The sequence below is a fragment of the Meles meles genome, chromosome 2, assembly GCF_922984935.1.
Source record: "Meles meles chromosome 2, mMelMel3.1 paternal haplotype, whole genome shotgun sequence".
NCBI lineage: Eukaryota > Metazoa > Chordata > Mammalia > Carnivora > Mustelidae > Meles > Meles meles.
In genome coordinates, this window is record NC_060067.1 from 49,142,299 (window position 1) to 49,195,139 (window position 52,841).

Consider the following 52,841-nt stretch of genomic DNA (forward strand, 5'->3'; position numbering starts at 1 on the left):
ACCCGAATGTTTATAGCAGCAATGTCTACAATAGCCAAACTATGGAAAGAACCTAGATGTCCATCAACAGATGAATCGATAAAGGAGATGTGGTATATATACACAATGGAATACTATGCAGCCATCAAAAAATGAAATCTTGCCATTTGCGATGACATGGATGAACTAGAGGGTATCATGCTTAGTGAAATAAGTCAATCGGAGAAAGACAACTATCATCTGATCTCCCTGATATGAGGACGTGGAGATGCAACATGGGGGGTTAGGGGGATAGGAGAAGAATAAATGAAACAAGATGGGATTGGGAGGGAGACGAACCATAAGTGACTCTTAATCTCACAAAACAAACTGGGGGTTGCTGGGGGGAGGTGGGGTTGGGAGAGGGGGAGGGGGGTTATGCACATTGGGGAGGGTATGTGCTATGGTGAGTGCTGTGAAGTGTGTAAACCTGGCGATTCACAGACCTGTACCCCTGGGGATAAAAATACATTATATGTTGATTAAAAAAAAAAAAGAATTTCCATGCTCTGTATATCCTCTTCCTAGTGCTTAGGGGGAAAAATGCAAGAACTAGCTTTCGTGAAATAACATTTTGGTAGCTAGGCTGTTTATTTGATCACTGCACCCCTTGGGCTAGCTCTGCCGAAGGATTTCCATGTGTTGTAATGGTATAAGGCTGGATTTTGAAGGGCAAGGCTGCTGTCAACAGATTTATTGTGGGCAGCAGGGCGGGGGGAGTTGTATCATTGGTTGCATCACACTGGTTCATTGATTATTCAGGACCTTAACTCATGTGCCAGGGTGATGGCTGGAGGAGTAAAGATGGGCAGGAAGACTAGTTAGGTGGGGATGGGGGAGGCACAATTCCAGACGTTTCTGAAGGAGAATACAAAGAACTGATTATTGATTAGATTGAGGGAATGAAAGCAAGGGATATCCCAGTCAAGACTGGGATATTTGGATATGCAGACTCAGGGGACAGAGAAATGGTTATTGCTGGTTTAGGGCAGAGGTAATGAAGGAAGTGTGAAGGGGAAGGGAGGGAAAGCAGACCAGAGGAAAGGAGCTGAGCGAAGACTATGTACAGGTGGAGGTATGGTGTGTGAACCTACGATGACCAACAGGAACCTGGAATGGCAGGTTTGAAGGGGAAAAGTCAGGGCCTGAGCGAAGATGTGGGAAACACTGTATATAAGAATGGAAGATAGAACTATGTGGGATGTGACTAATCTAGGCCATGTGAAAGGCTGTTATTTTGAGAGGTCTATTTCCAAGTCCTAAAATGGGTGAAACATACAAAATAAGAAATTGACCGAATTTGCTGGCAAGAGATAAATGTAGAAGATTGGTGTTAGAATCTGTTGTCCTACCATGGTTGCATTTATTAGGTAACAAAAAAAAAATCCCAACCTAAAGTGGCAGAAGTAATAACTGGAATGTACTGGCTCACATAAATTACAAGTCCAAAAATAGGCTGAAGTTCAGGTCAGGCTAGATCCAGCAACCTCAGTCATCAACCCTGACCAAGCTCAGGGTGCACATCATCGTTAAGTCTAGCTCCCCATGTGGTTACTGGAAAGCTACCAACAGCAACTGATCTACATGCACCTGCATTCAGAGAGAGAGCAAACACTTCTTCACCCATCACAAGACTGAAGTCTTGAGTTTTCCTGTAATTAGAACAACCCCTATCATGAACCTACCCGAAATCAGAAGGGTATGGAATTATGCCCAATAAAAAGTCTTCCCCAGGGGCGCCTGGGTGGCTCAGTGGATTAAGCCGCTGCCGTCGGCTCGGGTCATGATCTCGGGGTCCTGAGATCGAGCCCTGCGTCGGGCTCTCTGCTCCGCGGGGAGCCTGCTTCCTCTTCTCTCTCTGCCTGCCTCTCTGCCTACTTGTGATCTCTCTGTCAAATAAATAAAATAGAATCTTAAAAAAAAAAAAAAAGTCCTCCCCAAGAGCTGGAAGGGATGTCAGTCATCTCTCTCTCAAACCCCACAATAGGCACACGATGGAGAGAATGGGAAAGATCCTCCTAACACAACCGATCAACACTGTTCAGTATGACAATCAATCACAACTACCCAAGTTTTAAGTACAAAAGGCATTTGGGAGATTGTCCATCCCAGCAGAGAGTCTAAATCCAGGGTGTTTTGTTTGTCTCTGCGAAAGAAATTCAGAGACCAACTCATGCGATTCCAATCTGAAGAAAGAGGTTCTAATAAGAGCTGCAGACCCAGTATTCATGTCTAGAAATTTATCCTAAGGAAATAAAAGATTTGGTCATAAGTATGTTTAGCATGGGGTTGCTTACAAGAGGGAAAAAATGCAAACAAATGAGATGTCCCAACATCAGATATTGATTTAAAAACTATACCCATACTGAAGAGTATTACTATTGTTGTAAATATATACTGATGTTCAGATGTTTATGATAAAGATTACAAAACAGTATGTACTCTCAATTCCGTTTCTGTGGGGGAAATTTTAGAGTGTCTGTTTATATGGCTATTTATACAAAAATTTACCTTTGAAGAACACATACAGAAGTTCTGACTGTGGTTCTCTCCGGGTGGAAAGATTGGAGAAACTTTTCATTTTCTTGATTTACCTGGCTCAGGCATTAATTGTTAAGCTAACAGGCAAGCCCTTTTTCTCTTTTTGTCCTCATTAGGCATATATAATGTTCAGTCTGATTTTTCTGGTTTCTCCTACTCCTCACCCCTATATTCACAGGTGAAGAAACTGGCCCATCTCCTTGGGCTCCATTTCTCAGAGAACAGCAGCTGTCACGCTTCTCATCTGCAGTGGTACTAAGCAACTAAACAGTGTGAGAATCTTGTGACTGTCCAGCTAATGGGATAAAACTCACCTCTCAGAGCTCTGAGATCTGCTTGCTCACTGTGGGGGCTTTCTTCCCTCAGTCTTGCTGAGTTAACATTTATACTAAATCGCTTGAAATCAAACTGTCGAGATCTTATCAGCACTTGATTGCAATGACCTTCTTGGCTGACCCTTGACTAATGTAACCCTGTCCTAATGTTCCAATTAAAATCACATCAAATAAGTGAAATTGGATTTTCCTCTGCAGTCTGTGCAAGCCTTCTTTACCAAGGCAGCTCTAAGCGTATTAGCTTCTTCCCCATGTAGCCCGGTTAGGGTGCTGAGACCTCATGCAGTATATGACATGGCATTTCCATTCACTCAGTCCTGACTTACGAGCAGCTACCACTTGGTGGGTGAGGAAATGTGTCAGCCTAGCCACCCACTTTCTGGGGTTGGTGGGGGGGTTAGTGAAGTCACATGGGCAGCAGCTGGTTGCCTCAGACATCACTGTGTGTAGGACAGAGCTCTAGGAGCTAAAGAACACACATCACGGTGTCCACAGGCTCCTGCCACCATTGAGCTTCTAATCTATACAGGAGAAATAAGCACCAAAAAAGTCGATCTAATACAGGGCATACATTAGTACCTTAAAAGAAGTAGAAATGAAAAGACACACAAACACATTTTTATTTCACTGGCAGGACATGTAGTGGAGACCCCAACAATGACATTGTGAAGAAGGAAGCATTACACCAGAACCTTCTGTGGGCTGTGATTTTCTTTTAAAAAATCAGTCAAACTTCTCCTAGATGCCTAGTATTTTGTAAATGGCTTTGAAGGGGCCAGACATCAACCTAAGTGTTTTTCTTAAAATAACCTAGGAAGCTGAATTATTCTAAGCTTCAAGGCTGCCAGTCTCGCTCACACAGCACATCCCAACCTTAAATACACATCTAAACCCTGAGTATCGAGATGGTCTTCCTCCTGACTCTAAATAACCCCCAATATTGTTCTCTTTTTCAGTCCTTATAGGAAAGAGAAAAGACCAAGGGGAGCCTGGGTGGCTCAGTGGGTTGGCCATCCGGCTCTTGATCTCAGCTCAGTTCTTGATCTAGGGGTCATGAATTCAAGCCCCACATACTTAACAAAAACAAATGAATAAAAATTAAAAATAAATACAAGAAAAAAACCACGTCCTCTCCATGTCTTAGGCATGCCTACTGTTAAGAACTGAATCTCATCCTCTAAATCCAGATGCTGAAGCCCTAGCCCCCAGCACTTTTATATTTGGAGCTATTTTTGGGCTATATTTGGAGATGGGCCTTTAAAATGGAAATTAAGGTAAAATGAGGCTATGAGAGTGGGCCCTAATCCAACCTGACTAGTATGCTTATAAGCAGAGGGAATTTGGTCACAAAAAGATATCAGAGATACCAGGGAAACATACACACAGAAGAAACACCACAGGAGGAGCGAGAAGGTAGGCTAAGGAGAGAGGCAGAAAATCCAAACTTGCCAACACCTTGATCTTGGACTTCCAGCCTCCGGGACTGTGAGAAAATAAGTTATTGCTATTTCAGCCACCAGTCTCTGGTATTTTGTTATGGCAGCCCTAACAAACTAATGCACCCACCATGTGAAAACACCTACAAATTTCGTGCTTTCATCGAATTTTTATTGAGCACCTACAATGCATGAGAGATATAAGATGGTATAAAATGGGTACTGACATTAAGAAACTAAAATCTTTTGGGGGAAATAGAATCTACAAATCTAATCACACAATAATACATTAAAAGTGCCTCAAATGGGTTGCAGAACACCCAGGCTTCAGAGAGGAGGAAGGTACCGGCTGGTGGTGGGGACCCAGGCAAGACTTCCCAAAGCGAGTGAGACTTGAAATAGTCCAAACAGAAAGAAGAGGATGAGATGAAAACAGTGGGGCATACTGGAGAAATAAATTAGTCTAAATATCAAACTAAATGTAAGAAAAACCTGAAATCTGATCATTCAGGGCCTACATAGTAACTCTGGATTTCCTTAAATTTTGTAATATAAGCAAGAACTACAGTGAAATTTAAGTGTAATAATTTAAGGAAAAAACATCCTTTTAAAAAGCTTAGAAAGCTTAATGTGTCAAATTTAGGGATTTTCCTCTATGGCTGTTTTGAGTAAGTATCTTAATGTTCAGATATGCAGATTCCTAATTAGAACAAATGACCTCATCTTCCATCACACTTTACCTTCCAGAGACATTTTTACATCCTATTAGTTTATTCCCTGAGAAAAGAAAGTCCTTAAAATTAGTATTAATTAAACAAAAAACACAATCACCAAATTTCCTTTTTTTTTTCTTTTTTTTTTAAGATTTATTGGCAGCAGGAGTTGGAGGGGGGTAGGGAAGAAGGAGAGAATCTCAAGTGGACTCCCCGCTAAGTGTGGAGCCCGACACAGGGTTCAATCTCACAACCCTGACATCATGTCCTGAACGAAAATAAGAGTTGTATGCTTAACCAATGGAGCCACCCAGGGGGCCCCCAGAATCACCAAATTTCTTATTTTTAACTTCCTAAGCAGTTAAAGTTTTAAAGTACATAATTTCTGATTGTAAGTAATACCCTATTTCCTCAAATCTAAGGTGTACTTTTTTTTTTAACATTTCAGTATCTCCCAAATAAGATACATCTAAAATTTAATACACACAATTAATGAGCTATGGGGTTTCTCCCCCAGAAAAGCTACAATCACATCAATAGTGCATTTTATAATTGATGGTACCTTAAAACTAAGGAAATGGGGTCATGATAATAACCCATTTATCAGCAGGATCTAGTTCTTCAGGAATCACAGTCCCCTCAGGTATCTTGAATTTCAGGGGAGATTTTGAGACTTTACCATGGTTTGGGGGACACCATGAAGGTCAAGTAAAGTCCAGGCCTATGGATGAATCAGGGGGTGGGGTAACAATCACAATGATTCTGCAAAAGGTTCATTTCTCACCAGGTCACCTCTGAATCCACCCCTCTGATCACCATAGCAACCCACGTGGAAAAGAGGGTGAGGGAAGAGTTTTATGATGCTTGCTAAATCCAGGGGCCTTAGCTTGTCTTTTGAAGTCACTGAATATACACCCCAATCCATGGATCAGGGCCATGCTTATGCTTCCACATCAGGCATCAAACAGTCCTAACTTAAAGACCAGACAGATTTTCCAGGCCAGATGGGGAGCAGCTCTTTTACCTTTACTCAAGGGCTCTAGCTAAGCCCAAGCAAGCATGCCTCCAAACCTGCTCTAAAGCAGCTGTTTGGGAAGAAGGGAACAGTCATTATGCAAATGCAAGCAGTTCAAAAGTATGCAGTCTTAGGAAGATCATGTCAGGTACGTAGCAGAGACACGGGGAGACGGTTTGTTTTCAGAGTTCAAGCCTGGTTCCTTCACCGCTCTGATCCTGCACCACCAGATGATTACCACTAGGGCTCCAGCCATCTGCACTTGGTAACATTTCTCACCAACAGAACTGAGAGCCAGGCACTTGTGCCCCATTTAACGTCATCACGAAAACAAGCCTGTGGTATAACTACTGTTATATAATCAAATAATTATATAATAATAAGAAATGGGCTGCAAGTGAACGACCTGGCCAATGACTTACAGTCAGGAAGCATTCATCAGAATAGGGATGAGAGGTTTTAATCCCCGAACTCTCCTGCCTTCTATTACTTTTACAAAGAAATAACCTTACTGCTTAGGTTAAAAGACACTGAGATGACAGAGCAAGTCATAATTCTAGATGTCTCATTTATCCTACAACATTTAAATGGCTCTATTACATCAAAGGACACTATAAAAAGTACTTGAGAGACAAATATTTAATAATAAAATCATAATTACAATCTTTATATCTTTAGTTTTGTCAAAACTCTTCCCATCATCTTTGCCTAAAAATAATTGTTCATTGTACTTTACTTCGCAAGTGGGGTTTAAGTCATCATACAATGTTTTGGTATTTAACTTAAAAGATTTCTGGGCCTAATTTAACATACCCACGTTCAATGTAAACAAGAGCTCAAGTTTGCACTTTCATTTTTCTTCTGACACTTTCTGCAAAAGAATGCTGCATGCCTGTTTTTTTCAAAAGAGGCCAAAAATCATATGATTCAGAGAGAATTAAAAGAGAGAGAGAGAAAAAAAAAGGCATACAGAGAGATCTAGTCAACCAGCTCGGATGGAACACCTCCTCCAGGTCTCCAGAGGGGCTGCAGAGGGGTCCATAAACCAGCAAATACCACCTGCCCATTATCTGCCTTAGAAAGGTGCATACCTTTGAAAGCGAAAGAATTTAAGTCCAGTGTGGCACTTTCAGAAAATGGCATCAAAGGTTGGACTATAAATCTTTCTTATTCTCAAGTCACTGGACATTTAAGAGCAAAGATATTGATGGGCTCTTTCTCTCCTGCTCTTCTTCCTTGTAACAGATGTATGATTCATGGATTGTCCTTTAGTGGTCCCCATTTTCATCTTATTACTTTTTCTTTGCTTCTGCTTTCTGACAGCTCTGAAAAACAAGGTGCTAAATTATTTTGTAGAATAAGCATAGTGAATTATGTAATTATGTTGGAATTTAATTAACCAGCTGACCAAATAAGAAAATAGAAGGAAACGAATTTACTGTATCATAAGCATAAATCCTCAGGATCCTAACCATAATAACAAGGAGACAGTCAGAGGCCTGACTAAGCAAAACGCTTGAGTAAAGAAATTTCTTTGAAAGATGGTTACTACAGATTTATTTGCGACAAACCCAGCACAGAGTAAAGAGTCAAGGCAGGAAAAGCCCCTGCTGTGCTGAACTGCATGGTAGCCTCTAGCCAGTGTGGCAACCAGGCACCTAGGACATGGTAAGAGTAAGTTAAAAGTGCTCTAAATGTAAAATGCACACGGGATATTGAAGAAAGAATGCAAAATATCTTGTCAATAGTTTTTATGTTGATTGTGTGTTCAAATAACATTTGGGATACATATTATTTAAATTTTAAAAATCATAAAGCCAGTAAGTTAGGAGGGTTTATTTATTTATTTGGGGGGGCTACAGTTTTGGTTTTGGTACATCCGTCCTGCTCAGCTTAGCACTTCAATCTCCAAATCCTTGATGATGTTTTTCAGGAAAAGGACCAACACATCTGCCAGTTAGCAGAGGCAGAGAAATGAAATAGCACAATGGAAAAATGGGCAATGCTTACAGACGTCCATCTTATAAGTCTTACAGCTAATTCTCCTTTCCTCAGTGGGTCTAAAAGTCTTAACAAGTGCCATACAGGATGCCCACACTTTGTGGTCTTTGTCTTCCTGAAACTAGCTTCACACTGAACACCTCACACTCTGAGGACACTAAACCACACCAGAACAAAACAGATCTGTAGTTTCTGGTGCTTTCTGCACTGAGTTACAGACTACCGATAGCTGAGAAAGATTACTGGTCTGTTCATTCACTTTCTCCAAGCTAGCAGAATCACGCCATTCATCATATAGTGAACCGAGGAAAGGCTGGGGCTGCCAGCTCCAGCAAACCTGGGAAATCCCCTCAGGTAACCAGCCATAACAATCATTAGATTCCCTTCTCCTAAACCAGAAGTCCTCGGGAAAAGCTTACTCTTTTTTTTTTTTTTTTAATGATTTTGTTTATTTATTTGACAGAGATCACAAGTAGGCAGAGAGGCAGGCAGAGAGAGGAGGAAGCAGGCTCCCTGCTGAGCAGAGAGCCCGATGTGGGGCTCAATCCCAGGACCCTGGGATCATGACCTGAGCTGAAGGCAGAGGCTTTAACCCACTGAGCCACCCAGGCGCCCCGAAAAGCTTACTCTTGATCTTCCCAGGACCCAAATGTGCAACTCACAAACAGAATATAATCACTCATGGAGCAAACTCTGGCCTCACTTTTGGTTCACACAACATACATATTAAGTGCTGGAAATACAAAAATGAGTGGGTACCATCTTTGACTCTAAGGATCTGGGAGACTGAGACAAGCTAGATGTCACCTTTCATTATCCTTCCCCCAACTCTTTTTTTGGGGAAGAAATTGAGGCTATGAAATCCTCCATTGAGGAAATAGCAGAACCAGCTTGATTCTAGAACCTGTGCTCTTAATTACCTTGTACTATATACTCTGCTATAAATTATTCAGATATATAATGTGCTAAGCATATCGTAATCACTAAACAAATATTAGCTATTATTAGTAGTACCACATGACTATTCTTCAGAATTTTGCTTGACAACTCTCCATTTTTCCATATTTAGATTTTGGATCATAGACTGGGATAACCTATCGGTTCAAAAATAAAACAAATACCACAGCCATCTTTATACTTTTCTGTGTATGATATATAAATCTCTTTTCCCTCCAGCCATTATTTTAAGAAGACTAATGTACTGATAAGTGATGATTTAGCAAATTTAATGAAGTACAGTTTCTTGACGGCATAGTCAGTGACGCTGTGTGTGCCTGTATACAAAATTTACAGACATTTTCTTTGGCTTTTCCACTTATAAGAACTAAACATGAACCAGACCTCACTAGAGGACACAGTAAACAAAAGCAGAAAAAAAAATTCATTTTAATATGAATAAAAAAACTTTCCAGAGATAAAGTCTTTCAATGCAGTATAAATTGAACTGCTTGAGTATAAATCAATTCATTGTTTTGTTTTGCCTTAAAATTGAATTGACCTAGTGTTTGTCCTCTAAATTAAAGATATTTATGTAATGATAAAAACGATTAACCACAAGAGGGAGCCAGCACCATTCCAGTTCAGAAGCAAAGGCAAATTAAACTTAAGAAAAACAAGTTAATATAAGACAGCTATGAGATATCTTTTATGCCATATACGCTAAAAAGATGATTAGAATTATTTTTTACTATTATAAAGGAAAAAAAAACATTTTGCCTTGTCAATTTCATTAGGAAAATTTTTTGAAAGTAATACCTGAAGATAACTGTTCATAGGAGTTTAGGAGTCTTTTCTGAGAGAAAAAAGTAATACTATTTAAGACTTATCAGGTACACCACATCCTAATGGATTTGCTCCTTGAATTAAACTTGATAAAATCTAATACTGAAAGATACCAAATGGTTTCCTTCAATGAAAACAGTACAATACCACCAAGCCAACTAGCCCAGGCTACGGAGGACCAACAAAGAGCCTACAATACATTACCAAAATGCAAATTCAGTTCCCCTGTATCGTAAAATCACAGACTCAAAGTTAAGCATATCACTAACTTGATTTGCAAACAGATTTACCCTGTACACAGTACAACAATCCCAGACCATAACTTATTATGGGGTCTCTATTCTTAAAGGTTTCTAAGAAAAAATCTTTTAGAAGAAAAAATCTTTCAGAAGATTCTTCAATACATTTCTTTTTTTTAAATATTTTATTTATTTATTTGACAGACAGAGATCACAGGTAGGCAGAGAGAGAGAGAGAGAAGGAAGCAGGGTCCCTGCTGAGCAGAGAGCCCGATGCAGAACTCGATCCCAAGACCCTGAGATCATGACCTGAGCCGAAGGCAGAAGCTTAATCCACTGAGCCACCCAGGCGCCGTTCTTCAATACATTTCTTAATTTAGAAACTTCCATTTCTACCCTGGATTACTTAGTAAAAATAACTGTTTAGAGTAAATTTGGTGAAAAGTAAAGGAAAAATAAAACAGTAGGCAGAAATCAAATGGCTGGGCCTTAATGGGAAAAACGAATTGCCACTGACCAAAAAAAATGAACAACTGGAAAAGAATTCTAATACAACCATAAATAGTTACAATAACATCAGATATTTCAAATACGAAGAATTTTTTTTTTAATCACAAGTCATTTCTGATGGCTCAGAAATTTTATGCTGATCCCAATTCTCACATAATGTTAACTTGTCTATCTGGTTTTTGTAACAACAAAACAAGAAGACTCAATAACTATCATCCCTTTTAGTTTTTTTTAAGTGAAATCATTCAACTGCACCCAGCTGAAATAGCAATGGTTTTTAAAAATATGCTGTTGTCATTGGTATAACCTTACTCTGAGTGATAACCAACACCAAATACTGGTGGAAAAAGTGAAAATAAGCATAGGAAAAAAATGGTAAAAATTAAAATTTTACATACTAAAATAGTCAATGTTTTTTTGAAGTCTGATATAATTTAAAGAGATAACTTCATTTTCCGATGTATTCACTGTGGGATTACATACTACATTCCACCTGAAATGCCTTCTCCAGACTCACCTGCTGTCACATGTCTGTATCTGATCTGTCCTGACTTAAATATCATGTCCGTCAAAAAAGGCTGGACTCTCTCCCCACAAATTATAATTTCATATGAACCACAGGAGATAAAAACTTAATCACTTTCTACCTTATACTTTGGTGATTTTCATGTCTTACCTGTAAAATGTTAAGCTCTTTCACTTATCTTTGTGCCCTCCCTTCTCCCATCTATGCAAACAATAAGTAACAGTAAAAACAGGAAATAATTCAGCACTTCTGAATCCTCTATTGCATACTTTTGTGGAGGACTGCTTTACACAAATCACACAGAGAAAATTTTTTTCTAGGCAATAGAAGAATTCAACTTACTTGTTCACTTTCTTAGATGTAGCGATATTAGGACAAGTACTACGTTTGTGGTCTAATTCACCACAAATAAAGCAGCCATCTTTAGGGCCCCCGCAAGAATGATCTGGAAGAGCACAGTGACTACAAATGCTACAGTGGATCCAGGCTATAAAATAAAAATTGAGTTTTAGAAGAAGTTCATTTAATTTTTCATTTGATCAACCTTTATGACGGGGAAGCATGAACAGTGTTTACTTCACATATCGTGACCGATCTGCATAACTGGTTATAATTTGGTTAAAGACGCCAAGGTTAAGAGATCAGAATCCCACATAAAGCAACTAACTTCTTTCTGATACATGGCAGCCAGTGCAGCCCTTTTTTCAATGAGTCATGAGCAGGCCACTGACACAATGGGGGCTGGCTGAGTGACACAAAGCCTTATTAAAATGAGCCAAACCAAATGCCACACTGAAGCAGGTTACAAAGTCATGTCTCCCCAGGAAAGAAGGAGTATATATTTTGGCAACTGCAAAAATTAAAAAGCAAGTAAATCAATGTAGGTCTCTATATTAATTTTTTTCTCTTATAAATACAATTAAATAAAAATCCCATTTAGGTGAAGAAAAACTCTAAAATGTTTTCATAGGATCTCAAACACTAAGTCTAAATACTTACAAGGTTTTACACACTTTTTGCAGAGAAAGCAATGGTTCCATTTCCTGCCATCCTACAAAAATAATTTTTTAAATTATGTTTAATGTATCATTAAAAAATCAAGTTCCACAATTAAAAATTAAAATGTCTTATTAAAATCTGTGTAAATTATTCATTCCTTATTTCTCACTTTCCTGGGCTTCACAATTAAATACTTTGATTTTAATCTATGCATTTCTCCACTCAACTCAAACACCTCCTTGATGGGCCCCAATTTCCTTAACTGGAAAACTAGGGGATTTATCTACATGAACTTGAAAGTCCACTCCAGTTCAAGCAACCCAATCTGCACAAAGAAGGACTCGATGAAAATTTCAAGAGAATTAATGATTCATAACTTTTACATGCCTATGCAGCATAATCCTTAATGAAATTCAAATTTGAGAACTTTAGATCATCTAAAAAGATAGAGATTACAGGGTACTGTTTGGGTAATGTTAAATCTGTGAACTAAAACTACCTAGAAAAGTATGTAAGACACTTACATGTCCAGTTTAATGAGTGTTATGAAGTACACACTGATGAATCCCAACAGGTCAAGAGAATACTGCTGACCCCCTAGACACTCCCCCAGGTACCCTTCCCAATCCAGCATTCCTCTGCCCCACCAAGTAACATGTACTCTGGTTTCTGTGATGGTCACTTCCTTGCCTTTGTTTATTTTTACCACTTATGTGTGTATCTCTAAATAATAAAATGTTGTTTTCCTCATTTTGAGCTTTATGAAAATGACCTGGGCATAATTGTTTTAAAATAAGGGACACAGATATTATCTCTACTGACTGAAAATACATGTAATCAGATGTGCTATCACAGTTAAAAACAACTATAACCAATAACAAAATGATAAAGTTATGCAAAATGTACTTTATGATGGTTATAAAAAATACAGCCTTTCCTTTGGCGAATCATTTGTGCGTATTAGCCAATCTAAACTTCACCTGTTCTTTCTGACTGGATTTAAGGCCACCTAAAGGGCCATCCTACCTCCTTAAGACAATGAGTAGGAGGTATATCCCTGTAGTCCCTCCTGACCTGTAAAAATTGGAGAGTACTTCTCTACTATGGCTTTGTGTGGTAACTGAGTTAATCCATGGACAGCCCTCAGGGAAGTCCTGGTACATGAAAATAGGGATGGTATCTTATGGTTCAGTTCCTTATTTGAAACATCTTAATTTTACCCTCAACAAAGTTCAGCACTCACCTCATGCCTTATTTGAGACACTCCTAATTTTAGTAATCGTACAGTACCTCACATAAAGTGAATTTAGGGGCATCTGGGTGGCTCAGTCAGTTAAGTATCTGCCTTTGGCCCAGGTCATAATCCTGGTGTCCTGGGATTGAACCCTGTGTGGTGGGGTGGGGAGTGTGGGGGGTGGGGAGGGCTGCTTCTCAGTCTACCTCTACCCTCCCATCACCCCCCCTTGTACTCTCTTGCCCCAATACATAAAATCTTAAAAAAAAAAAGTGAACTCAATTAACTGCTAATAACGACGAAGGCACTTATTTTTTTTAAGGCACTTATTTTTTAAAGGCTGTCATACTTTAAAATTAGAAACATTGTATTAAAGTATAATAAATGATATACAATAATAAATAATGCAGTAATACAAATTGTAATGTTATTAAAATAACACTGGGACCCCTAGGTGGCTCAGTTGGTTAAGCGTCTGCCTTCGGCTTGGGTCAGGATCCCCAGGTCCTAGGACTGAGCCCTGCTTCACTTTGAGCTCCCTGCTCAGCAGGGAGTATCCTTCTGCTACTCCCTTTTCCCCTCCCCCCAGCTTGTACTCTCTCTCAAATAAATAAAATCTTTTTTAAAAAAAATAACATTAAGCAAATGTAATGAAATGAGTAAGCTAAAATAAAACAAATATATATGAATAAGAATGCATTCTAGAGAAACTATACCTTGGAGGTGCAAGAATTACAGTGCTCACAGTGTTGATTCTCTAGGGAAACATACCGTTGACACAAAGGGCAAAATCTAAGGAAGAAAGACTTAAATCAGCCGCATATTTTCAAGAAGATTCACAGAGCAGGTAAATGGCATTTTTTACAAAAATTGAGTGTAATCCAAATTCAATTCAAAATTATAGACCAAATTTAAAGGTAGCAGAAGAACTATATGAGTCACTATTAAAAGCATTTTGAGGGGCGCCTGGGTGGCTCAGTGGATTAAGCCGCTGCCTTCGGCTCAGGTCATGATCTCAGGGTCCTGGGATCAAGCCCCACATCGGCTCGCTGCTCAGCGGGGAGCCTGCTTCCTCCTCTCTCTCTGCCTGCCTCTCTGCCTGCTTGTGATCTCTCTCTCTGTCAAAGAAATAAATAAAATCTTAAAAAAAAAAAAAAGGCATTTTGATGTTGGACATATGGAACTTGATTCTCAGTGACTCATGTATTACAAGGCCTCACTAAGATCTTACCTGTACCCTTCCTCGCTAGGAAGGATTATTTTGTTGGGTGGAATATTGGTGAAAATACGCACAGGAGACTGTTTTCGACCTGTCTTCCCATGTTTATAAAGTGCATGATTATCATAATCTACCTAGAAAGTTTAAAAAAATTGAAAAAGAAGATTTACTCAAAGGAATCAACATCTACAAAGATTCTTTAAAGAAATAAAGAACAAGCTGGCACCAAGAAGGAGTTAAACTAAAGTATTTAAGACAAAATTCTTAAAAGCAAAAGTTTACTTCTTAATTGACAGACTCTGAGGGGCCTCGGTGGCGGTGAAATTCCATTATGGAAAAGGTAAACTTTGTTATGATAAATTCATATAGCCTGATCTTAAGAGAACAACTGTAATCTTTTATCCAAAAACAACAGACTTCACAAGAAGGTCTATTAAGGAATTACAAATTCAGCTTTTGGTGCTAAAGAATTCCAACCTTGAAGATGTGTGATGACTTGGCTGGAGCTTTTCATTTTTGTGTGTGAAATCGGCTGCTTGTCAGTTTGCAGGTCACCAAGTCCCAGTACAGCCTTACTTCGACCCCCCACCATTCACCATTTGACCTCTTATGCCCTGGCCAAGCACAGGGCTGGGGACCAGAGAGCAGCTCTGCCACTCACCTGTTGGTGCCCTGAGGCAAATTTACATAATTCTCACCTGGAAAAGGAGGTTACTGAGCCCTGCCTCAGAGATACTGGGAAGGTTACATGAGACAATGTGCATAAAATGCCGAGTTCGGGGCCTGGCATATATATGGTAGAGACAGAAAGATGCAGATGAAGAGAGAGATTCACAACAATGGTTATGACTATTACAAACATTTACCTCTCCTCAAGAACCCTACATCAGCTTTCAGCATTGGCAGAGCATCTGAGGCTGGAGCTAACAGGCTCAATGTTTATTAGCTTCTTGCTCTCATCTCCTTCTCCAGCCTCTCTGCTATCCACACATGTTCTCACTTTGGATTCAAGCCTGCTCAGAATCCACCTAGTCACAAGGTCCATCTTTCTTTAGATCAGTAATTCTCTAAGTGCAGAGTCTGGATCAGCAACATCAGCATCACCCCTGAGATCTTGTTAGAAAAGCACATTCTTACCCCATCAAAGGACCTCCTAAAACAGAAGCTCCTGGGGGTCAGGCCCCACAATATGTATTCTTTTTTTTTTTTTTAAGATTTTATTTATTTATTTGACAGAGAGAGAGATCACAAGTAGGCAGAGAGCGAGGGGGAACCAGGCTCCATGCCGAGCAGAGAGCCCGATGTGGGGCTCCATCCCAAGACCCTGGGATCATGACCTGAGCCAAAGGCAGAGGCTTTAACCCACGGAGCCACCCAGGCACGCCCCCACCCCCAATCTGTATTCTTAACAAGCCCTCCTGGCACACTAAAGTTTGAGCACCATTGTTCTAGATTATCCACAAGAATACTGTGAGATTTTTATGAAGTCGGTAAAGGTAGAGTCCAACTTTCAAATGTTATAATGAACTGTTCAGATTCTAAACAAGAATACACTTAAGAATTGTTCAGAAGAAATGGCTTGCAAGCTAGCTCTATTTAATAAGCAAAGCACAAATATATAAGGACTTACTGACAATGGAAAGAGAGGGCTTTAATGAGAAATTCCTAAGCTCTCCGTACGGCCCTGCCCACAGCTACCACATTAGCAGGTGAGCAAGTTCAGGAAGAGAGATCAACAACCTATAGCAGTTGGGGGGAAAGTGCCATAGGAGACCCAGCTAGACAAGGGACAGTGTGGGGAAACAAAACAAAACAACAAACCCTGGGGGTTCCAGTTAACTGTCAGCACCATGAGTCCATAGTCTGGCTAACTGTGCGAAAGCTGGCGTGGGCTCACATCTGCCCTGTACGGAAGTGCGGCATCATAACAAGCAAAGGACGAGGTTAGATCACGTAAAGCACTGCATTCAGTCACTGCATGTGAAGGGAAATGCTGATAAAACCAGTTCGTTTCTACCAAAAGTAATGGGAACGAAGAGGATTTGTCGTTTAATGTGTTGGGGTGTTTATTCAGAAAAGCGCAAACTAGGAGGATCTGATAGCTATTTTATAACTGAACGGGTGTCAGTGGAATTGAAATGAGACTCAGCCTTTATTGCTTTGGAGAACAGAAGTAGGACCAATGGCTAGAAGTTAATAGGGAGCATATTTTATCTCAATATGAGAAAATTTTCTAACGATTAGAGCTATTAAATAAATTGAGTTGCCTTGTAAGGCTGCAGGACTTTGCTCACTGAAAGCATTCAAGTGAGGCCGGGTGACGGCTTGTCATGAATTTAGTGGAGAGGATTATTACGGTGGGAAGTTAGCCTACGTTACACCCCTAATGGTTCTTTCCAACTTTAAATTTCTATGAATATATGTCACCTATTAGAGGCTAAGATACAAAGCAGATTTTACTTCAAAATCACCTTAAAATATTACCATAAGTAGTTTTTTAAATGATTTCAATTCATAATTTCCCCTAAGCACTCCTCTATGTATTAAATAAATATATGACACTTTACTAAATTCAACAAAGATATTTTGAACATTTGTGAGTGTCCTAAGGAAAAAAAAATTCTTCCCAAGAGAACCTTTCAAAGATCTTCAAATGCTGGAAAGGAGGGCCTTAGAAAGATTTATAGTAAATGGAATATTCCATGCAATACAATACATAGCAGATGGAAAAGGAGGAAAGAAAGAACAATCTCTTTATGGTTACCCAAGGAGTCAGAGAACGTATGTGTCAGGAAGGTGGTTGATTGCTTGATTTTGCATAACCTAATTGAGATTATTATTATTTTTAAATGCGGGTTTGTTGTGCTAATTAACTATAAACATATGGTATGTAAAACGCATGCTGCTAGGGTAAATTAATGTACCTCTAACATACATCCATATTTCATAGCTTCATCCACACAAATAAACGTCCTATGGAAGAGCTGTAAAGCAAACACAATTTTGCAAATTGCGTATCACTAGTGGTAGAGCTGATACACCATTTTCCCATCATTATCTCTGACATTTCACTCACAATGATGATGAGAGGCATTTTCAAATAGAAAATTTCTCCCATGGAACTGATTAATGTGATGAAGTACTGTATAGAAATGAGGGAAAGCACAGAATCTCTGCAATTCTTAACTTTTAATTTTATCTATACGCAAATTTCTTCTGTGACATGAGACTGAAACCAGTTATATGGAAACCAAGACGTTCAAGTCAACAGACATTCATTTTGCACCTACTATGTTCTAGGCATCCAGGAGGGAAACAAAGATGAATGAAATAAGACATAGTACTTGTATTTTCCTAACTTCCTCGGGACTGTGTTCTACTTAATTTCACTCCATCAGAAGATCGCCATCAGTCAACTTCCACCAGAGCAAAAAGGTCTTTTAGTCATATTCCCCATATCCCACTACCTCTTATTTAGGGATGCCTGGGTAGCTCAGTCGTTAAGTGTCTGCCTTCAGCTCATGTCATGATCCCAGGGTCCTGAGACGGAGTCCCGAATCGGGCTCCCTGCTCAGCAGGAAGCCTGCTTCTCCCTTTTCCACTCCCCCTGCTTGTGTTCCCTCTCTCACTGTGTCTCTGTCAAATAAATAAATAAAATCTTTAAAAAATAAATAAAATAATAGCTATCTATATATAGTATATATTTTATTCCCCTTGTCACTCCAAACCCATTAAATGTTTATATTTGTTATACATCAGGTTTTAAGAATTTTAGTTGTCATCTTATAATTTGCAATCACTTGCCAGAAATTCCTGTCAAAATATCTTAACTTCTGAACACGAAACTAACCTTGAAAAACAGTTTTCCACACAGGATGATTTTTTAAGGGATAGCTTTAAAGCAAAACAAAACAAAGTTCTACTTTTAACAATCAGACAAATGTCCTGGATTAAGGAGAAACAAGAGATGGATCGTAGCATGTTCCTGGTGGAAGGGAAGTGAGGTGATCTAGTTCAGATATGGTAAACACAGGACCTGAATGTCACCTCGCCCCAACCGGGCCCCTGCAGCAGACATCACTAATCAATCACACACTACTCCCTGCCACTGAGCCTGGTATTCTCAACAAATTCTCTAGAAAGTCACTACAAATTCATCAGGCTTAGCACTAAAAGTGAAACTTACCTGCCATCTCTTTCCTCATTCAATCATTTTATTTTATAGGTATGGAAACAGAGGCCAGGAAAGATAAACTGACTTTTCCCTCTTCAAATTAAAGAGCCTCTAAAAGGCAGTATACTAGGACTCACACTTCTGACTCTGGGTCAAAATTTCTTTTCATTATTACATCCCTCCTTTCTAATCTGCCCTTAACAAAACTTTTGCTTTTCTAGGTCTTTGGTGACTATTTTCTTTATTAAAGATTTTGTTTATTTGATAGAGAGATAAGAGAGCACAATTGGCAGAATGGCAGGCAGAGGGAGAGGGAGAAGCAGACTCCCCACCGAGCAGGAAGCCTGATGTGGGACTCGATCCCAGGACCCTGGGATCATGACTTGAGCCGAAGGCAGACACTTGACCGACTGAGACACCCGGTGCCCTTTTGGTGACTATTTTATTCTGTATTCATCAAATGCTTTATCACTGAAGAGTCTACATAATTTACATTTTATGAAGATCTGCAGCATTTCTGCCTCCCTCTTACCTGAAAAGTATTTCAAACAAAAGAGATTTAGTGATTTTGGTTTTTTACTGCATTGTGGTTTGCTGGCTTATAATCATCCTGGGCAATGTGAGAAAGAAGTCTAATCAAAGTCTATGGCAGAAGACCTGTGAAGGAGACAAGAGACTTTCAAATTTTTCATTTGAGGAAGGCAGCTAATACACACCAGAAAAGAAATTACTATAAAATAAGGTTAAAATAACAAAAGAAAAGAAAGAAAGCAAAAGTTTCAGAAAAGATAATAACTCCAGAGAAATTTTCAAAAAAGAAAGAAAGAAATTAAGAAAAGAATGAAAGATGGAACATCAAGGTGAGGTATGACAAATAAAAGCTTATAAACACAAAAGGAGATATGGTAAAATCAGTTTCTCCAACTGAGCATGCGATGGGCTGCAGTGTTCTTCTCTTTAGTAGAAATCAGGAAAAACGAAGATTTGTTTTGTTTCACAGACCTTATTCTAGTTTTTCTTTTCAAAGTTTGGCTTTCTCCTTTCTAAAGACTGCTTTTCATTTTGTCGGATACCCAGTCTGAAATGGCCTAGTTAGAGAAACTTTTTTCACCCGTACACTGAATTGTATAATTATTTTTAATAAGCGTGGACCTTGGAACTGTTTCTCAAAACTGAGACTCCAGAATTTCCACAAGTTCCTTTCTAGTAACACAGACTGTTGAAACAAGCCATGGCTGGTTTCTCCACATGAACCTATCTCGTGCACTCTACTCTGGATCTGCCTTCTTTGGCTTCTTTGCCATTTCAAACTCTTGCCTGCAGTGAAAACTCATTTCTAAATGTGCATGGAACAGTTTTCTGAGGGATCTTATGTTTCATATACTGTACAAAAAAAAAAAAAAAAAAATCCCCAAAGAAGAGTTTTACCTGCACCCAGAGACTACCTGATTGTTCGTGACAATGCTGAGAGTAATAATCTTTGGTCTACATTTGCTGTGTGTTCGGGACAAGGCTAAGCTTCTTCATGTATTATCTCAAGTAATTCCTAAAACCTTATGAGACAGATAGATTATTACTCTGCTTATTTAACAAGTCACGTGGAGCTGCAGAGAGTTAGATAAAATGTGTAGGCCTCCACCAGTAAGTGGCAGAACCAGGATTAAAACTCAGTTCCTTCTCAATTCTGGAGTTGACGCTGTTTTTCAAAAATTCAATATGTGTAAGGCACCTACTCTGTGCCACACATTGTATTAGATGTACTAGACGATTATTCACTGTCAAAGGCAGCAGGCGCTCCTGACAACTGAAAATAGTTTATTTAGTTAATGTCTTTAGGATATGCCCGCTATCTCCGTACTGCAAATGTCAATACTAGAAGTACCCCTCAGACAAGAAACAAAACTATGTGCTCCAGAAAAGGAAAGTAAACCAGATTTGGGAAGAATTAGGATGTGGACTTTGCCTAATGCAGAGCTCAAGAAGTCAAGGTTAAAACGGCTTGTGCTATAAACTTTGGAAAGGAACTGTTATATGGTTCAGTAGCCATAAAAATGTCCATTAAATTTGATAACATAATTTTTGGAACACTATTTCAGTTTTGGAAATTTATTTTAAGGAGGTTATGTAAAATATGGAAAAAATTATGTGAATCAGAGATGTTTATGGCAGTGTTATTTATGGTACTATAAAGGTGAGAGCAACCTGTGTGTCTAAAAAAAAAAGCTAACAATTGATAATATAACCTGCTAATGAAATAATTTAAAGTGATTAAAAGCAGGTGCCTGGAAGGCTCAGTTGGTGAAGCAACTGCCTTCAGCTCAGGTCATGATCTTGGGGTCCTGGGATCAAGCCTCCCATTGGGCTCCCTGCTCAGTGGGGAGCCTGCTTCTTCCTCTCCCTCTGCATGCTGCTCCCCGCTGCTTGTGCACGCTGTCAAATGAATAAATAAAATCTTTAAAAGAAAATAAAGTGATTAATAGCATTAAGACTATGGAGCTACATTTTAAAATGTACACTTACATAAGACACAGTGAAGAATGCAGAATTCAGATTCATCTGCTATGATTACAAACCCGTAAAATGTGTCAAATTATGATATTTACTACTTGGGATGGAATCACAGGTAGGGTCTGTCCTCTCATTTTTGGTAACATTGTTTCTTTCAGAATTTCTAAATAATTTTCAAAATGGTAAATGCCTTCAAGATTAGAAAGATGAGACCCAAGTGCTAGCTTGGAACGGGTAGTGAAAACATGTTCATTTTTAGTTCCAGGGCAGAAAAAGCCTTCATCAAGGTAGTCCATTGCTCAAAAAGCTCAAAAAGAAAGATCTCATTACAAAAGAAGCAGTGGCCACCTGGTGACCCCACACGGTGATGGTGACAAGGGGGTTAACTTCAGAACCCAAGGAAATGAATGCAGGAAAGTGGACATTAAAGCAGCAAGAATTGAGGGCAGAGGTGGGAAGGAGGGACAGTCAACTCCACCCTGAAATCAGCACACTCACCCACATACACAGACCTCAGCCTCTCTGATTCTCTGACACCTGCCACCTCAGACACACCTCCCTTCAGAGCTCCTGGCATCCTCTGAGTGGCACAGTAAAGTGTAGTTGACATTCCACTGACCAGAAAAAGCAAATGACTTCTCTACAACCTCTGAAGAGACAAAACTCCTGTTCATAACAATGACTTTGGGGCCAGTGAGGTCAGTTTGTCTAAAACCTGGCTGCACTGCAGGATTACCTTGGAAGTTTGGTAAAATGTGGTTTCTTGGGGCTGTACCCTCTAATTTTGACTTCAATGTGTATTTTGGTATCTAAGAATCTATATTTTTAATATAGATTTCAGTACCCTAAGAATTACATTTAGGAACCTCTGGACTAAGCGATGTATGTTTCAATTTTAGTGTTTAATATGCCTTATGATATTTTCATTTACTAAAATCGATGGATTGTTTCATCAGAATATTTACTTAAGCAGAATGTCCATTCATTAACCATGCCAGAAAACAGAATATTTACTATACCTGGTAATCCAGCATGCAGAAGCTTGGAAAAAACTGACGAATTCGGAATTCAAAAAAATAGGGGAAAATCCAGAATATGGGTAGTTCTTTTTGACTGCTATCTAATGGATCACAAAAAAGGAAAAGAAAATAAGAAACTGATATTGAAAAAAAAATAAGAGCTGTAACTGAAAGACCTCTAATATTGGGAGAAATTACAATTGTTCAATGCACTTAAATCATACCAAAGAAAAGAATGTTTACCAGAGTGCCATTTACAACTTGACCTTTCCCAAAAGTCGATGGAAATATTCTTTTACATCTAAATGCAGGTATAAATGGTATGTAAGAGTAGTCCTTACACACACAATCTCTATATTCTAGGTCAAAGCAAAGATATCACCATTAAAGTGGGGAATGACAAGGAGCCTGACTTGGAAGCCCCAAGTTCATTGTGATATGGTGGCAGGAAGCATTGGGCCAGAAGGCAGAAGGCCTCAGGTCAGCATCCCAGCTCTGCCACAACTCGTTATGTCTGTTTTCAGGGATGAATCAATCTTTCCTGAAGCATGGGAGATTCTTAAAAACAATCAAAATTAACTTCAATGACAGGGGACATAGCCATTATTTACAGAGCACCTCGTACAGGCTGAGCCCAATGCCAGGTACTTTCTATATATTACCTCCTTACAGTAACCCCTGGAGTTAGATATTAATAATCCCATTTCATAGACAGGACAACTGAAGTCATAAGATTTAAGTCATTTTTTCAAGTTCATGCAGCTAATAAGTGGCAGAACTGAAATTCAAGCCCATTGAAATTCAAAGAAGAGGAGCTCTTCGTTGCTTCCTCAATAACACTGACTTACTTTATCCATTCTTATCAATGGACTTAAGAACTAATACTTAACACTATGAGTCATGTTTCAGATTTCTTTTGCATTCTGTCTCCAAAGCACACTATTTATGTAGCATAATTAAAGGAGAAACCTGATCACGAATTCCTGACACTCTTACAGTTTATCAATTTGCAAACTGGAAACTAAAAAATGATCATACCAACTAATTAGACAGTTAATTAAATAAAATATTTTGAAGGCCTAAGGCACTCTAAACTGAATGATAACCCCCAGCCATTAACCCACCTCTATCCATGTGGGTATCTATTTGTCACTAATAACCACTGTATGGTTCGTGCATATCCGATCTTCCTACCCAAATCTTGGCACAGTTTAGAGCTCTGAGCCAGAGGCTGGGCACCCTCTTAGAGCTGTGGGCAGACTTCAGGAAGATGGAATGTAAGATCCATGTGGGCAGGAATACGTATCTGTCTGGTTCAGTCTCTATTTCTAGCACCTAACCAGTACCTGCACACAGGGGCCACTCGGTAAGTATTTATTGAATAAATGACAACAGTTTACTCCTATTCTTCATAAGGTCCCCTTATGTTCACCTACAAGTCATGTTGAGAACACGTGATTAGGGTAATACGAAGTGTATCATGATAATGAAGTCTGCCACATTCTCAAATAAGCCTGTTTAAAAAACACACACACACACACAACTCAAGACATGTATATTTTATCAGAGCTCTGATTCACTGAGCTCTGCTAATATTTGACAGGAAGCAGATACACAGATACATGTTTATTTTGCAGTAAGTAATAAATTACACACCTTGGCTTTGACCTTCTTTCCACATAGCAATTAACTTCTTGAATGTAACAGCCAGAGGTTCAACCAAGCCACCAAAAGGAGGATCTGTCACCATAATGACTCCCTCACCTTTATCTTCCTGTAAAAATGTTCTGCATACTTCAAGGGCAGCCTGGAACAAATAAAAATTCATTCTAAATGAGGACTAGAGGGAGGCACTCCCTCCTATTCAGAGAATGCATTAGGCTCAGTCCCACTGTTTGTCCTGAAACTTCACCCATCCTGCCACCCCAGAGTCCCTCAGTGACATCCAGAAGCCTCTCTCATTCAGCCCCCAGGAGATTTTATCTTTTGGGTTCCTTGATAAGCAGGTTTTTAAAATTGCAAATTCAAGCACCGTCACTATCAGAGGACTACACATTTCAAATGGTTAAATTAAAAAACTAAATTTAGTAACCCAAGAGAGAAAAACTCATTACCCATGAAGACTATCTAAAACGCTAAATTCAATCCCACAAACAGAAGCGGGGACTGAGCTAAACACTGGAGACACAAAGACGAATAAGACCTGTCTGGTTTGTCCACTACGAGTTCAGTTTAATAAGAGCTACGTGTTACCAGTCACCTCACACACGTCGCTGGGCAGCAGGGGTTGGACAGACACATTTGGACACGCACACTAAGTAAATGAATGAAAGTCCACAAACAACAAAGCTTAGCCAAGCCACAAAACCAGGCTATTAACGAAGTGTTTTTAGTCACTGTAAAATTAACATTATGCACTGTCTAGCATATTTATTATTTTCAGCTTCGGGAGAATAGATAATAAGAGATATACCTATAACACTAACCCCAGTCTACTGACTTTGTAGTCATTTTCAAGAACTCACCTATAAAAGCAAATCAACAGTATATAGAATAGCCTAAGACTTTAAAGTTTAATGGCATTTTAAACTTTAATAAACCCATATGTACTTTATAATGAAATATATATTATTTTACTACTAAATCAATTTAGAAGACTCAATTGATGAGAGGAAAAACGACAACATCCTAATCCCCTTTCCCGGGGACAGTCTTTATTAACTTCCCACTGGAAGTCCTGGAGCGAGGGATGGCGTGTCAGGAAGGTTAATCATTTTTCAAGTGCTGCCTGGCACTTCCTTAACCTGCCTACATGAACAAGGACTTAAAGTACAGATGATGTTATTGAAAAACCTTCCAGTTCCTTAGACTTAAAAGTAGGCAAAGAAAATAAACAAGTAAATGAAACCTAAAGTCTTAGCCAAATTAAAAAACCAATAGAGTACATTTGTTTCCAGGTAAGAATCAATGGTATGACATCCTGTCATGACCTGCTGAGGGTCCTAATGTTGGTCACCTGTGGAAACCAGATGCTTGCTTATGCCACCAATGCTGACAGTGTCTTAACTCTGCCTTTCATCTCAATCATCACTAAAAAAGTGCTTGGTACTTTATTATTTTTTTTTAAGATTTATTTACTTACTTGTTTGAGAGAGAGAGAGAGAGCAAGTGTGTGCACATAAGCAGGGGCAGGGGCAGACGGAGAAGAGACAGAGCAGGGAGCTGAGCAGGGAGCCCAAAGCAGGGCTCTATCCCAGGGCCCTGGGATCATGACCTGAGCCAAAGGCAGACACTTAATCTACTGAGCCATCCAGGTGTTCCCAAGGTGCTTGGTACTTTAAGTAACAATCCCCTATACATACTTCAACCTCCTTGCCCATTAAGGTATATGACATTTTCTACTACCTGAAAGACTATATGATTTTCTATGAGAAAATCCTGCACAGGGAACTCCTGCTTATTAATCCCGTGGGCTGTGAAGTACATATGGTCCGTGACAGGGGCTTATATACCCCAAAGCACCCGGCACACCTTCACAGGTGCCTGGCTGATGCTTAAATACTCATCGATTGATTAGTAGATGGTAAGTCTCCACAGAAAACCTTGACTCAGGAAGTAGGCAGAAAAAGGGCCCATCATAAAATCTCCAAGACAATAGTTTTCTGTAGATCAATCTCTACAGTTGCAGTGCTATGTAAAGGCTGCTCCTAAAATACAGAGAAAGGAGAGCCTGGGCTACACAATTGTTTTCTTCTGGGAAAAATAAAGGGGAGCTCAGTCTTGGCAGCTTATTCCAACCATTATTTTAGAAACTTAAAAGGTAATTCCATAAGCTTTCAATAAAAGTTAAAAAGAATTTTCTAGGAGAAGGCTAATTGCATATTACATTTTTAAAAATATTTTCTTTATTTGACAGAGAGAGAGAGAGAGAGAGAGAGAGAGCAAGCACAAGCAGGGGAAATGACAGGCAGGGGAGAAGCAGGGCTTGATCCCAGGACCTGGGATAAGACCTGAGCTGAAGGCAGATGCCCAACCCACTGAGCCACCCAGGTGCCCCTACATGTTGTTCTTAAAATATAAGCAATGGTTAGCCAACTGTTAGGTATTCAAACGTCATTTCACTCTTATCTCACCATTACTATTCAAGATAGAAAGCAAAGTCATGGTATGAAAAACAAGAAGCGCATACACAAACCGGCATCCAGCAGTAATAAACACTCGGATATTTCACCTCCTCTGATGCTGGCCCTGACACACATGCCCCTGACCACACCCTGGAGCCTGAGGCCCCAGAGTTCCAAGAAGCCATACTGAATACAGCAATATTCCACCTGCTCCACAAACTCAACATTTCCAACTTCCACTTCCAACCTTCCCTCCTCTGTTTTGAAGAATGAAATACAAAGCCAGGCCAGACAACCAAGGCATCTGTGACTTCTACCCCAGTACACTTACCACCGAGCCTTCTGGTTTCCATCTGTGAAACGCCCACGAACCCACCTCTCTTTTCCCCACCACCACTGGCCTAGCTGAGAAGTCCATCATCATCTGTTGTCAAGTAAGTCTGCAATTCTTCTCTCTTCTTCGCACTCATCTAATCAGTTCTCAAATCCTAGAGATTATCGACCACATAAGCCCTTTGGGAAACTGAACTATGTCTATTTCTAATTGCTATTTATTTCAATACTTGGTTTTCATGGTGATCACAGCTAAAAAATATACACCCCAATGCTGACTGAATCTCATGGAAGAAGTGCATCATTGGCTAGACTGAATCAGGAGACTCATTTTTTAATCCCAACCAACAATTTAGAATTTGTTTTCATTTCCTAGATATGTAGTTTTTTAAGTTTTGCTTGGTTTTTCTTCTATCATTAATTAACATTTTAAGAAACAATATATATTTATACATGGTTCACAATTTTTGAAAAATTGATTTACATGCATATATGGATATGTGCTTCAGGTAGTCTTGATCATTTCAAACAGTTGTGGCCAACTTCCTGTCAGGTGTGATTACTTGGTTGGGTATAGATTTTATCATGTAATATGACTCAAAAGAGTTCAATCTAGGAGTAAAAGTATCAGCTCTGCTACGCTGCTTATTCACAGTGACATTACTAACATTGTATTATTGAAAGAAGCTACCCCCTGCTACCCACTGAGGGCCTCTACCATTAACACCATCACTATCACCCAGAGCTCACAGATTAGGGGTCACTCTTAAACTTGTCTAATTTTTAAGAATTAGCCTAATAAAACTATGAATCCCCTTACCTGGAACATGAAATTTACCAGGGAGGCAGACATCAAACAACTAACCACAGAGTTATTTAATTACAGTACCATATAGCTACAGAGGACAGCCTGACCTTGTGTGGGGTTAAGGGGAGCCTAGAGAAAGTGACTTGGAACAGAACTTTGAAGGACGAGGTGAAGTTAACAAAAACTAGAAGGCAGAAGGGACAGCATAGGCAAAAGCCTGTGTGGTGGAAAAGGCACTCCCAGATGAGTCATACATCCAGAACACAAATACAAACCCCAGAGCAGGAATAAGAAGAGACTGGAGGGTGGCAGGTGTCAGATCGGGCAAAGCCCTGGAGGCCGTGGTAAGAAAGTGTGTCTATATCCAAAAAGCAATGAAAAGTCACAAAAGAAGAATAGCACAATCACTTCTAGATGCTCGATACACACTCAGTGGATGAAGGAAAAAAAAAGCCAATCAATAAATGGTGCAACAGCCACGATTTGATCTTGAGGGATTCTAAAAAATAAGAAAGGAGGTACTCTGGAACTTGTTCTTACACAATAACAAGGATAACATTGTAATTCTTACCTTTCCATCAAAGAAGTGATGGTTAAACATGTTATAATGGCAAAAGCTATCTTCCATATAAAACTGTGAATACCTGTAAAATAATTTATCACTGTAGTTATTTGCCCAGTTATGGCTATATAGTAAGTAAATACAAACTAAGTTTTAAAACTATAAAATCACATCTTTAATAAAAGCAACTTCATCATTTCTTAGTTTCTTGAAATAAAGAATACTTTCCCAAACTCTGTAACAATGAATGAATATCAAACTTAAATTATGTTCCCAAGTTAATAAGCCAGAGAGAAAACTACAGAAGACTCACATACAAAATTCACATGTTCCTTCAAACTACAGAATTACACAGAAACAATGAGATTACTGATAGACTGTTATACAATTTAAGTTTGAGATGGGCTGGCAATTAAAATACATCTCTCATACTTCATAACTTCAAGAAAAACACTGAATCAACATTTTGGCTCAACAGCTGTTAATTATTTTCTTCTGTGGTTAACAAAAAAAAATATTTAATACAAAGCATTTCTTGTCTGTTGCAGATTAGCTCAATAAAATATGCTTCTCGATATATAAGAAAAATAAGCAAGTGCATTTCATATTTACGGAATTAGTGCCAGGAAAGGAGATATTTATTTACTGATTGAACAATTTTATTCTTCTAAGATACTACTTTAAAATGCAATCAGTAATGAATGAAAGTACCAGCTTTGGGCATTAACATTTTATAAATTTTTGCTAATTTACTAAAAATTCATAGCACATTATGGTTTAAATTTGCATTTACTTGATTTCTTACAACACTGAGTTTTCTTTACACCTCACCTGTATTTGTATTGTCTGTCTCTACATCTTCCCCCTTTTTATATGTATGGGTCTTGTTAGCTCTTGCTGAATTCTGAATTTTTGTATAATATCAGGATAGCATTATGAACCTCCAAAATTTTGCTATAAACAATTCACATATGAACCACACCATCCTTGTACAGAATCCATAACATAGTGAAAAAAATCCAGGGACACATGCTTATTTATACAACTTCTTTAACCAAATCATGAGAGTGACACTTTGCTTCTACTTCTACTCCTCCCTTACTGTCCATAACTGACTTACCACCCATGATGAGCATGTAGTCTAATGGACAGCCCTGCTTTATCCCTTTCATATTACACTATGGTTCAAAGTTATACAGGTTCTGTAGTCAGATAGTCTGGTTTCAAACACTGGGTCTTGGGGGGCCTGGGTGGCTCAGTCAGTTAGGCATTCAGCTTTTGATTTTGGCTCAGGTCATGATCTTGGGGTTGTGGGATTAAGCCCCACACAGGGATCTGCACTCAGCTTGTCCCTCTCCCTCCCCTTCTACTCCTTCCTGTATTCACTCATGCACTCTCTCTCTCTCAAATAAAATCTTAAAACAAAACAAAACAAAACACTAGGTGTCTCACTTATTACCTATGTAACCTTAGTGAGTTAGTTAACCTACCAGAGCCTCAGTTTCTTCATCTACAAAATGGAAAAAAATAATAGTGTCTTACTTCATTGGACTTGGTGAGTATAAATGAGAAAATATATGTAAAGTGTTTAATACAAAGCAGCTACATAGCATATACTGCAATGCTAGGCATCGCTACTTTAATAAGTATCAGCTATAAAGATTTACGTCTTAATGCCCCTCATGTTAGGGAATTACATTTATGTCCAAGCAAAATTTCTCTTCCTATAATATAAACCCATTTCTTCTTGTTCTGTAGAGACAGAAGAACAGCTGTTCATTCTAAGTACAATGTCCCCTAATATCATTTGAGATACTGTCAGCACATTTGCGGATTTCATAAAACATAAATTTGCACTGAAGAAATAAACAAAAGGTTTGGATAACTGATAAAACATTTGAAATAGAATGTAACCTGATGAACATTCCAAAACGCTGGGAAAGTGTCAATTGCCATCAATAAACAAATGTCTTCCTAATTAACTAAATTCCAAATAACTGATAATATAGATATATCAGTTATTTTATATATAAGTATATGTCAATACCAGTACCATTGTGGATCGACTATGATTTGAGGATTTTCTTCTTTCTTGCATTGTTGTTAAGTGTGAACAAAGGAAAACAGAAGTCCTTTTAAAACATATTTCTACCCCCTCTCCATTTTTTTGTATTGCTTCTCAAAGATACAATAGTCTTTTTCTAAAAATTAAAAAAGAAAATTTTATTTACATAAAATTCAGCACAGCACACTTGTCCAAAACATTCTGGGCAGCAGTAGGCAGAGTCAGAGAAAAAAGCCAAGATTTCAGCTCCGAGTTTCCATCAAATACAAACAAGGGAGCATAATTTTTCATACTTTAAATTATGAAAAATCACTGAACATTACCCTCTTAAAATGAAATTGGCCTCGAAGAATTATTCTCTGTATTGAATAAGGCAAACAAAACCAATCAGAAATGCATGCACTTGAAAACTGCAAAAGGACATTCATTTAATTTGGCCATTCATTCTCTTTAAATGAGAGTCAGCTACCAAGTGTGAAACATGCTCTATACACAGGAAATGTAATCAAGAGCTGAATAAAATTAGTCCATGAAATGAACCTAAGAAATCCATTTTTTTGATATAACTTTATTTGGATGATAGTTTGCCAAATAGAGTTTCACATCTTTCATGCTAAAATTGGAGCATATAAAAATCCATCTTAGCAAATGTTAACTTCGTATCTTAGACCCCCTAAAGAGGATATTTATAGCATATGTAACATTGGAGTTGGGGTAGTTCTCTGAAGCCTTGGACAGACCTTTTGGAGGCTGACGACAAACTAAAGTCAAAGCGCCCAAAGTAACCACTCGCTGTCACTCTGTATCACATAGGAATTTGTTCCTGATTTAATTGTGGTCCTCGTGAGAAATCTGAAGCTACTCCACACCCCACAATATTGTCAGTACAGGCAACAGACTGTTCATTCTGGCCACTAACGTGTTTCAATAAAGTGAAATCTCTCTTTCTCTTTTTAATTTACTGGGGGGAGGCACAGGGAGAGGGAGAGAGAATACCAAGCAGGTTCCACACCAGCCCAATGTGTGGTTTAGTCTCATAACCCTGAGATTATGACCTGAGCCAAAACCAAGAGTCAGACACTTAACCCAATGAGCAACCCAGGTGCCCCAACGAGCTCTCTCTTAATACCCAATGTCAACCTTTTACAGAACTGACTCCATATAAAAGAAGCTAAGCTAACTATTACAACACCTTCAGTTTTTGTTTCCAACACATACACAGAAGTTTATAGATACAAAAAGAAAAAAGTATCAGTATATTCAATAAGTTACAAAATAAAATAACTTTATCCACATCTCCCCTACTCTGTCCAGGAAATTTTAATATACAGGCTCAAGAAAGATAAAACTAAAAGACATATAGCTTAAATTAAGAGTTAAGGGGCCATGTAAATCTTTCAAATTAAAAGTAATTCAGCTATGATAGAGAGTTCTGGTGACTGGCTGTAGAACAATGTGAAGATATTCAATTTACTTAACACTACTGGGGTGCCTGAGTGGCTCAGTGGGTTAAAGCCTCTGCCTTCGGCTCAGGTCATGATCTCAGGGTCCTGGGATCAAGCCCCACATCAGGCTCTCTGCTCAGCGGGGAGCCTGCTTTCCCCTCTCTCTGCCTGCCTCTCTGCCTACTTGTGATCTGTCTGTCAAATGAATAAATAAAATCTTTAAAAAAAATTTACTTAACACTACTGGACTGTACACATAAATAACTAACATGGTAAAATTTAACCGATGTGTGTTTTATCACCGTTTTTTAAAAAATAAATCAGGACGCTAGGAATGAATAATACAAAATGAAATTTTTTAAAAAATTTAATTTTTAATAGTCTAGTAACCAGAATATATTTACTTTTCAACTTAACAAAAACAAAGACAAATAACCAATTAAAAACTGGACAGTTGAATAGACGCTGCTCTAAAAAGATAAACAAATGGCCTATAAGCACATGAAATGTTCAGCATCATGAGCCATTAATATAATGCAAAACAAAATCACAATGAGATACCATATTAGAAAGACAGACAACAGGGGCACCTGGGAGTCTCAGCTGGTTTAAACTCATCAAGCTGAGCTTGATTTCAACTCAGGTCATGATCTCAGGGTCCTGAGATCAAGCCCATAGCATGGAGCCTGCTTAAGATTCTTTCTTTCCATCACCCTCTGCCCCTCCCCCTGCCTGCCTGTGTTCATTATCTCTCTCAAGAAAATGAGTAATTAATTAATTTAAAAATACAGACAGACAATAACAAGAGCTGACAAGAATGTGGAGAAATTGGAATCTGCATATATTGCTGGTGGAAATGTAAAATGGTAGTCACCTTAAAAAATAGTTTAGCAGTTCCTCAAGAAGTTAAAAATAGAGCTACCACGTGACCCAGCAATTCCACTCCTAAGATAAATACCTGTTATGGGTTGAACTGTAACTCTTCAACATTAGTCTACTGAACCCCTAATCCCCCGTATCTCAGACTATGATTGTATTTGAAGACCTTTTAAAAAGGTAATTAAAATAAAATGAGATTATTAGGGTTATCTGTGATGCAAGATAACTGGTATCCTTATGAAAGAGGAAATCTAGACCTACAAAAAGAAACTGGGGATGTACACACACAGAGGACAGACCATGTTAGAATACAGTGAGAAGAAGGTCACCTAGGTCACGTGCAACCAAAGGAGAAAAACCTCAGAAGTCACCAAACCTACTGATAGCTTGATCTTGAATTTCAAGCCACCAGAACTGAGACAATAAATTTTTGTTGTTAAAGCCACCCAGCTATGGTTATTTTGTTATGGCAGCCCTAAAAAATTCACACAATACCCAAGAGATAATAAAACCTATATTCACACAAAACTTGCACACAAACGTTCACAGCAGCATTATTCAAAATAGCCAAACATGGAAGTGACACAAACGTCCATAAACTGATGAATGGATAAACACAATTTGGTATATCCTTATAATGGAGTGTTATTCAGCCGTAAGAAGGTATAACTTGATGAACCTTGAAAATACTACATTAAATGAAAGAAGCTAGATACTAAAGGCCACATATTGTATGAATGCATTTTTATGAAATATCCAGAATAAGCAAATCTATAGAGACAGAAAGTAGATTAGTGATGGCCAAGGGCTGGGGGAGGGGGAAAAGAGGAGAGGTCACTCATGGGGACCACGATGGAGACACCATCAAAGATGATGGAAATGTTTGGAATTATGAAGTGGTGATGGCTGCACAACCTTGTGAAGAATACTAAAAACCTCTTTCCTCCATGTGAAACACGTCTCAATTTAAAAGACAAAAATATGCCTGATATTTGGTGGGGGAAAAAAGACTGATTCTTACTTTTTAAAATGTTTATATGCATAAAAAAGGTCTAAAAAGCCAAAATCTATAATGTTTTGGGTGACAGAATTAAAGACCATGTCTCTTTAAAAAGCTATTAAAAAAAAAAAAAAAAGTAAACCGGAGATCCTTGAAATTTGAACAAGTCAAGATGAATCACTGATTTTTTTCTAGTTTGTGTATAAACCAGTCCACCACAACTAGCTTGGAAAAAGCCTGACTTGAATGAAATCAGAAAACAAACTGTATGGTAACTTCAAAGAACTGTATTATTAGAAAAACAACCCTGTACCATTTTCACTGAGGTAAAAGTCCCAGTAGGAAGACTGAAGTAGGAAGGTGGGTGCTGCTGACAACTGATACACATTACGTTAACTAATTCAGTTTTGGACATGTGATGTGTTTGTGTTGTGTCCGTGTATGTGTGTTTCTGTGTGTGTGTATCTCCCCTGCATCTATGGTCAGAGAGGGTTTCCTTTGGTGAACCCACTCAATGCGTTTGGTCAGGGCTGCCAGGGAGTTCTACCTGCGAGGCCACAGAGAAAGTTCTGGAATAGGCATACAGCTCCAGCCAAGCCAGTCCCTTCCTGGAGCTGTGCTGTTGGGGCTCTCAGGAAAGAGAACCGCTGTCTCCTATGACAGTTAAGCTGAAATCTGCTGCCACCAAAATCCCTGGCAGTGAGTGGGAAGTAAATGGTAGCATAAAGCCAATCCCGAGAAAGAACGAGAGGTGGAAAGAGAAAGATGCAGCCCGAACAACACCAGGCAAGGCCCAGGACCTCACCTGCATGGAGGCCTGCTAGATCCTAGGCTCCAGTCATGTGAGTCAATATGTGCTGTCTGACATAAATAGATCTCCAGGCTCCAAGGAAAGGTGCCTGATGAAGGAGGGCCTTATTCCAAATATATGAATAACCTGTAAACCCACTGCTGACTCATGTGAACTTTCGTGGAACAGGCATGGGGGAAGATGGAGAAAGGGAGAGACATTAGGACAAGAGAGAAATGGGCCATATTAAAAAAGCTTCTATACAAATTTAAAAGCAAAGTTATTCCCAGAGGGTATCTTAATTTTTGGAGCCACACTGACTGGGTTTGAATCCTGACTTGGCCACTCATCACTGTGAGGTCAAGTTATTTCACCTCTTCGTACCTTGATTTTTGCAAGAAATCAAGAAAATGAGGAGGATAACAGCACGTACTGTACAGTGGAGACTCTTGTGAGGGCTGACTGAGGGAGCGCAGGGTTTCACCTGGGACAAGCACTCAGTGCGAACACCCAATGCAAACACCAGCTACTGTTTGCACTGTTATCATAAGAACCCCAGAGTTAAACTTCTACCTTTACTACACTGACAATAATTTAACAGTCATTCTTTAGGAAAGAAACGTGGTATTTAAAACAAGAATCTGATACATCTATCCAGTGGAACGTTAATACAGCCTCGAAAGGAGTAAAGTACTGTTCCATTCTATGAGCTGGATGAACACAGCGGCACATGGAAAAGGCCACAAGCACAGGTCACATATGGGGATTGCCATTTACAGGGCACACACAAAACTGACAGACCCACAGGGACAGAAGCCAGATCACTGACCATCACAGCAAGTGGGGAGAGGGTTTCTTTTCGGTGTCATGGAAACGTTCTGGAATTGGGTGGGGGTGATTACTGCAAAATATAATGAACATACCCCAAACCACTGGTACATACACCTTAACTTGGTGGGTTTTCAGTGCACTGTGTCTCAAGTTAAGACTTCAAACAACTGCAGAAAGCAGGAAAAGAACTCCAAGTTTACAGGATCCCAGAGACTGTGGGTGGACACATACGCTTCTAAATTATCACCTAAAGGGCCATGTGTGCTCCTCTTTGTTTGTCCCAACACATCAGATGACATTTAATTCTGACCTTCTCCCACAGACTCCAGCTGTCTGCTAATCTTCTGCTTTAAGACCTGTCTATTTCCTGATTAAATTCAGGCTATATCCAGTGAAAGCCAATACAGACATCATCTGGTAAAATACATTAAAATAAGATTAATAAAATGTATTAAAATAAAATATAGTAAAAGAATTAGAATAAAATGAATTAAAATAAATATACATATGCATTAAATAAATATATTAAAACATCATGATGAAAAAAATCCTGGAAGAAGTTCAGATTTATTTTTAAAAAATAAGTGTATGAGAGGAAATTTCAGTCAGTAAGAATTTATCTCTAAATTACAAGCCCAAGTCAATGAGACATTCACTGAAAAAATTTAGGAAGCACAACCAACAACAACAACAAAAGAAATCCACTGCCTTTCTGTTTGAAATATGGAAGATTACAAGGGGAGTTTATATGACGAAAAAGGTGGCTTCTAACCAATTACTACTTCTGAACAGTAAAGGACTGCAACAGGTAATAAACAACAAATAAGAGAAAAACATTAAACAGAAACAGGAGACAGTGAACAAGAATAAATATCATACTTTATAAACCTACCTAAAATCAATATCCAATAAAAGGCTTTTAATGTTAGACTTCTTTTCACCTGATGCTTTCAATCTGATCAGCTCATGCAACCTAAAACAATTCATGAAAGCAAATTTAATGAGGAATCACAAATGCCACAGATAATGAGCAAATAAACCAAAACAACCCCACCAATGTTCTCCTGGTATTTCTAATATTTCAGTGAAACACTGAAGAGAATTTGGCAGATATAACCAAGGTTTCGGTTTTTCAAACATTTTTTTTTTTTAAAGATTTTTATTTATTTATTTATTTGTCAGAGAGAGCGAGCGAGCGAGTGAGCACAGGCAGACAGAGTGGCAGGCAGAGAGAGAAGCAGGCTCCCTGCTGAGCAAGGAGCCCCATGTGGGACTCGATCCCAGGATGCTGGGATCATGACCCCAGCCGAAGGCAGCGGCTTAACCAACTGAGCCACCCAGGCGTCCCAAGTCTTACTTTTTTTTTTTTTTCCCATTTTATTTATTTTTTTCAGCATAACAGTATTCATTGTTTTTGCACAACACCCAGTGCTCCATGCAAAACGTGCCCTCCCTATTACCCACCACCTGTTCCCCCAACTTCCCACCCCTGACCCTTCAAAACCCTCAGGTTGTTTTTCAAAAAGGTAGAACTTACCTGAAAAAGAGGAGTCTAAAACGATAAGCAATTAAAAAATCAAATCAGAAGGAATCTCCTATCGTATATCAGATATCTACAAAGATTTCTCTGAAATGTAATGTAGATTACGAACGCCTCAAGAGAGGAACTGTGCTTTATACTTCTCTTGCTTATTTGAAACTGCATGCGATTTCCCAGAACATAGTAAATAACTACGTGATCATTTTTTCTTACAGTTTAAAGAGTGGGGATAGTAGAAGTCTTTAAAAAATCATATAGCATACCTCGGTGTTCCAACACACAGGACTCTTGTGAATCCAAGGGTAGAAAGTAGGTCTACCAAGAACTGACAGCTCCGATCAGCAAACAGATACTGGGCATTTGTCTTCTTGTTTTCCAGTGGATAAAGAAGCTGACTGGGCCTTTTCAACTGGGTGATAGAAATATCACCTACCACCCGGTGCTCCTGATGCTTCTCCCAGTCGTCTGGCAACAGCAGCTGCTGACATTCCTTACAAAACTTCCTCTGAGACAAGGGCAACTCAATGAACTTCACGTACCTTCAAGACATAAGTCAACATAAAGTCATAGATTTTAAGTTTGGTGTTTTAAAGACAATTTCTGTTTGCTCTTTTTGGGAGGCACAAAGTACTATTACTTCCTTAAGAGTACTGTGTAAAGAAGCAAAGGTAAGAAAAATCTGTGGAATGTTGGCTGGAATTGATGTCCGGCTGCATACGTACAAAGTAGAAAAGAATCAGCAATTTTATAAGAATTGAGTTGCTCCAATTCAGTCACTGAATGAGGATCAATATCCATTTAAAATGTGAATATAATATATTACTCAAACAACTTAGTAGTAATGGAGACTACCATCACGTTTAAATTTATTGACAAATCCATGTGTTCTAACTCTGAAGTGTTAAATAGTCTGGCTCAGTATGACAGTCATTTTAAAATGAGAAATTAAGATCATTCTTCAATTTTTTATGGCATACTTAGCAAGAAAAATTACCTCCTCGGAGAAAAAATGTTGCTACAAAGTTCCTCTATTCTTAGCAGCACCAAGGAAAGCAGTTCTGAAAAAGCTCATCCCCCCAAAACAATATCCAAAGCCTTTAAAAAAATAAAAAATAAACTAAAAAAATCTGTACTGATATCCCATTTGATCCCTTTCAAGTCATGCCCCTATCTGATTTCAAAGTTACCACTTTGGGTTTTTTCCCCCCCTTTCATTTTATTAGAGATAATTAAAGAGAGAAAATAATCACGGCACATTATTTTAAAACTGCTGATTTTGTACATGCAGTAGCAGCTATGAAATCAGAGTAAGAAAACCAAAGAAAAACAAACACCAGTACCAAGGCCCACAGCGGGTCAGCAATGTCCAAATCTAAGCATGTCGAATACTGCACTAGAGGGTTCTTAGAGTTCGAGAAGAGGCCCACAGTTTCAACTGACTAACCTCTAGAACTGCACTGGAAAAACTGTGAGCTTCACACAGAATCAAAGTGGGCTTTAAAACTTTTTATATCTAAGCACAGTTTCACTTGAAAGCACCCAAGGCAGTGACAAATCGATACTCTGAATGGCTACAGCAAGAAATAAGCTTATCGTGCCAGTAATTTAAATGTTTCTATTTCCATGATAACTGTGCTTCTGACAGCTTTATCTATGGCTGGGAAGAAAAGGGAGAGCGGTATTCGGGGAAACTTTTCTAGTAATTCAAAGTAAGAATGTCAGTAGAGAAAAGGGCCCCTAAGACAGGAAATGCAGTAGAAAGAACCAGTACATTCTCTAGCAACAGAAACACTGAATTTACGACTACTACCTTTCGTTATTAAAGGTAAAGAGTTGGGGTGCCTGGGTGGCTCAGTGGGTTAAAGCCTCTGCCTTTGGCTCAGGTCACGATCCCAGGGATCTGGGATCGAGCCCCGCATCAGGATCTCTGCTCAGTGGGGAGCCTGCTTCCTCCTCTCTCTCTGCCTGCCTCTCTGCCTACTTGTGATCTCTGTCAAATAAATAAATAAAATCTTAAAAAAAATTATTAAAAAAAAATAAAGGTAAAGAGTTGAAGGCTTCCACATCCAGCCATGTAGTCATAGAGACCAGATTTTTTCATCCTGGCCCTCAAAAACTTTTTAAACCGACAAAATATATGAAAGTACTGTTATAACATAATGGACGATAAACAGCCCCAATGGTGAAGAGGAAAAGGGAACACATGAAGGACCGCTACACCTGCCCAGTTTACTGCCTGTGGAGACCTGGCGACATGGCACAGAGAACTGAAACACAGCTCAATGACTTCACGAGGCAGAGTTAAGAAGTGCTGGAGGCGAGGGCGGCTGAAATCCACAAGGCCGAGTACTGGAGAAGATATATGTGGAGTCCACAGGCCAGAAAGCAGGCCACTGAGAAAGAGCTCCACGGTTTGCCGTGATTTCCCTCAAGTCTGTCTCTGAGTACGAAGCAGCACGTGCATGTGAAGAAAGACCCCAGAGCGAGGGAGAGAACCGCTGGAAAGCAGCAGGCGGAACAATCACCGGATACCCAACAGGACACAGAATGGTTCCATCCAACGAGCCCGAATGAAGAAACCTTCTAAGACACAAGCATCAGGTACAGTGCTGAGGAGGGTAACTGCCTCAGAGTGGGGAGCAACTAGCCCTACCCTCCAGGGTGCCCCAGTCTTACCAAAAAGCTTAAAGATGAGCCTTTAAAAGCAAGGAACAACAAACCTTTTCTGTACAGGATCAGGTAATAAATCTCAAGCTTGGCAGGCCATCTGGTTTCTCGGTCACATCCACTCTGTGACTGTAGCACAAAACGAACTACAAACCCAGTGTAACTGAACAGGCCTGACCACAACTGGCCCTCACCCTGCAGTTTCCTGAATCCTGCTCCACAGTATCAAACTACAGCCAAGTAACAACGGCATTCCAGGAACGAAGCTCAAAAATATGGAAAGGAATAAAAACTCCCCAGAAGACAAGAAGGTAAAATGGACACTGCTAGCACTGAATCAAGTATTAGCAGGTATGTAAGAAACAGGAACACACTGGGGTGCCTGGGTGGCTCAGTGGATTAAGCCACTGCCTTCGGCTCAGGTCATGATCTCAGGGTCCTGGGATCAAGCCCCGCATCGGGCTCTCTGCTCTGCAGGGAGCCTGCTTCCTCCTCTCTCTCTGCCTGCCTCTCTGCCTACTTGTGATCTCTCTCTCTGTCAAATAAATAAATAAAAAATCTTAAAAAAAAAAAAAAGAAAGAAAGAAACAGGAACACACGACCCACAGCTAGGGGCACAACACCAACAATCAGTTCAAACTGAGTCCGAAATGACAGAGATGCTATGATCAGTAGACTAGAGACATCAGAGCCATCTACTGTAACCATATTCCGTATGTTCAAGCAGTAGAAAAAAAGCACAAGCCTGTTAAGTAAAAACACAGAAAATATTAAAAGGACCCAAATTGAACTTAAAAGTTTTAGTTGTCTGAACTGAAAAATACCCTGGATGGGATTAATAGCAATTTAGATATTACATTGAAAAGATCAGTGTATATGAAAGCACACAGCCCTAGAAATTATCCAAAATGAAACAACAAGGGACCAAAATACATGAAAATGGACCCCAAGAGGGACAGGCAGAAAAATTTTTGAAAAAATTATGGCTGAAATTTTCCAAAAATTACATCAAAAGATTGAAGAAGCTTAGAGAACCTCAAGCACAAGAAACATGAAGAAAACTACAAGATGCCTCATAATAAAATTGTTCAAAATCAGTGAAAAAGAGAAAATCTTAAAATCAGAAGAAAAAAAGACATGTACAGAGTAACAAAGATTAAGAACAATACCAGATTTCTCACTGGAAACAATGCAAAAAAGAAGACAGTGGGGCAATACCAATTCCACACAAACCCTTTCAATACACTAAAGAGGAAAGTACAGTTCCCAGTTCCTTTCATCAGGCCAGCATGACCCCAATATCAAACCAGAAAAAAAAAAATTGTAAGAAAAACAAAGATGAATAAACCTCATAAACACAAACTCAGAAACCAATAGAGTTTTAGCAAATCAAAACCAAAGTATATAAAGAAGGTAACAGATCATGACCAAGTGTAGGTTAGCCCAGGAATGCCAAGCTGCTTCAATGTTTGCATTCGATCAACATAAGTCACCATATTAACAATCGTTTAAAAAAAAAAAAAGGGGGCGCCTGGGTGGCTCAGTGGATTAAGCCGCTGCCTTCGGCTCAGGTCATGATCTCAGGGTCCTGGGATCGAGCCCCGCATCGGGCTCTCTGCTCTGCAGGGAGACTGCTTCCTCCTCTCTCTCTGCCTGCCTCTCTGCCTACTTGTGATCTCTCTCTCTGTCAAATAAATAAATAAAATCTTTAAAAAAAAAAAAAAATCAGGGACGCCTGGGTGGCTCAGTTGGTTAAGCGGCTGCCTTCAGCTCAGGTCATGATCCCAGCGTCCTGGGATCGAGTCCCACATCGGGCTCTGTGCTCGGCGGGGAGCCTGCCTCTCTCTCTGTCTCTGCTTGCCACTCTGTCTGCCTGTGCTCGCTCTCTCTCACTCTCCCTCTCTCTCTCTGACAAATAAATAAATAAAATCTTAAAAAAAAAAATCATCTCATCAAGTGCAGAAAAAAAGAACTTGACAAAAATCACTCATTCACGAGAAAGATTCTCAGAAAACTAGGAACAGTAGAGAACTTCTACAACCTCATAAAGAGCATCTGAGAAAAACCTATATTTTAACACCATACTGGTAAAAGACTGAACGCATTCCTCCCAAGACTGGGACACAAGCAAAGATGTCTACTTTTACCATTTCTATTCGACACTGACCAGGGATTCCAGCCACTTTGATAAGACAAGAAAAAGAAATAAAAGGCACAGATTGGAAAGGAAACATAAAAATTTTATCCACAGGGGCATCCGGCTGGCTCAGTCGTTAAGTATCCGCCTTCAGCTCAGGTCATGACTCCAAGATCTTGGGATCAAGCCCCACATCAGGCTTCCTGCTCAGTGGGAGGCCTGCTTCTCCCTCTCCCACCCCCACCCCCCCCCCCCCGCTTATGTTTCCTCTCTTCCTGTGTCTCGGTCAAATAAATAAATAAAATCTTAAAAAAAAAATATTTTTTTAAAGATTTATTTATTTGACAGATAGAGATTATAAGTAGGCAGAGAGGCAGGCAGAGAGAGAGAGAGGAGGAAGCAGGCTCCCAGCTAAGCAGAGAGCCCAATGCGGGGCTCGATCCCAGGACCCTGGGATCATGACCGGAGCTGAAGGCAGAGGCTTTAACCCGCTGAGCCACCCAGGCGCCCCTTAAAAAAAAATTTTTATCCACAGACAACATGATCTTATATATAGGAAGTCCTGAAGAAATATTTTTAAGAAGTTGCTACAACTAGAAAGTAAGCTCATCAAGATTACAAATAAAAGATTAATATACAAAATCAACTGTATTGCTTACAGACTGGCTAATTTGCACGTCATCAATCTTAAAATCACACAAAGTGAATAACCAGACATTATCTATGTAATACAAAAGGAAATATACCCCATTACTTACAAAAGAATATTGTCCCCTAAAACTGAAGACGAGTCAGATGATACTGCTACAAGAAATACAGGGATAGAATAAATGTTATACATTACAGCATATAACCAACAAACCCAGAATGTGAGGAATGCTATAGGACAAATTACTCTGTTTCTTCAACAAATGATTAAAGATACCAACTGATTACAATGCATAAACCCTGTATGGATCTGATTTGAAAAACCAATTATAAAATGGCATTTATAGGGTAATCAGAGAAATGTGAATACTAATTGCATGTTATATATTAAGGAATTGTTCATTTTTCAGGTATTTTTAATAGTATTATAATTATGTTTTTTTTAGAACATCTTATTTCTTGAGATACATAGAAACATTTATGGGTAAAATTATACATATCTATACTGGAAGTCAGGGTAGAAGGTACAGGTGAAATAAAATTAGCCACATACTGAATGACTGATAAAGCTGGGTGTGGATGTAGGAGATTCTTTATACTGTTCTCTCTGCTTCTGTGTATGCCTGAAATTTTCCATAATAATTGATTTTTAAAAGTGCTTTAAAGAAAAGGCAAGAATTAAATTCAAAGAAAACAAGCAAAGATGACCCCAGAAAATACTAAGCAAGAAATGGGTTGTATTCAGCCCCAAATCATAGGCAATTTGGTTTTTCATTCTTTGGCAACAGGAATATAATCTGGGAAATTTCTCAGAACTAAAGAACATGAGTTTCCAATTTGAAAGGATTTACTCAATACCCAGCAAAAGAGAATAGAAAAGACTCACATCAAGATAGGTAATCATGAATTGTCAGACCCACAGGAATAGTAAGATTTTTTTTTTTTCCCATTTTAGGAATAGTAAGATTCTTAAAAAAAAAAAAAATGACAAAGGGATCAAACAGATCACAGCTCATTTATGAGATCAGGAATGAACCTTCTGAACTTAAACTTCTCAATAGCTACAATGAATACAAAAGTAAATGGAACCCTGCCTTCCAAATTCTGAGGGAAAAATATTTCCAGCCTAGAATTCCATCCATCTGCATAGGGATCAACCAAGCATCAGCATAGAGAAGTTTTTTCGGAAACAGAGATTTCAAAATTGTTGGGTGGTAAAAATCAGGTTGGCCTCAGACTTCTACAATACCAAATTTAACTCTAGAACAGTGTTCCTCACAGAGCGGCCATGCACTAGTGCTGGCAGTTAGCTGTTACCAGTTCCTGATGAGACAAAGACAGATATTAAGCGTCTATGTTTAGAAATTTTTATACCGATCAGAGCACTTTCATGTGTATTCAAACTAATAAAAAATGTGGGCTTGTAGTTTGTTTGTCTTCTCTTTTCTTTCATTTAATTTCCTAGTAATTTATTTTCATTATATTTACGGAAGTATCTGATCTTAATGGGTAGGGAATAAAAACAAGAACATAATACAAGCAAACAAAAGACTGATTCTTTCACAGAGATCATTTAAGAAGTACTACTGTGGAGGCCTTGAAGCAATCCTGATTTGTTCCAAGGAAAATATGTAATCTGAATAATTTTATAGCTGGATCAGTGCCATTCAAGAAAAAAAGAAGGAAATAAATATTTTGGGACTTAGGAGAACTCAGGTTTATGTAGTCATAGAATCTGGGTCCTTAATGAAAAACCTTCAGGATATCTGGGTGCCAGGTAAAAGGGCCATTCCAGACTGGAGCATTTCTGAAAGCCCTGGGCCAGATTTCTCTAAGAAGATGAAACCAATGGATTATGCTACATCTGAATGCTCTTAAAGGACTCAGACATCTGAGTTTGCAGTTGAAGTAGGGATAGGTACATAAATAAGCAAACGGCAGCTATAATAATAAAAAATCCAAGTCTATTATTAACTCCAAAAAACCCAAAAAGTTGTGTAGGGAAGAATAAAACTTACTTTGATTTACTACACAGTTTAGCTCTGAGCAGCACGTAAGGGTTGTAGTAACGCAAACAATAAAATATGAATCTAACTAAAATTATGATATAACCATATACAAATGGGGTAGGAAAAAGGCATGGATTATGGGGAGGGGGGGAGGAGAGGGCAGGAGAAGAGAGAAAGAAAGATAAACCCTCAGCTTCAACAGAAAATACATAATTCACAGCTTGATAAATCAAGAAGTAGCAATATAAGCATGTTTTGTATTTCACAGACATGAAGGTAAAATTCTAAACTAATTAGCCAGAAGAGCTGACTATAGTTGCTTCTGGCGGACAGGGAAATGCACAGGTGGAGACAGGGGTATTGTTCTCTGTAAAGCCTCTACTTGTTTTTGAACTATTCGATTCCATTGCCACATACAGATTTCATTTTTTTACGGAAATTTAATTCATGAACCATACAATCACCCTTTTGAAGTATACAATTCAGTGATTTTTAGAATGTTCGTGAAGTTGGGTAACCATCACCACAATCTCATTCCAGAACAATCTCATCACCTCAAAAAGAAACCCTATACCCATCGGCAGTCACTCCCCTTTCCCCGACCCCCAGCCTCCAACAACCACTAATCTACTTTGTCTCAACAGATTTGCCTGTTTTGGATATTTCATGTAAATGGAACCATACGATAGCCACACAGGATTCTGATTTAAAATTTTTGGTTAATATAGGACCTTTATTTAAAAAGCAAAAACCACTAGACAATGAATTTTAGCCAAATAGGAGATAAATGAAGGAACTACAGCAAAGGGGCCATCAGTAAGTATCAAATCCATTTAGCCACAGAATGAGAACAGAACAATATGGGTATTATAGTTACAGTATAAAATGTAAATAATATAAATCCAAATATAAGAGGTGGGGGAAGTCCTGGAGAAAGTGGGAGATGCTGTAAGTGTTCTGATTTTCTCATGTGTCAGAGTCAAAGGCCAAAAGATATTTAAAACAGAAAAATCAAGTAAAAGCTGTAAGCAATATTCAAAGGCATAAAGGTTATCCTTAAAAAGAAATAACCAAAACTGGATAGTGATTGTAGAGAAAGAGATCAGAAGATGAAATTTAAGTTTATTGTTCCTCATTTTTAGATATATGAAGACAATCTAAAAAACAAAACATTTAAATGTAGCATAAAAAGCTACAAAGGCAGCTATAAGAACAAAAACAAAAACAAAGAAGAAACACATATTAAAGAAAGAAAACATACACCACATAGTGAAAGAGCAAAGAAAAGCAAGGAAACCAGAAAGCATAAAATAATACATCAAAACCAAGATCAAGCACATCTGTTATATCCAGTCTGCAAATGAGCTAAATCTACCCATGAAAAGAAACCCCGATGGACCAGATCACAAAGCAAAATCCAACCATCCCATTTCATCACTTCTAAGACACATGTTTTCACATTTTAGCATCTACAACATAGAAATAGGATATATAATGCCATCAGCCAGACTGAGGTCATAACGTAGCTGGGATGGTCCCCTAATGTGCAAACCTGTTCCAGACCTTCATGCTGTCATCTCTTCAACTCAGCACAGCAGACTGTTGGAACTACAAGTGAGGGTCACTGCCATCACCTACAATTTCAGTCCCAAAACACAAAGGTATCATACATGCAGTCAGGAACCACAACCGAGCAACAGAGTGTATGTTTGATATTAGGGAAGCAAATACTCATCCTTGAAAGAATGACAACAATCAAGGGCTTTATAGGAAAAAAGAGAGGGAAGATCCCCATAGACAGAACTGTGTCAGATTCTGTTACTTAAACACAATCAGAAGGACTGCCTAGCCCTCACCTCGTGATGCCCACGGAGGGCAGGAAAAGCTGCCAAATCACGAGGAAGAGATGAAAGACAGTTCAAAACCGTGAAGGACCGGGGTATAATTTGCTCATACGCAGGACTGTCTGATGATGCTTAGGTCTCCAAGTTTAATCGCTTTTAAACAAAGGGGAAAAAAATACTGTTAAATGAACCTCCACTTATATATCTTTGTGCCTTGTCAAAACTGTTCCTCAGAAAGCTTTCCTGCTAGTTTATTAACCTTTTCCTGACAAAAGATAAACAGAGATCCCATGCATACTTCTTTCTATTCAAAATCACATCATAATCATTCAAGTACACTGCTTTAAATTTTGCACTCAGAAGCAAGCCTTTTTTGAAGTACGGTAGGAAGAACACACGAGTGGAAGGCTGAGGTTTCCTCAGCGCCCCCTCCTCGTTGTCCTTTCTGCACAGACCCGGAGTGGACAGGAGAAATCCAGTCTGCCACAGGACTCAGCATGATTCACAATTTGCAGGCTAGCATTTTGAAATATCATTTTTATTGATCTCCGTTTGATGTTCCATTTGCCTTTCCTAGAGTAGACGAATTATGTTTATGGCATTTCCCTAATAGCAGACCTTGAAAATCTGAGTTTAAATGAGCTCTGAAAACACATAACCAAATGAAATATCAACTAAACAAAACTATATGGATGCACATAAATTAATACTTATTTTAGCATTAAAATAGATCTTTTCTAAGACTTCATAGGTCACAATAAGGTGCCAACATACTACATAATAGAATAACATTTCAGGGCATAACAGGCAGCTCACAACTATAAGGAAAGTCAAATCTCAGACACAAAAGGTAAATCTGTCAACTGAACACATGAAATATAAAGCATGGTTCAAAGAGTGAGATTAAAAAAACGAATTATCAAATCCCGTTCGGTAGCACCTAGACATGTGGAGCAGTCCCAGCTCTGTCATAAAAATCAAGTAACATGGGCCCATTTATCTTGCTCGCTACCATAATTCTTTTCTAACAATTTGGAAGAGAAATTATCAGTGAAAAGCTATTGTGACTCCACAGTGACAGATGAAGGCTTGCATTATAGAACAGAAATCATGTTTAAATGCATTTTAATACTTTCAAATGGACTACTTATTTCATAAGATAATTTATAAATGAGTTGTAGAAAGTTAACTTTGAAAACAGTTACAATCTCGAGTAACAGTACACCATTCTTAGGTTCCTTTACATACAAGGATGAAAGGCTAGTCTCAATTCTCTCATCTAAGAGAATAGGTAACTTAATAACATGAAGTAAGTCCATTAGTAAACTTTGGATTTTAAAAAGCCAAAAGTTTAAATTTTTAGAGGAATGACTGATTTCAAATGTTTTACTCCACAGAAAGCCCCTAAGCAAGCATGACAGCATCAATCACAAAGAGGGGCAGCGAAATCAGTGATACCACCTGTCAAAAAGCTTCAACTTCTCCCCATCCTCCAAAATCTGTTCAAGTCTCATGTCCTTAAACTGTACTGATCAGCGATGGCACAAGGTAGCAGCATCGCTGCTGACTTTCTAGAGCACTCGGTTTTCCTTATCACTATTTTCTATGTTTAGCATGTTTTTCTTAGCACTGCATTATCTTTACATATCTCAAGTCCACTACTAGCATTTTAAGTCTTTTTGAGTCATCAAAGAATGAATACATGGATGGAAGGAAGGGAGGGAGGAAGGAAGGAAGCAAGCAGGCTTGGGCAACAAAATCCAAGGTTAATGGGTTACAGATGATTTAAAATGATGATATAAAATATTAAGATATGCTCTCAAGAATCAACACTAGAGATGAGAGTATGACCTCCAAGAAATAAACTTCTGAAAATTCTTTAATATTTCACATTTTAGCCAGTGTTTTTTCCTAATTAACATGAAATATGAATTTCCAAAATTATTAAAAACACACACACTGGCATTACAAAGACAGAACAGTGGTTTAGCTCCAGACTAAAATTTGGTTACACAAGGAAACAAGATCACCTAGATTTTCTTATAGCGTTTAATTGAATCATCAATATCCTTATGTCATAACGTAAAAACAGGCTTATCAGATAAAATTCATAATGCAGAGTACAGGAGACTATGTACGCATTAAGGCAATGACCTTGTCAAACAAACAAACAAACAAACTTCGGTACAGGTGAAAAAAGTCAGGAGAAAATACTACAAAATGAACAAGGTGATGGGTTCAGAAGAAGAAACCACCAGTGATGTTTTTCTGCTTTCTACTTTCTGCATCTTTGACATTCCATTTTATGTCATTATGATAACCTCATTATATCTCTATATAACTCACGTTTTAACTTCTTAAATCTCCTTAAATCATTACACATCATATGTTAATTACTATCTGCTTTTATGTTTAAAAATAACATTTTAGAATCAGAGGCATAAGTCGGAGTCACTGCTAAGTCATTTTAGCGGTAAGAGCTTAATGAAGTCACTCAACTTCTCCAGGCCTCAATTTTCTCACCTAAGTAAACTACCTTAGCAAGATTAAGTAATTCTCATGTCAAACACAGCACAGTAGCCAGCTCACAGTAGTGCTAAATTTACAATTCCCTTGTAATATGTTTTGTTGTTGACTGAATTTCCATGTAGTAAGTAGTTATCACTGATGAAGTACGTTGGTTAAGAGTGATCAAGTTATCTTAAGAAACAGCCTACTCCATCAAAAGACTTTAAAATGTAAAACGTTCAAGAAGATCTTTTTAATAGAGCCCAGTTCTCCTTTCCACTTAACATAGAAAAGACCTCAGAATCCTTCTGAACACGGCAGCCCAGATAACTAAAGGAGTTGCCTTGAGAGGAAAAACCCCCAGCAACCCAAACCAGGGGCTTCTTTTTTTTTTTTTAAGATTTTATTTATTTATTTGACAGAGAGAGATCACAAGTAGACAGAGAGGCAGGCAGAGAGAGAGAGGGAAGCAGGCTCGCTGCTGAGCAGAGTGCCTGATGCGGGACTCGATCCCAGGACCCTGAGATCATTACCTGAGCCGAAGGCAGCGGCTTAACCCACTGAGCCACCCAGGCGCCCCCAAACCAGGGGCTTCTTAAGGAGCCTCTCCCAGCATATACAAATAAGGCCTATGACATAGGAAGAGGAAGCTTTTCACACGCCTCCAAAGAGTTAAAACTAGGATTCAACTCCCAGCCACCCAATGAAATATTTCAACAATGTAGTTTTTTAAAAAATGATGTTCACAGCATTCAAAAAATGTTTTAGTTTTATTAGTATTTCAAAAAAGAAATAGTATGGTAAATCTTCCTAACAGTGGATATAACAATGGATTCTTAGCTATATTACCAAAAGCAAAGAAAACAAAAGCAAAAATCTGATAAATTGGGACTTCATCAAATTTAAAAACTGGTGCATCAAAGAACATCATCAAGAAAGTGAAAAGGCAATCTACAGAATAGGAGAGAGCTTGAACAAATCTTGCATCTGTTAAGGGCATAAATCCCTTAACATATAAAGAACTTCCATGACTCAACAACAAAATGACAATCCTATTAAAAATGAACAAAGGATTTGAATAGACATTTCTCCAAAGATACACAAATGGCCAATAAGCCCACAAAGATAATCAAGATCATTACTCATCAGGGACCCAAAATTCAACACCACAATGACACATCACTTTACAACTGCTAAGATAATAGAAAAAAAAAACAACAGAAAATAGTAAGTGTTGACAAGGATATGGAGAAAGTGGAACCCTGGTACATTGCTGGTGGGACATGTAAAATGGGGCAGTCAATGTGGAAAAGAGTTTGGTGGTCCCCCTAAAAACCTACACACAGAATTACGATATGATCCAATAACTCCACTCTTAGATATGTACGCAAAAGAACTGAAGACAAGGACTCAAACAGATATTTGCATGCCAATATTCACTGGAGCATTATTCACAACAACCAAAAGGGGAAAAACAACCCAAATGTTCACGGATGGATGAACAGATCAAGATGTGGTGTATGTGTATATAATGGAATATTATTCAGCCATAAAAAGGAGGAGGTTCTGACTCATACTACAACATGGAAGAACCCTGAAAACGTGTCAATAAGCCAGGCATAAAAGGGCAAATATTTGATTCCACTTACATGAGATAGCTAGAATAGTCAAATCCACAGAGTATAGTAGAGGTTACCAGGGTTTGGGAGGAAATGGAATGAGGGGTCAATGCTTAATAATAACAGAGTTTCTGTTTGGAGTGATGAAAAGGTTTTGGAAATAGGTAATGGTGAAAACTGCACAACATTGTGGATATAATTAACACCACTGAACTGTATACTTAAAATTTTAAAATGACAAATTTTATGTAATATATATTTTACCACAACAAATTTTTTTTAAATGAAAGTAAATGCAAAGGTACAGGGGAAAAGAAAACAAAAACAATAAATAAAAATGATAACACGTCAGCACCTTTCCACACACTGCATTCGGGAGAGAGGAGGCTGGCATTTTTGGTTATGAGCTTCTCGGGCAGCAAGTCTAGCTCCTGACAACTGCAAAGGAATAAAAACACCATTTAATAAACTATCAAACTTGCTACCATCCTAGAAAAACTGGTTTCACATGCTAACATTAAAAAGCCAATCAAAGCAGCTCAATGTTGTAAACAAGCATCTGTTTCAGGGGAAAATAAAAACAGAACACATTAAACTGGGAAAGTTCTAGAGTACTATGAAGCAATACCTAACATATTAAAGCACTGCGAGATTATCTCACACATGGTGATTTTAACAGGTGTGCAGAAGTGGTAAACAAGACTGTTTTCCAATAAATCTAAGACAGCTGAAATTTTTCTAGGCAAAACTTTCCGAAACTCTAATTAGAGCTGAGTCCAAGAGGATACCAAGCTCATGGCCAAATCTTAAGTGCCTTCATCGGTTATACAGTAGCTGTATAAAGAATGTTCAATGCAAATGTTTAAAAAAAAATGTTTTTCTAAAACACTGCCTAGAATGATAACAACCTAAACTCTTTATGGAGAAATCTGTATTTGCAAATAAATAAATAAATGATCACCCAACCAGTACTGATACCTCATTGCCTTAAAAACATAAAAAAATTTAAAAAAAAAACAAAAAACAAATGGTATTTGAACAGTTTACAACATCAATACTCAGAGTAGCTTAAGTTTAGAGTAAGCATAAACTCCAATCTCTCAAACCAAAAACAATAGTATCTTCAATTATCTAAAGAGATTTACTTCATTTAATGCTCAAGTTGCATGTCTTTATTGGTTTAGACATTCTCAAATTGTCACATACTTCAAAATCTTTTTAAAAATATGCCTAAGAAGTTGATATACCTTTTCATCTTCCCACTGAAAAAAATTACAGTCTTTTCTATCTCTACAGGCTGAGCACGCATAGAATCTCCGTGTTCCTTTTTTCCCTTGGTTCACCTTTACAAAGAGAAGAGTGGGTCCTAGTTCCAGATGGGAGGGAAAAAAAAAAAAACATGTCAAACTAGAGTCATCTACATCAAGTACCTAGTTTTCACCACCCTTAAATAAAACTTGATTTGGTTTTATGCACAATTTGCCATAATTAAGCCCACCACTCCATTAATTACTTTTTTTAACCTATCATATTTAGACACTGATCACTTGAGACATAACTCTTGAAACTAGTCTCTGCAGAATGAAAATGCCATTGTCAGTTGCTGTCTACGTGGTGAATGATGCGGTATTGAGACTAAAATCTGGAAGGAATCCAGAGAACGGAGCACTTTGCCACCTCCATCCAGTGATCATTTCGGTGAAAATCTGGGCTTTTGGAGTTGGACACATCCTCTCTACACAAATTACAGAAAAACTGGGTCTGGTTTCTGAGCAATTCATGCTATCCTTCTGCCTAACTTTTTTAAGTAAAAGGATAGCAAAACGTCCAATGAAATCCCCCAAATACCCGACAACGGATTCACTCAGTAACATCCATCGCCTTTGCCTAGCTCGCCTCTTCCCTTGAGGGGAAAAATAAAATCTAACAGCCACGGAGCCAAAATCACCACAGTGAGGACTTTCTATGACAGTTTCTTAAGTAAAGTGAAAACACTACGTCCCCGGGAAAGGGCGTTTTTTGGCATCACCTGTGGTGAAAAGAGAGGAGGGTAAAAATCTGGGGAAACAGTGTGGGGGCCCTGAGAAGCTCAAGGCATCTTCAGGCTAACCTCCGCCCTTCGCGCCGGACCGCTCGGCTGAACCCAGACGCACACCCACCGTGAGGGCACAGCGGGGCGGGTGTGGCGGGATCGGAAGGAAATACCACCTCCACTCCCGAGCTTCCCTGACGACCCGCGATCCCCTCTGCCTCTACTGTTCCCAGCCAATCCCTGGGTGCCGCCATCTTCCCGCCACCGTCCCGAAAGTCTCAGTCCCTACCGAGGAGGTTGAGAAAGAGTGCCGTCGCGCCCCGCGAGGACTCACAGCGCCCCCATGCCCCTTGGAGGAACTGAGCCCCGAAAGAGCAGTCCCTTCTGCCCAGGCTGTCCCTAAGGGATCCCTGGTGGACCTGCTGGGGTAGAGGTTTGGGGAGTAGGGGGCGGGGGTGGGGGCGTTGCCGGCAATTTACTGGACCTATGCAATAAGTTCACCCATCTTCTGCTTTACCCTCAGCACCTCTAGTACCCTCCTCTCATAAGAATACAGCCTGAAGATGAGATGACTGAAGCAAAGATTTGGTGGGGTTTTCAGACCAAAAGGCAGCATCACCACCACCAGCACCCACAACAGAAATGACTGCAACAACCGCGTTTGAGGAAAAATTCCTCTTTTTCTTTTCCCCCAAAGTCAGAGTCACACTGTCCTCTTCTACCTCTTGGGC

At 38.9% G+C, this 52,841-nt stretch overlaps 1 protein-coding gene across 3 annotated transcripts; it reads right to left on the reverse strand.

The window, feature by feature from the left end:
• Window positions 1–5,288: 5,288 nt before the first annotated feature.
• Window positions 5,289–52,364, reverse strand: ZCCHC4 (zinc finger CCHC-type containing 4). Of its 3 annotated transcripts, XM_045998184.1 has the most exons (14): window positions 52,238–52,364; window positions 51,326–51,444; window positions 50,434–50,516; window positions 36,910–37,185; window positions 35,999–36,079; window positions 28,106–28,178; window positions 23,926–24,076; window positions 22,270–22,370; window positions 17,493–17,552; window positions 14,581–14,702; window positions 14,066–14,141; window positions 12,116–12,167; window positions 11,459–11,603; window positions 5,289–7,383 (listed from the first exon to the last, which is right to left on the reverse strand). In XM_045998184.1, the coding sequence occupies exons 1-14, from the start codon at window positions 52,362–52,364 to the stop codon at window positions 7,248–7,250; spliced, it is 1,602 nt and encodes a 533-aa protein (XP_045854140.1). In that variant the 3' UTR covers window positions 5,289–7,247. The 3 variants fall into 3 exon arrangements, with proteins under 3 accessions (XP_045854140.1, XP_045854137.1, XP_045854139.1); XM_045998181.1 differs by lacking the exon at window positions 17,493–17,552; XM_045998183.1 differs by lacking the exons at window positions 17,493–17,552; window positions 35,999–36,079.
• Window positions 52,365–52,841: the final 477 nt, after the last annotated feature.

What these genes read in the sequence shown, in the direction of transcription:
- ZCCHC4 (XM_045998184.1), bottom strand. Translation starts at nt 52,364, where the DNA reads ATGGCGGCACCCAGGGATTGGCTGGGAACAGTAGAGGCAGAGGGGATC. An exon ending in CGCCCCGCTGTGCCCTCACG is followed by an intron (nt 51,445 to 52,237) that starts GTGGGTGTGCGT and finishes ATCTGGAACTAG; the next exon opens with GACCCACTCTTCTCTTTGTA. An exon ending in CCTAGCGAGGAAGGGTACAG is followed by an intron (nt 14,142 to 14,580) that starts GTAAGATCTTAG and finishes TTTCTTCCTTAG; the next exon opens with ATTTTGCCCTTTGTGTCAAC.